Consider the following 72,089-nt stretch of genomic DNA (forward strand, 5'->3'; position numbering starts at 1 on the left):
AAGATTTTTGCTTCTCATGGCATCAAAATCAGTGTACCAACCTTTGACCTTGTACTGACAAGTTAGGTGGAACAGATCCCGAGAAAGATTGCTTCTGGAAGCTTAAAAGTTTTCGCTTCGCTTGAACCTCTTTCGCTTCGCTTGAAATCTTTTCGCTTCGCTTGCAACTTTTTCGCTTCACATTACTGTTCACAACTTTTTCGCTTCGCTTGGAATTTTTTCGCTTCGCTTTACTGTTCACTTTTTCGCTTCGCTTGCTTAACCTTTTCGCTTCGCTTGAACCATTTTTTCGCTTCGCTTGATAAAGTGTTTCACGCATAAAAGTTAACTGTTTTCAAAATTTAAACTGTTTAAGAGTTGTTAAGTGTTTGAGACTACCAAGACCATGACGAGCACTGATTCTAAGTTGCTAAAAGGGTTATCTACTGTTGGAAAACCAAGTGGGAACCCCTAAGAAGCCTCCTAAGTTTATGACCTTAGATGACAACTTTGCCGACTTCAAATGGAGGTTCATGAACTACATCTCATTGACTGAAACTGACCTAATGAGATGTTTTAAACAAGGTCCTCATATTCCTGTGATTCGCACTGATGTTAGGGAACAACTTAAGACTGTTGAAAACTATGATCAAGCAGACAGAGACTTATTAGCACAAGACAAGAAAGCCTATCTCATTTTAACCGTCTGTCTTTCTAATGGGATCACAGAGACTCTTCGTGAACACACAAGTGCCAAGGGTTTGTGGGAAGCACTTGTTGAAAAGATTGAAGGCAATGCTGAAATTAGGGAAAACAAGAAGGCCCTATTGAAGGAAGAGTTCAATATGATCAACCATCGACAAGGTGAAGCTGTGTTGGATTTGGTAAAGATATTTGAGAAGCTGATGGTTAGAGTCAGAGCTGCCAATGTCAACATAACCAACGAGGTCAATTACAAGTTGATGAATTCGTTGCCCTACAGTTGGAGTACAAACATAATCACAATCAAGAGAACTACAAATCTAAATGCCATGACAAACAGTGATTTGATTTCTACTATCAAGTCATTTGAAATGGATGAGCAGATGAGAATGAACAATCATCTAAGCTCTCTGAATCAAGCTGGAGTGAGTACTGCTTCCTCAATGCCAACTGCTTTTATTAGCAAAACTCAACCAAATGTGTATTCTGTAACCACTCCTAAGTACTCCCCAAGTGTGCCTCCACAACCAACTGCTTTCATCTCAACCAGCAATCAATCAGACTCTTCATGTACAAGTTCATTTCAAAAGGCAATCGACAGTGCGGTTGCCCAAGCATTAAAAGCTCAAGGGATTTCCTCATCATCAAAACCTTAACCAAGTACAAGTTCATTTCAAAAGGAAGTTGACAGTAGGGTTTAAGGTCCTGAGTCTTCTGCTTTGTTTTAGTTTCTTTCTTTTGTTCAAGCCTTGGACTTTCTCTGCGCGATAATATGGTATTATCCGACCTGATTGTTATGGCCTGAACTTCTGCTTTATTTTAATCTTTCTAGATCGAGTCAAGTGTGCAAAATACAAAATGTCATGTGTACAGTTTACAACAAGTCAAGTATGTTAATAAGAGTACTGTGATCAACTAAGAAAGGTTTAAGTCAAGTTGAGGTGATATGTTAACACAAAGTAAACCCGAGATATGATGGAATCAGTAACATGTCTGATTAAGTGGGGACCACATAAGCACCGTGCCTAATTGAACTTCAAATGTATCACTTTGACATCAAAACACTTGTCAAGTTAAAAAGGTGGACAATATATACAGTCAATGATGAATTTGTGTCACAATAACTTCAAAATGGAGATGCGATCTAGGGCTTGGCAAATCAATATGATTACATGTCGCGATCGTTCTTTGTAAATTAACAAAAGAAAATATCTATGTAAATTAATTCAATATTATTTTTTTAACCCCAAAAGGTTTTAAATTTTCTTTTATTTTATTTTTTTTTTGTTTTGTTTTTGTTTTCTAAAATTTTTAAGTACTTGTACATTTAAATATTTTAAGTTTTAATGTTAATTTTTTATTTTTATTTTTATTTCATTTTTATGCTTATGTTTAAGAGATCGTTAGTGCAAAGATTAACAGTAACGGACCAACAAAAGAAAAACAATAAAAATTAAACAAGTGCCTGGATTCGGTGGGTAAATGTTTTTCGGGTTTAAAAATGCGAATATTTTTAAACACCGAGGACTGAGAGTGTATTTTCGGTGAATACTCGCGATGTTTTGACCTTATCCCGAGATAGGCTAACCCTATATATATAGGAAACCTAAAATCTCTTTCACTATTCACCCACACTTTAACTTTTCACTCTCTCTCTCTTCTCCTTCATCCTTTCATCCTTCAAACCCTAAACCTTATCTTCTTCAAATCTTCAACGATCCGGACTACTTTTTATCAAATATGGCATTGAATCATGATTATCCTCCCTCGGTATAACTTCAGAAACACCTCGTTTCCTACGATTCATCCTTGTTTCTGGGCTCTCATGGATCGAGACAATGGTTATTATGAACCGTCGGCTAGATCTAAGGATAGATCTTCATAATTTGTGTTGCTATCATGCATAGATTTTAATATTAGGACTTTAGATCGAGTTTATCATCATTAAATTGTCAGTTTGAGGTTTGTTTGTTGAACAGTTTGTAGTTCTAGGCTTGTTCATATGTTCAAGAGTTCAATTGACCATCTAAATCAAAGGGGTTTTGGTTCAAACTTTCCAGAAACCCCATTCGGGTCTAGGCGACTTAGATGAAAAGTCAGAAAACCAAAAATTGGGCTAAGGAACTTTTTCGCATGAGATGGGTTTTTCGCTTTGCTTAGCCAGGCGAAGCGAGCTGGTTGATGCGAAGTGAAATGCTTCCTCGTTTCGCTTCGCCTGGTCATGCGAAACGAAATACTTTATGTTTCGCTTCGCTTGTTCATGCGAAGCGAATTGCACCCTCGTTTCGCTTCGCCTAGTCATGCGAAGCAAAACAAATCCTTGTTTCGCTTCGCCTGATCATGCGATGCGAAATATCTTTTCATTTCTCTTCGCATCCCATACGAAGCGAAATGAGCTTCATGCGAAAAACTTGACTTAGAAAATTTTTGAGAATTTGAGACTGATGACTACTGGACTGCTGGACTGTTCAGACTTTTGGACTGATTTGGACTTAATCTTTGTACATATTGGACTTAGTAATATTTACTTAAACCAAAATATAACTTATTAACTTATTAAAATTATAATGTACATAATATTTATTAACTATAATTAATTAATTAAATTATATATTATGTAATTACTTAAGGCATATGTATATAATTTATTTTGTTCTGTTATAATGATGATTCGGATGGTTTAATTTCAGGGTCATAATAACTTTTGTGCTCTTAGGTTGCCAAAGGCAAAGGACGACAAAGTTTTCACGTCTATGATTAAGGGGCTCAGGCAATCACCTCTGGCACATGCTATCACTGCCAACCCAGCTGTTTATTACAAGTGGGTTCTGGACTTCTGGGCGTTTGCAAAGGTTGCCGATGATTCTCTATCGTTTACAACAACAGTTGCGAGAAAAGAGTTGACCATCACTGAAGCAGATATTAGACGGGTGTTGAAGATTGCTGACTAGCCAGATTATACATATGAGAAGGGAGACAGGAAAAAGCTGGTTGATTTTGATACACAGATGGGATATGACACTGAGTGGAAGAGCATCGAGAAGAAACATCTTCCACCATACTGGAGGTTTTTATTCCACATAGTCACTCATTGCTTTGTTGATATTCGTGGAGGAGTTGATAGCATGAGTGCTGACTGGGTCCGCAATATGTTTGCATTGACGACTCGAGAGAAGTTCAATTACTCTCGAAGGATATTCCTACGCATGTTGGGGAATATTAAGAGTGGGGCGACATGGCTTATGTACCCAAGATTTGTACAGATGCTTCTTGATGATCAAATTCCAGATGTCCCTAGGCCAGAATCAAAGAAAGCTAAGGCCAAGAAGTCATTTCCCGAGCCCTATCATATGAATGAGATCAAGATGTCAATCTTTGGTGTGTTGTTGAGCACCAAAACCAAGGGACATCAGTATGAGGGACCACGTCCAGGTCCTAAATTGGAAGGCTACTGACAATCCTTCTGTTAGTAGTGCTTCTGGCAAGGAAAAGGTGGTTGTTGAAGAAGAGGAAGTGGAAGAGGAAGACCAGCCGCCCTTGAAGCGTCTGAGGAAACTTGGGGACTCCCAGAAGTCATCCAAGATTCTTGTCAAGATTCCCTCACAGGACAAACCATCTAACCAACCCAAAATCACCAAAGAAGCCCTAGCCCAAGCCCTCAAAGCATTAGATGTAACAAAAATCCAAATCCCTACCTACAAGAAGCCAAAGACAAGAAAGAAATCCAAATCCAAGAAAACCAAAACCTTGCTCCATGACTCACCTGAATCCTCACCTGAATCCACTCCAACAGACCAACCAATTTCTACCTTCCTACCCCAAATACCACCCTCACCACCCCAAGACCAACCTACAACTCCAATCAAACAACCAACCCAAACCGAACCCGAACCTTCTCAAATCACAACACCATCTACCCAGCCAACCACCTCAATTTTCACATCATCCATCTTCAGCTCATCGATCCAAACAACCAGCTTATGGAGACATACCGTTATAACTTCCCCAACCCAAACCATAACACCACCTATGACACAACTAACACCACCCACCACTACAACTTCACCAATCCTTACCCAACCCATCACCCTACCTTTGCAAACAACCTCACCACCCATAATGTCCACCACCCCACCATCCACCATTATCCCACCCAAACCCATTGCCCGAGGAAAGTATTCGACACCTCCAGTATACGCCGATCTCCTCGATAGGATCGTTGCACTGGAGGAATCAAACATAAAAAGGGCGGAACGTGAAATGGGGCGTCTTCGATTTATCAAGGACTTGAAAGTAAAGGAGATTGCGGATGAAAAAGAAAAGGCAGAGTTGAAATCAAGGGTACAAGTTCTAGAGGAAGTGAAAGCAGTGAATGAGGCTCAATTGGAGAATCAAAGATTATTGATTAACACGCTTCACACCAGAGTCCAGAATCAACAACTGCTACGGAACAACGAAGCATCTCAAAATGCTAATCTGAGAGCAGATCATTCCAGACTTGCTGACAGATTGGCCACACCTGAAAGGAGCCTACCATCTGCAAGCACTCTCATAAAAAGTCTTAACAAGAAGATCGAGGATGCCACTCGGAAGTGGGATGTTGAGAGTGAGGCCACAAATTCAAGAGCTACAATCTTAGAGAATTAGCTCGCTTCATCTGCTTCCCTCGATTCACTCAGAGCTGAGATGGAGGCAATTCAAGAAAAGGTGATGGAACATGATCGTCTTAATGAGCTCCAACTGAAGACAAACAAAGAGTTGGTGAGAAAATATCAAGCGGCCTCAGACCTTATGGATATTCATGAAGATGACTTTCACGGTCTGGAGGATCGACTTGATACAGTTTTCAGAAGTTGGAGAAGGTCGGGTGAGACTTTTCAGGATGGTGATTCGCAGCCTACCGCATGTCCGAGTGTGGCCTTGCGAGGAGTTAGGGTTGAGGCATCTGAAGGTGAGGCGACTGTTGGTCGTTTGGTACAACAGGGCCGCCTTTCTAGCGGTGTTGGTGGTAGTAATGATGGTGATGATGAAGATGAGAATGAGGAAGATGATGACGATGATGATGTTCATGATAGCTAGGATGAGGACGACGATGGTGATGATGGCGGAGACGGTGGAAATAGAGGAGCCGGGGCAGCAGGAGGTGGAGATGGAGATAACACTCAATCACCTCCACAAACTCAATATGAAGTTCAGGACCCTGCTGCTCACGACTCGGCTGGCAAAGTCAGGGAGCATGATACACTGTTTACTGAGATGTATAAAGATTTATTTCCTGATGACTTTGCAGGTGTTATGGATGACTTTATTGAAGTGGAAAAGAACTTGGAGCATCTTATTGAACAGAATACAGAGGAAGGGGTTGAAGATGACTACATAAACTACTCACCTAATCCAGACACTCCTCCTGCTCAAGTTCAAGCTTTAGAGACTCTTGTTGATGATCTCGTCTCCAATCAAACTGTTGACTTGACACAGGAGCCACCAAAGAAGAAGAGGAAGAATCATATTGTGTCAAGTCGTGCAAGCGCCCGCGATCTCATCTACCCTTACCATGATGATTCGCTAATTGTATATGCGAAATATAATAAGGAGAACGCGTGTTGGGCAATCAGACGATATAGTGGTGACCTTATTTATCTCAACCACCATGAGCTGAAGTCGTTACCAGAGCTTGACATAAACTATCTTCAAAAAGCTCTGGGCCATGGTGCGGTTGGAAGTACGTTGGAAAGTTGGATTCCAGATTATCTTCATCGCAGTTGAAGGTCGACTACAAAGATTTTGAGCCAAATAAGGGTCGGAAGTACAAGAACCCAAAGGAGATAGACCCAGCCACCGGAGAGCCACGAACAATGTGGAGATACAGGGCACCAAAGAATTGTCATATCATCTACCATGGTGAGCCCTTTATTCCTAACATCCTCCGAGACTTCATTGGCTGGGAATTCGACAACACGACAGGTGAGGTCGTCATTCGCTGCAAAGATCTGCCTGAGATTCGCGTATTTGACGAGCACGAGCTAATGAGGCTGCACATAGAAGACATCAAGAAGCTCTACAACTCTCCCCTGGGAACACAGACCGGATAGTTGAAGCCTTCAACAAGTTTGTTGAAAGAGTTGTTGAACTTCCACTACCCGAGGACGGCTGGTTAGATTACGACACCGACGGGTTCCAATACTAAAGAGTAGAGGGAGATTGTTAGGTCCCATTTTGTATATATTAGTCTTTTGTATTGGTTTTTATGTAATGAGCCGTTTTGGTAATTTAATATGTAATAGGCCCAAGAGAAATAATGTTGTAAAGCCCATTGGGCACTTGATGTGACTTACTTATCATGCATGTTTCCCTATAAATAGGAAGCATGCCATGAGAGGGTGGAGTGGTAAGTTGTTCATTGTAAATCAAAGAAACCTTTTGCCAAATTCTCTAAGCACACATATCTTTCTTTCTCTCTCTTTAAAACCCGAAAATAACTTCTCAAGATCAGAGACCGCTTAGGTGGCTTAGTGTGATTTTCGCTAGCACCAAGCTCCGTTGATCCAAGATTATTGTTAGATCCACCCGTGTTGGGACCTACACCTTCCATTCCACAATCCATAGTTTATAGTACCTGCAACATATTCAATATTCTATTGGCAACAACAAAGTGACATGCACTTGGTTTCTGTATGAACCGCGAAACCTAATCAATTGAGTAAGCGAGTTCAGGTCTGGTGCCAACGAGACTTATAAACATTCTTTCATCAATTTTACCATCTATATCAACTTGTAGCTTCTCTCCTGTATTCAAAGGTGTCGTAGCAGGTGTGCACTTGGCCGTTCCAAACTTTTCTAACATATCATTTGCATATTTCTTTTGAGATACAAAAACACCATCGTGTCTTTGTATTACATCTAAGCCAAGAAAATATGCAAGCTTACCAAGGTCTGACATTTCAAACTCTAGCATCATTTTATCTTTAAATTCTCGTAACAAATCCCTCGATGAGCTAGTGTAAATAATATCATCAACATATAAACATACTATGATTAAGTCATTTACACTAACCTTTTTGACATAAATGGTTGGTTCGCATCTGACTCTCTAATATGAGTGCTGCTGTACATAAGTATCTATTCGTTCATACCAAGCCCGTGGGGCTTGTTTTAAGCCGTAAGGTGCCTTGTGTAACCTGTACACCTTATGTTCTTCCCCCTACACTTCAAACCCTGGTGGCTGAATTACATAGACCTCTTTTTGAAGAGACCCATTTAAAAAGGCAGATTTGACATCAAATTGATAAAATTCCCAGCCTTGTTGAGTAGCCAAGGAGATTATAACTCTGATTGTTTCAAACCGAGCAAAAGGAGAGAATGTTTCCTCATAGTCTACACCGTATTCTTGTGCATACTGTTAGGATTAAATGCATACACGAAACCGAACACACACGCGGAAACAATTAAAGAACATGAGGATTTAAAGTGGTTCGGTCTAAACTGACCTACGTCCACGGGTGGCAACTAGGTAATCTTTATTGAGTGACAAAATATTACAAGTACATAATGTTGTTTAAATAGAGATTGAACTAGGGTTAATAAATTGTTAAGCAAGAAATCTAAACCGGGCTGGGCTTGGGCCCGGCCGCCTGCACCCGTCTTCTCTTTTGACTTCATATAATAAACCGAGCCTACAACAAAATGCCAACAAAACCTAACAATCTCTCACTCGGAGGCCTTAAGCATTCTCGTCTGCACTCCAGATCGTACTTCTGTACTCCGAACATTAAACATCTTCTAGTTACCACCGGCTTCTCATCAATGAACCTGAAGGCCCGTTGAAGCTCCCCTAGAGCTCCAACATTTCAGTCACGGCTAAAACTGCCCCTGACCCATTCTCTGTCTCTACCGCTCCCACTGTAACGAACTACCGAATCCTGAGATATCCCGAGAACAAACACTCTCCATATTCAACAAGTAATTCACTGGAGAGACTTTTACAGCTGGAATACTGGTTTTCTTAATCCACTGCCGACCTGGAACTGTAACTGAAACACGATCTGTGCTCCCACTGTCACGATGTCCCCCAACTGATTTAACCTTCCTAGCTCATTCATCCAGAATCTTCACGTTGGCTCTGGGTTTGTTACTTGCAAAATGAACCTTCTTCTACCCACGAGATTCTGTGAACCGGATTTTGTCTTTCATCGGAACTGGATCAACTCCTTCCGGTGATACGTCGACCATATATAACGATCCCCTTTTCTTGCCACGAGAAACTACGAGATTCCCTTTGACTACTTTCCACTGCCCATTCCGGAACTTAACATCATGCCCCTGGTCATCCAACTACCCAACATAAATCAAATTTTTCTTCAAAATTGGAATAACCTTCACGTCTTTCAAAGTCCAAGAAGTACCGGCTGAAGTTATCAAATCAACATCTCTCATACCCGTAACCTCTAGAATATCATCGTTCGCAAGTCGAACCTTTCCAAAATCCCCAAACTTAAGATTCTTCATCGTTTCACTACAGTGAGTGGCATGAAACAATGCACCAGAATCCATCACCCAGGCATCAACGTTACTCTTAACACTGCAAACTAAAGTCTCATCACTACTGACCCCGTCATCTGTGTCGTCTTCTGTAACGTTCACCTCTTTCTTACCATTCGGACTATAATTCCCGAAGTGTCCTTTCTCTTTACAACTTCAGCATTCAATATCTTTACGAGTCTTAGACTGACTCCTCTTCATGCTTCCACTACCTCGTTGTTTTCCCCTACCTCTACCTTCTGTGACTAACATATTGCCTGATGATTCACCTGAACTTCTGTGTCTTGAATCTTCTCCCAGGATCAGGTCCCGAATCCCATCAAAGGAAATTTTTACAGACGAACTTCAAACAGCCATCACTGTTTGTGACCAATTGTCGGGCAAAGAGGATAATAAAAAAGGCCTTGAACTTCATCATCCAACTTAATGACGACTGAGACTAAACGGGACAGGATTGAATTATGATTATTGGTATGCGTTATAAATGATCCACTCTCTTTCATTCTAGTTGTACAAGCTCTCTGATAAGATAGACCTTATTTGCTGCCGAAGGCTTCTCATACATGTTGGATAGTGCCTCCATCATACCACGCGTCGTGGTTTCCTTCATGATGTTAAACGCCACATCTTCCGACAACGACAAAGTAATACAAGCCCTAGCTTTCTTGTCTAACTTCTTCCAATCTTTATCCGACAACTTTTCTAGTTTTTCATCCTCAAGCACTACATCTAAATCTTACTGACAAAGTAGCACCTCAATCTGCATCTTCCACCAACCAAACTTTTGTCCGTTAAACGTCTGTATTGAAACATTTCCGTCTTCTGCCATGACAATGACTAAACGAAAACCTGGATCAAAAACAGAGATAGACACAGCAATAGCACGGGCCTGAACTTAACAGTTGTTCTACTGAACTTTGTTAAAAAATCAACCTATTTAAACGCAACGGAAATACGAACTGTAAATCAGAAACTGAAACTTTAAACTGAAACGATAAAACCTGACAAACGAAGTTGTCATTGGTTCTCCGTATCGTCAAACAATTTCTTCTAATTTAACGAACGTTCTTCAATAAAAATAGAATCTTGATTTAACTGTTTCTTGGCTCGTGCTTTTGCAAAATAAGACCTCCACCTTCTCAAATAAATTTTGAGTTGCTGCTATAACTTACTAACTATTCTAGTTATTGACCAAAGCAAAAAACCACTTTGACAAAACTAGGCTACTGCCTTGGTTACAACCCAAAAAACATAATTTCTTAAATATGGATTTCAGCCTAATACTTGGCCCAAAGTTTAATACCTGGTTAAAGAGGAAACACCTTTTTGTTCAAAACAAGAAACCAAACAAACTGGTTGACAACGACCTGCAACAAAAATGCTTCTCCTCTTCCTTGAATAATGCGAACTCCAAGAAAAAAGGAATTAATACAATTTCCTCTTCTCACTCTAGTAAATCGCAAACAATATCCACGCCCCAAGGCTTTAGCAATCAGTGTCAGCAACAGCAGTCGACACACACCAAAAAACCTAATCATGAATTCTTTCGAACTGCAGAACAGGTAAACTGAATTCCTCACGGCGGAACCCTAAGTAGCAGCGGCAGTACACGGTGGTGATGAAACCGGTTCTTTGTGTTCTCTCCGTGATCCCGGACCTAAGCTCTTGATACCACTTGTTAGGATTAAATACACACAAGAAACTGAACGCACACGCGAAAGCAATAAACGAACACTAGGATTTAACATGGTTCGGTCTAAACTGACCTACGTCCACGGGTGGCAACTAGGTATTCTTTATTGAGTGACAAAAGATTACAAGTACATAATGTTGTTTAAATAGAGATTGAACTAGGGTTAATAAATTATTAAGCAAGAAATTTAAACCGGGCTGGGCTTGGGCCCGGCTGCCCACACCCGTCTCCTCTTTTGACTTCATATAATAAAATGAGCCTACACCAAAAGGCCTACGAAACCCAACACATACCCCTTCACAACTAGGTGTGCCTTGTACTTTTGAACCTCTCCTTCAGTTGTAAGCTTTAATTTATAGACCCACTTCAAACCAATAACTTACTTTCCTTCAGGCAACTCAGTTAGAGTCCATGTATTATGATGCTATAAAGCTTTCAATTCAATTTCCATGGCATCAACCCATTCCTTATGCTCTACTGTTTTGGTCAAAAATTAACAAATGTGATTTCGTAACCAAGTTCGTAAATGGGACTTGGTGCTTGCTTGAAATGAATGTAAAAATTGCTAGAACACAGAGATTTGTTGTGAGAAAAAAACCCATTAACCTAAAGATAACAAGAAAAAAACCTCGGGTGGTGAAAACTATCACCACCGATTTATTAATAACAAAAAGTGGTTACAAGTGGTGGAGCTACTACTGGATCGTGATTACAGAGAGTGCGAGTACTAGTAAGTCTCGTGTGCTAAGAGTGTGTGTTATATGATCCGAGTAGTGCTCTATTTATATACAAAATAACAGCTAACTACCATGCCTATAAATTAGGAAATAATAGACTAATTCCAATTTGCCATTAATTCCTTCATTAAGCACGTTTCCTTTTTGAACACATCCTATTAACGGAAACTCCGGATCTTCAGTAAATCACCATAAATCTATTGACCTGGTAAACAAGGAAAGATAGCGAGCAATTTGTTAGTTTTATAATAGATCTAGGATACATGTTACCTTGGAGGATACCGTGTCTTGAAGTTATCCTGAACATACTGCTTGCCCAGTTTACTGAAAATCCGAGCCCTAACAATTGTCCCCAAAATTAGCGGCTGTAAAAGGTGGTTTACAGATGTTAATTTTTTGAATCTCCAATTCTGCAAATGGAGTGGATAAGCGGCACGTGTCGATCGTCCATAGAAACGTCAAAACCCCTTTGTTATCTTATGTTTATCACGGATAAATATTATAAACCTTCACCCGATCATTATCCAGGTAAATTTCTTTCTCTCTTTGCTCTTCATCTTCAATCACCATGAGTAAAAAACTCAAGCTTTCCGTCATCAAGTCCAGGCTTAGGGGGCTAAGGCTACTGGGTTGGAGACTCCCTTTTGGGAAGTGGTCGCTTGGGAGAAGATCATGGCGAAGAGAATGTGGAAGAGCTGGGCCCGAGTGAAGTAGAGAAGGAATCTGGTGAGGCTGTGGAGGTGGCGATCAAGGATGCGGCGGCTGGTGATGAGGCACAATTTTCTGTCTTTAAACAATTATGCTTAGGATAATAGGATACATGGGTAGAGGGATCTTGACTTTTCAAGACGAAGCCCATGTTATCTTTGATGGTTGGGTAAAAGTTAGTTTATTTTATATATTAATTAGTTAGTTTTAGTGAAATAATCAAATGAACTATGGTACTTCAAGCATTGTTATGTGTTTTCAAGACAGTGGAAGCTATGAAGGTTAATGAGGATATTTACGGGCTTGGAATGAAGATCTAGAAGTAAGATATTGGAAGTGCACGCATCACGGGGCAGTCAATAAAAGAAAATAATAAATTCTGAAAAATTGCATCTTCGCGATACGCGAAGATGCAGGGGGAACAACTTCGCGATACGCGAAGTTGCAATATCCAGACCCCGACTATTTTGTCCTTCGCGATACACGAAGGAGCATGCCTATAATCTTCGCAATATTCAAAGATGCTCAAAGGGGGCAAAAATTAGGGTTTGCCTTATATAAACCCCTTAACCTTCCCATTCGGATTATTACGATTTCCAGAGGCAGAAGAGGTGTTGTAGGGTGACTTTTAGCCATCCTGAAGCTTCCGGTTCCATCATTGATCATATGTTCATCAAGATAAGTGCTTTAACGATTATGTCGATGTCCGGCTAGTCGTGCGTGTTCGTTCTAGGATAAGGTTTTGTGTGAAATACTGTTATGATCAGATTCTTATGCTTAATGATTATAGCTTGATTGATTTTATATGAATTTGTCTTGCTTAATTAGTTGGTTGATTAAAGTTTGTGTTTGCGATTATTGATTTGTGTAAAGTTTGTTTGGTTGTTCATCAACATTTAGGGTTTAAGCTCTTGTGTCATTGAACTAAAATCATCAAACCTTATCATTGAGTTAGTTGTCCTAGACATGGATTTGACAATTGTGGAGTCCGGGTTCATTTGTGTCAACAATTCGGTTAGGGTATCGTTTGTAATCATAAATCAAACCATAGGACTAGCAATTATTATAACACCAAAGACGAAAGAATCTGTGATTAACGTATGGAACGCATATCCCGAACCTAGAATGAATACTTTTAATTAATATTGTTTACAAATCTTTTTAAGTAATCATTAGTTTTAATTAAATCTTTTTTCCAAAAACCGCTTGACATCGTCTGTCCGCGTAGATTAAATAATTAGTTATAAATTAAATAAACTTGCACTTTCCTTGAGTCCCTGTGGAGATGACCTTACTTACCCGTACTAGTTATAGGTATTTAAGTCTTTAATTAATTGTTTTTGAGTAGACCGCGACAGCCTACGTCAAAATGGCGCCGTTGCCGGGGAGTTCGGTTTTGACGGTTATCCACCCACCCAAGCTACAAGATCCAGGAACGCCAATTATACCCACTCAAGTGGGCGATTTTAAAATGACTAGGGCGTTGTTAGATCTTGGGGCTGGGGTGAGTACTCTCCCGGGAAGATTGTATGACCAATACGACTTTGGTCCACTTAGAAAAGCCGACACCACCGTAGTGTTGGCCGATTTGACACTCAAGCTTCCTAGGGGAATCGTGACCGATGTGATTGTGGTGATAGAAGATTTTTATAACCCGGTTGACTTCCTGGTTCTAGACTACGTGACAACTGACCCGAAACGGCAACCAAACGTGATTCTCGGTCGCCCATTTTTGGCCATCACGAATGCTTTAATTAATTGTAGAACCGGGGTAGTTGACATGGCTTTTGGTAATAAGAATATTTGGCTTAATGTGTTTCCAAACGTGTCTAACCCTCTAGTGAGTGACGAATGCTTCGCGGCTGAAGTCATTGACGGGTTGAACCCTCATGAAAGTGGGGATGATGCCACAGAGGAGTGTGCTATTTATTGTTGGAAAGCAGTTGAGCATGTCTTACAGTTACAAGAAGAAGAGAGAGAAGTGGAGTTGTATGCGGCAAGTATTGGGAAACCGCCATGGTGTCAGCAAGTAGAGCGGTTGCCTGATACGATCGATTCAAAGTTGAAACCATCATTGGAGAGTCCGCCGACTGTTGAATTGAAGGAGCTCCCGAAACACCTGAAATACGTTTTTTTGGGAGAGATAGATAGAGAGACATTACCGGCCATCATCGCCGCAAATTTGGAAGACGAGCAAGAATAGGCGTTGGTGGAAGTCTTGAGAGAGCATAAGGCGGTGATTGGTTGGATGATAGCATATTTGAGGGGGATCAACCCATCCATTGTTATGCACAAGATCCTCACCGATCCCGAGGCAAAACCCTCTCATGATGCACAAAGAAGGTTGAATCCAGACATGCAGGAAGTAGTGAAGAAGGAGGTCTTGAAGTGGTTGGATGCAGGTATCATTTTTCCGATCTCAGATAGCACGTGGGTAAGTCTGACACAAACAGTTCCAAAGAAGGCGGGTATTCAGATAACCCGTAATGAGAAAGGTGAGGAAATCGCCACCCGACCGGTAACCGGGTGGCGGATTTGTGTTGATTATAGAAAGTTGAATGCGGCAACATCTAAAGACCATTTTCCCTTGCCGTTCATTGACCAAATCATCGAGAAACTTGCAGGTCAGTAATTTTATTGTTTTTTAAATGGCTATTCGGGGTACAATCAAATTGCTATTCACCCCGATGACCAACATAAGACCACTTTCACATGTCCATACGGTACTTTTGCATTTAGGAGAATGCCTTTTGGTTTGTGTAATGCCCCGGCCACCTTTCAAAGGTGTATGATGAGTATCTTTTCAGATATGGTCGGGGATTCACTTGAAATTTTTATGGACGATTTTTCAATTTTTGGATCATCATTTGCAAAATGCTTAAATGAATTAACAAAAATTTTAAAAAGATGTGTGGAAACGAATTTGGTCTTAAGTTGGTAAAATAGCCACTTTATGGTTCAAGAAGGGACGGTTTTGGGACATATCATCTCAAGTTGGGGGATTGAGGTTGACCGAGCGAAAATCCAAGTCATATCTAATTTACCACCACCTACTAATATAAAAGGGATAAGGGCATTTTCGGGTCATGCCGGTTTTTACCGACGGTTCATCAAGAATTTTAGTATCATATCTAAACCGTTGTGTAATTTGTTATTAAAAGAGGTACCATTGGTTTTAACGAAGAGTGTCTTAATGCATTTAATGTCCTAAAAAACAAATTGGTTGAAACCCCGGTCCTGTTGTCACCTGATTGGTAATTTCCATTTGAGATTATGTGTGACGCAAGTGATTATGCTGTCGGGGCCGTGTTGGGTCAACGGGTGGATAAGAAGCTCGTTGCCATATGCTACGCAAGCAAAACCCTTTCCAATGCTTAAATTAATTATACCACTACGGAAAAGGAGTTGCTCGCGGTAGTATATGCAATTGATAAGTTTCGATTTACATTTGGGGGAGCAAAGGTTATTGTTTTTTCAAATCACAGCGCAGTCAAGTATTTGATGGAGAAGAAGGACGCGAAGCCACGCTTGAATAGGTGGATTTTACTGCTCCAAGAGTTCGATGTGGAGATCCGCGACAAGAAAGGAAGCGAAAATGTGGTAGCGGATCATTTATCGAGACTTGTGGGACAAGAAGAAGAGGAGAAAGACGAGAGGCATCAATGAGTCTTTTCCGGATGAACAATTGTTTTTTGTTTCAACTTTGCCATGGTATGCTGACATTATTAATTTTCTTGTTGCAGATACAATTCCGGAGTTTTGGCCGAAGAAGAAGAAGCAGCACTTCCTCTCACAGGTGAAGCACTACGCATGTGAAGATCTGGATTTGTTCAGAGTTGGAGCGGATCAAGTAATGAGGCAGTGCATACCAGAGGAGGAGATGCGGAGTGTTTTGTATCATGCCTACTCATCACCTTGTGTAGGCCATTTCAGGGGCCAGAAGACAGGACATCGAGTGCTTGCATGCGGGTTCTATTGGCCTACCATATTCAAGGATCCCGCAGCGTTTGTCAAGAATTGTGTTAGATGTCAACAGATGGGGGGTATTTCAAAGAGGGATGAGATGCCCATGCAACCAATCCTCGTTGTCGACATCTTTGATGTTTGGGGGATTGATTTCATGGGCCCGTTTCCTAATTCATTTGGTAATCTATATATCTTGGTGGCGGTCGATTATGTGTCTAAATGGGTAGAAGCAATCGCCACCAAGACGAATGACCATGCCGTTGTTTGTAAGTTTGTCAAGTCTAATATTTTTTCACGTTTTGGTGTCCCCCGCGTTATCATTAGCGATGGGGGTTCACATTTCAAAATTTTCAATTTTGGCAAACTACTTAAACTGTATGACGTAAACCATCATATTGCCACTCCATATCACCCTCAAATGAGTGGGCAGGTGGAGGTTTCTAATAAGCAAATCAAAGAAATTTTACAAAAAACGGTAAGACCCGATCGGAAGGATTGGTCAAATAAACTAAATGATGCTTTATGGGCTTACCGGACCGCTTATAAAACGCCTATTGGAACCACCCTTTATCGGTTGGTTTACGGAAAAGGTTGTCATTTACCTGTCGAGCTAGCCCATCGTGCGCTATGGGCGGTTAAGAATATTAATCTAGACTATGAGTGTGCAGGTAAACAAAGAAAGTTGAACACATGCGAGTTAGAAGGGTTGAGAGATGAAGCTTATGAATGTGCATCCGCATATAAAGACAAGATGAAGAGAGTTCATGATGCTAAGCTAAGAAGAAGGAAGTTCGAGGTGGGGCAACGAGTGTGGTTGTACAACTCGATATTGAAACTTTTCCCGGGTAAATTGAAGAGCAAGTGGACGGGACCTTATCAAGTCAAGAGAGTTGGAAAATTCGGTGAAGTTGAGATCGAAGATTTTGATGATCATCTAAGGCAAGTGGTGAATGGTCATCGGTTGAAGCCCTATTTGGAGGATGCGGATATGAACAAAGAGATACATGAGTCGGAGGTTTGCTTTTTGGCGAACGAACCGACTTATTCTGTTGATTGAGGAACCAAGGAATGTCGAGCTGTAGACATTCAATTCAGCGCTAACCGGGAGGCAACCCGGCCTTGTATTCAGGTACATATATTTTTTTGGTAGTAGTTGAACTTTGTGGGTGTAGTTCACTATAAAACCTCACGAGACCATACTCGTCCACCCGGGCTACTGGGGGGTTTAAAGGGCTTGCTGCATACGCTAAATGCAACCGTAATTCCAACAAAAATGAGTTAGGTCTTTTAACATTTTTATTCGTTTAACAAATTTGGTTATGAATTTATTAAGTTCGGTTGGTAATTTAAAATTAATGGTTTTGCAAACGGTTTAAAAGACCTATATTTTTAACACTTGTGAGAAGCGTGCTTCTATATGTTTGAGAGTTTGCAGATTTTATTTTGAGAGTTGAAGAGGTAAGTTCACCGAGAGATCACCGAGGGCACGAGAGTTGCACATGAGAGTTTTATTTTCTATCAGGTGATTTCATTTTCATAACCTTATTTGTTTTATTAGTTTTTGTGTTCAAAGTGTAATTGTATAAATGTATAATAAATAACCGCCATCACATTAAGCCTGGTTTTAAAATTGTCAATGTGAATTTTAAACCCCGTCCCTATTTTATGTCTTAAATTTTTAAAACATTGAGGACAATGTTTGCCTCAAGTGTGGGGATGGGGGAGAAATTGAAAATTTAAAAGTTTTAATGTTCTTTGAATTAAGATTTTTTGCATAATAAATGGAAAATGATAGAAAAATCGGGGATTATTTTTCAAAATTATTATATAATATGAGATAAATAAAACGGGAACGCACTTAATTTGGGATGTGTCGGTAGGCTCAGCCTTGAGAATGAAAGGATAATTTGGTTGTAGACTTAATTGAACCTTTTAAAATGCTTGATTTTTAGTGGAAACACCTTCAGGGTTTTGTTTGTTTTGCTAAGCCTGTGTAAGGACTGGAATGAAAGATTAGGCCATACTCAAACCTTTCTATTAGATTTGATCACCAAAAAAATATATTTTAATATGAATAGTCTATAGTACAATGGTTGGATAGGCTTAACGTTAGAGTATGCTAAATGGCTTGTGATATAAACATAAATGAAAATACTGCTAGTTAAGTGGTTAACACTTAATAGGCGTTTGGTTTTGTAGCCTTAAATCCTGTATTGATGGGATGCTCTAAGGTTCGGAGACCATGGGTCGGTATGCGGTTTATCATCTGGGTATGCGTGAATCCTAAGTGGATTTATGTATATTAAATAAGCTTAAAAAGGGCAAACCCGTAGTTTATCTGCCAATTCATAAGTCATTAAACATGATCACAAAAAGTGCTTTAAAAGTACAAATTCACTACTGACTTGATCATCCGCGCTATTAGTCATATGGGGTCCCCGTGCTCGCGACTCATTACCATTAGGAAACGGACCACACGGGACACGTCATTTGTAAGCCCTACAGATGAATTCGTGCCTACTCACGTATGGTGATGGACTTCGGGGTATTGCTTGATAACAGGGGTATGCTATGTAGTGGGGGCTATTTACTAGTTGGTTACCTAATTGCACATTAATCATATCTGATAGCCATTCTGGTAGACTTTGATGCTTAAGTTTAGGTTTGGTTCGATAAAAATATCCAAGATTGTCCTAACTATTACATATGGGCTTAAAAATTGTATGAATGTGCAAAATTTTGATCGTCTAATTTTAAGGTTTAAGTCAATTTGGGGTGGTCTGGTTCGGTAAAACTATATTGAAGCATGGTAAGACGGCTTTAGGGCTTTGAGGTGTGGGTTCCATTTTAATCATATGACTAATAAAATTGTCGCACCTTATTTTTCCCGGTAAGTATTGAGGTATGGGTTTAAGTGGAAAACAATAACGTCAATCGCGGATTTTGTGTTCTTTGTGCTTAATTAAGATAATCTATGAAGTATTTTGAGAATGATGTAAGACCCCGAATCCCAGGAATCCTACAGTGGGTAATCATATCCAAAAAGAAATATTTAAAGTAATAAATAAAAAGAAAACAGTTTGCATATTAATCTCCGACTAGTTATGCCCTCAACAGTCCGAGTAGTCTTTAGCACGTCCAAGCGGTAAGCATCCTCCTCTAAACCTGAAACTCACACTAACATACACACAAAGTCAGCTTGAGCTGAATGAGTTCAAGTTTTATAATAGACATTTAAATAAATCATTCCAAGGGTTTAAATGTAAAAACGGGATTATAAAAGTTTAAATATAAAAACGGGATTATAAAACATTCCAAGAGTTTAATTATAAAAACGGGATTATAAAACATTCTAAGAGTTTAAATATAAAAACGGGATTATAAAACATTCCAATAGTTTAAATATAAAAAACGGGATTATAAAACATTCCAATAGTTTAAATATAAAATACGGGGTACGAACAGTTAGGCCATCATCAACACTAAGTATTCGTACTTAAACATCTAAGTACATCCATATATTTATAACAAAAGTCTTAATAATCATTCCAACGGTTTTAAAACTGTAAACGGAAATACATCCAAGTTGGGTCATCACATTGAATAAATAATCATCCTTACGTATGAACATCTCTATACGTGCATTCCTATATATATATATATATATATATATATATATATATATATATATATATAACATTCAATAATAACATTCAGGGCCGAGCACTCGTACAACCCAAACACGTAACATCCGATGTTGATCATGCCACACGAGCCTCCCCCCTCACGGGCTTTTCAGGGCCCGCCATAGGATTTAAGAACCTGAGTCGTATAGTTTGGCCCGGCCAAGATCACCATTCAATAATAACATTCAGGGCCGAGAAAACGTACAACCCAAACACGTAACATCCGATGTTGATCATGCCACACGAGCCCCCCCCCCCCTCACGGGCTTTTCAGGGCCCGCCACAGGATTTAAAAACATGAGTCGTATAGTTTGGCCCGGCCAAGATCACCATTCAATAATAACATTCAGGGCCGAGCAAACGTACAACCCAAACACGTAACATTCAGCGCATGCAAACACAAAGTAGGCATACGCAACATTCAGTAGTCGAGACGACTACAACATTCGCCAAATATTGGCCATTCTATAATATATATATATATATACATACACTCATTCTTTAACATTCCAAGGCCTACCAATACTAGCAAGCCTATGTAAAATCCTTTAAAACATTTCCTCAGGAAAAATCGTTTAATACTAGGCCTAATAGCAACCTTGAGCCTAGACCACAAGTAATATGTATAACCTAAAGGAATATAAGACCATAAACGAGTCCACAATATCCTAAGGCATAAAATATAGTTCACAAATAGTTTCATAAATGCACAAATATGAATAAGGCTATGTAATACCATCCAAATAGTTGTAACGAGTAAAATCGTGTAAAATTGTATTACGGTGTGCATGCTAGCCCAAAACTTGAAAAGATAAAAAGGGCATCATGAACTCACCTGAGACGAGCCACACAAATACCAAAGGGTTTGAGAACTTCAAAGCCAATCCACAGTTTACAAGCCTGTCGGATTGCACACAAAGATTAATAACTAAGCGTACTGACTCGTTTATCCTACGAGACGTTCTAACATGATTTGATTGACCTAAAGCCTTGACATTACCAAATTCAATTACATCAGCCCCCGAGGCCATGTATTTACCAAAACCACCCTTAGTTAATCCCGGGGACAAAGGGTTCCCAATTTACCCCCGAAAGTTGTTGAATTTATCGAATACGCGCGTTAACGGGTTGTTTATGCACTTAGATACCGACTCAGCCCCGTGTGGACCAAATTTAGTAAAATCACAGCCAACAAGTCCACACGACGCTACACGAGTTGGATGGGTCGGTAATTCGCAAGCACGATGCACAAACTACCCATAAACGCGAATTTGCGTCGTACCGACCCGTTTGAGTAACTAACAACCAATTCAGCCCCAATAACATAAAAATATAGTTTTTCACAGCCAACAAATCATACCAAGGCTACAACATCCGAATTGGTTGTTAATTCCCTCAAAAAACGCGCTAGACGCAACAATTGACAAACTAAACAACCGAAACCTAGTTTTCACTTCATCAACAGTTGACCAACCTAACGAATGCCAAAACTCATGATACTAAAGTATATTACACTAGACATACCTATGAAGATGACGGAGCACTAACTTCAATTATAACAGCCCCCAAAGATGCGAGAAAGGGCAGCCACCGGTTAAGCCTAAAACGAACTTATCGATCAATAACGAATATAACATGCAGATTTTTAGCATGCGAAGACGCATTTAATTACATAGGATAACCTTTGAAATAAATTATTAAATTTTTACCAGACTTTCATAAATGTCTTAAGTTTATAAAATTATTTTTATTATATTTTTCTAGTGAACACAAAAATTATAAAAATTCCTCCAACACAGCAAGGTACGTGCAGCTATTTCAGTGCGCAACAAAATGGTTTTATTTTTATAAAATTCATTACTAAACCAAATTAACGATTCCACTTGGGTTTGGTTCCTAACTCAAAATATTAACTTCCAGAAGTGGAACCAACCAATTTAGACTTGTCGATAAAAGTTTATGATGTCGGGAAGACAGACCAGAATCTTTCATCCCGCATCAGCTTTGACACTCAATCTTATAAAATCATAAAAATATTCAAATCTCGTCCGAAAATTACATATTATACCTTTCTGGAAACTAGACTCAAAGTAGAACATCCTGGAAAGAAGAATCGATCAAAAATAATGGATTATCATCGCGTTACAGACCCTACAATAAACGTATACGAATCTGTCAGCAAACTGTTATCATCAAAACTCAATCCTAACGTGTTCAATAACGAGTTTAATGGTGAAAAAGACATGGGGAATCATAAAACAGATCTTGAATTGAAGTTATTACGGTAGAAACACGACTGCACAGTAGAAAATCGCCAGGGGGGAGGGGTCCAGGTCCGATCGGCTGCAAATGGGTTTAGGGTTAGGGTTTTCTTTTGTTTTATGATATAATAAAAATAGTTACATCCAAGTCCCTCCAAATTGAAGTATGTAGCAACTTGGGTGGAAAGTTAAGTGAGAACGTTTACGAGGTTTGCAAGGAGCTCCCGGGAGAATGCCGGGTCAAGACCGAAAGGTGTACATAACACTACAAGATTAAACCTTTTGTCGGAAATTAACGGGCGTTACAAATGATCTCTGATTCTGATTCCATTGCAAAATTTTTTTTCGGGACGCAAAAGGATAAGTGTGGGGATGTGATGGTTGGGTAAAAGTTAGTTTATTTTATATATTAATTAGTTAGTTTTAGTGAAATAATCGAACGAACTATGGTACTTCAAGCATTGTTATGTGTTTTCAGGACAGTGTAAGCTATGGAGCTTAATGAGGATATTTACGGGCTTGGAACGAAGATCTAGAAGTAAGAGATTGGAAGTGCACGCATCACGAGGCAGTCAATAAAAGAAAATAATAAATTCTGAAAAATTACATCTTCGCGATACGCGAATATGCAGGGGGGAACAACTTCGCGATACGCGAAGTTGCAAGATCCAGACCCTAACTATTTTGTCCTTCGCGATACGCGAAGGAGCATGCCTATCATCTTCGCGATACGCGAAGATGCCCAAAGTCGGAAAAAATTAGGGTTTGCCTTATATAAACCCCTTAACCTCCCCATTCAGATTATTACGACTTCCAGAGGCAGAAGAGGTGTTGTAGGGCGACTTTTAGCCATCCCGAAGCTTCCGGTTCCATCATTAATCATATGTTCATCAAGATAAGTGCTTTAACGATTATGTCGATGTCCGGCTAGTCATGTGTGTTCGTTCTAGGCTAAGGTTTTGTTTGAAATACTGTTATGATCAGATTCTTATGCTTAAAGATTATAGCTTGATTGATTTTATATGAATTTGTCTTGCTTAATTAGTTATTTGGTTGATTAAAGTTTGTGTTTGCGATTATTGATTTGTGTAACGTTTGTTTGGTTGTTCATCAACATTTAAGGTTTAAGCTCTTGTGTCATTAAACTAAAATCATCAAACCTTATCATTGACTTAGTTGTCCTAGACATAGATTTGACAATTGTGGAGTCTGGGTTCATTTGTGTTAATAATTCGGTTAGGGTATCATTTGTCATCATAAATCAAACCATAGGACTAACAATTATTATAACACCAAAGATGAGAGAATCTGTGATTAACGTATGGAACACATAACCCAAACCTAGAATGAATACATATAATTAATATTGTTTACAAATCTTTTTAAGTAATCATTAGTTTTAATTAAATCTTTTTTCTAAAAACCGTTTGACATCGTCTGTCTGCTTAGATTAAATAATTAGTTATAAATTAAATAAACTTGCCCTTTCCTTGAGTCCCTGTGAAGACGACCTTACTTACCCGTACTAGTTATAGCTATTTAAGTCTTTAATTTATTGTTTTGAGTAAACCGCGACAGCCTACGTCAATCTTGAGTTTTGAACATCTAGCAATGCTTGGGTGGAGGGATCTTCCACTTGTTGAAGACGAAGCCCTTGCATTGTCTTTTTATCTATCTACACTTAATGTTAGTAATGATATGATCTTGTGGCTTTAGCATTGTGTTTTGTATGTCATTTTAGATAATTTATCTGAATATGTTTTAATTAGAACATGTCTTGTGAAATATTTTTAAGTTTTTGAAATAGACTATCTTGAGGATAATATATCCTAAACTCATTTCTTGAACTCTTTGTACATTAGAGTAAAATATTCTAAGGATTATATCTAAAAAATATGTTTTTAAGTTCAATCATGTATTGAGATAAAATATTTTAAGGACAATATATCATTGAATCTAAAGTGTTGACAAATATTTCTAAGAAAAATCAATTTGATATGTTTTTAACATAACATATCCAAAATGGTTTTAAACTTCCTAAAGTAAGATATGTTAAGTACAATATATCTATGAAATAAATTCCCAAAACTTATCTTATCAAAAAATACAATATCTGAGGTTGGTGTATTGTAGAGAACATATCCTTAAGACATTTAGAAAAATGCTTTAAGGATAACACATCCAGAAAATATATGTTTAAAACCTCCATAATTGAGATTTGACACAATTGAGCCGAAAGATCATATGTCAAATAAAATGCAAAGGAACAATCAGGTATAAAAGTGTACCTCCGCAGATGATAATAAATTGACAGACTTACACACGATGTCCCCAATTGCTGGTCTTTTTATTCACCATGCTTTTGAGATTTGCTAAGTTAAAAAACAACTTGGTAATATCTCTATACTTAGCGACCGGCCGTTTTCTGATATGTTAAAACAAAGTTAGGTAATTCTGGTGATAAAGCTCATTTACTGGCGATAGAGCCTGCTTACTGGCGATAAAGCCTATTTTCTGGCGACAAGGCCATTACTTGAGAGACATGAAAATGTCTAAACCTTGGATAAAACTGGGGAAAGTCCCAAACGTGTGGACATAAAAATGCCAAAACTTTATATAACATGAAAATGTTATAAACCATATGTGTGACTCGTCTGCCACTTATCTTAAGGATTCGGTATATAGCCAACAACAAACGGATTATCAGCTGGTCTGATCCGCCTGCCTCGAACTATATTCGAATCATCGTGCGCTCCAGGTGGCGTTAGAAAGGTGAAGACCTTTAAACCTTAGAGGATATCAGTGATATCATATTCGTGCGCTCCAGGCGTTCGTTAGAAAGGTGAAGACCTTTAAACCTTAGTAGATATCAGGGATATCATATTCGTGTTGGAGGTAATCAGCCTCTAACTGTTGTCAAGATAACGTATCCTTAGGATAACTGCAAAACACTAAACTCTTGATGAGGGGTGGGTGTTAGCCTGGCTAACATCCCTCCGATGCTTAAGTCAGTAAACTTGATAAAGGGATAATAAAATTTTTAAATATGAAACAATGTAAAAGTAGATCAGGGAACATATCTTCATCCTAAGATGCCGAGGATTCAAACATACCAGTTAAGGATATTAGCAAAAATATGCTTTAAGATGGATAGCATTCCAAGCCCTTGGTATAGGAACACCCTCCACAGTGATCAATCTGTAGGCTCCTTTGCCTGCTTCTGAATCGATCAAGTAGGGACCTTCCCACTTTGGAGCTAGCTTTCCATCTGTTGGGTTAGTGGTATTTTGGAACACCTTTCTTAACACCATGTCTCCTACTTGGAATCTTCGAATTCGAATGTTTTTGTTGTAGGACTTGGCTATTCTTTGCTGATATGCCGCCATTCTAATCTTAGCTAGATCTCTGAGCTTGTCAATAGTGTCTAGGTCTTCAATAAGGCTTTGGTTGTTGGACTCAGTATCTTGGATGCTAGTTCTTGCTGCGGGATCACCATCTCTGTAGGGATAACAGCTTTGGCACCAAACACCAAAGAGAAGGGTATGTTTTTTATCACATCTATTCAAACACAATTCAAATTATGTCTATGTGTAATGATTACATGATCTATGACTATGCTATATGTGCTTAAATGTGTATTTTATGTTTGGTGGTTTGTTATCTTAAACTCAGCTAGTATGATCATACATTTACCCAAGTTCATTGATTTTGTATCAATGGGAACGGGCTCACATCTATTTAATTGTTTACATTTTCATAAGAATTGTAATACTCATCATTGACATATGAATTGTGATTTTTATCTATATATATCTCAACTAAACTTGTGTATTCTCACCAACATTCGTGTTGTAAAACCATATTTTTATACATGTTGCATGTACAAGTAGTTGATATTGTTCAAGATCGAAGACATTAGTTTTACCTTAGGATATTTACTTTAAAATACAAAATTATGATATATTTGTTCTAATTATTGAATTTGTGTACTTGTTTAATGCTAATGAAATTAAATAATTATTATCGCTTTAATTAGTGTCTTTTGAGCTACTGTCCAATCAATACGTTACGTCCGGGCATGTTCCGCCGACTTTGGTCGGGGTCTGACAAAATAAATGGAAGCCAAAATTCACAAATAAAAACCACGAGTATAAGAATACTAAAATGAGGGACTCACCTCGTTGATCACCCCAAGAATCCCTGATAACCCCGTTTAGTTACAACAAAAGTCCACCAGTCGCTATTAGCCGAATTTAGTGAAAACAGAAGCGACACTTTTTAAACAAACAAAAGGAAGCCCAAACAAACAAATGGAAACCACAATGAGCAGAAGAAGACTAGAATGAAGGACTCCCCCTTATCATAACACGACTCCCTGATATTCCCGTTCAGTGAAAACAAAAGTCCACCTGTCTTTTCTAACCTCGTCCGGTGAAAAAAGAAGCTACACATTTGAAACGAACAAATAGTAACCACGACAAGTAAAAGAAGACTAGAATACAGGATTCGTGTATTTAATCATTTCATGAGTCCCTAATAGCCTCGTTCAGTGAAAACAAAATTCCACTAAATGCTACTTGCCCAATTCAGTGAAAATAAAAGCGTCACTATTCAAATAAACGAATGGAAGCCTAAATCAAGAATGAAAGCCCAAACGAACAAATGGAAACCACAACATGTAAAACAAGACTAGAATGAGGGACTCCCCTCCTTAATCATCCCACGACTCCCTAATATCCACATTCAGTGAAAACGAAAGCCTACCAGTCGCAGCTAGCCTAGTTCAGTGTGAACATAAGCGACACTTTTTAAACGACGAAATGATAGCCCAAACGAACAAATGATAGCTCAAACGAACAAATGAAAATCACAGCGAGAAAATAATATTTGAATGAGGGACTCAACTCCTTGATATGACCGTTATATCTTTTTATGTAAAAAAGATGTATTTTAAATGTTTAAATCCAATTAGTCAACTCATTTTTTTTTAAAAAAAAATGCAATATCCAAATCATATCCGAGTAAGCTCATTTAAAAATTTTTTTGTTTAAATCAAACAAAAAAACTATTTACTTAAGGCCCGAAAATTTCTAACTTCGACTCAAAAAGTTTTAACGATTCTTAGCATGGTTGCAAAAGTCGCTAGGCAGACCTTAGGCGGCCGACTGGGAAGTTGGGTGTACTCGGAGTACTCGGGGAGTACTCAGAGAGTACTCGAACATGGTAAATATAATGAAAATTAATTTTTTAATATTATATTCATGTCAAATATCATTAGTTTACTAATATTTATAACAAAATATGTGAATATTAATATAATTAAGAGAATAAATAATAAATTATTATAAAAATTGCTGATCATTAATTAAAATATACATATTTGTTCTTTAATATTATATAAATACGAATTATGTTTTATATTTTAAGTCAAATTCGGCACAAGTTCATTGACTATATGTGATTCTGACTGAGGTTGACCACCTTTTATCGATTCTTAGTAACTAGGCGGAGTGATAGAAACTCCCCTCAGTGACATACCTTATAGCGAGTACTCAGAGATTACTCAACCTAGTAAACCTACTTTTACAACATTGATTCTTAGAGACGTCCCTGCTGATTGTGGCAGTCTGGCATTTCACATATCTAAATTAGTTTATTAGTGAGTGTGTAGTGGGGCGGCAATGTAGGACAACAAGTGGCGATGGGGCGGTCAACGCCGCCCCGGGTAATAAGAGGGGCGATAGGGGGTGGCAAATATTTGTCGGCTGGTAATGAACGGAAATAATAAAAAAAAATAATGTGACCATCAGTAGCCCTCCACGTGTGAAAATCGCCCCTACAACATCATTACACCCCTAAAACAAAAATTACCCCTTTGCTAACTAGGCGCCACATGTTAGTTATCCCCCCCCCCCCCCCCTTTCTCCCAATTTGTAGCCCCCCACTACACATAGTCTTCGACCATGCGTAGTCAAAACTATGCACACCCAGGCATTTTGCGTCATGTGGCGCTTAGTCAACTTTTGGGCATTTTTGTAAAAACTGAGTGTAGTGGGAAATTGCCCCCAAAATCTCTCCCCCCCCCCCCCTCTTTCTCTCTACCTCAAAACTTGTGCCAGGCCAACATTATGTACAAAAGTCGGTACCAAAAAATCACCCCAAAACGTCATCATAACTCTGCGACTACGTACAGTCTTATCAAGCTTGCACTTAGATCTATAGAAAAACGGACCTACATAAATAAAGTAATACAACTACTCCAATTTGATGATCGAGACCATTAAAGTACGCAATTCATTCATAAAAAGAATATAATTAGAAATCACACCTATCAAGAAAATTTGGCCAATATATGTTTAACAAATTTATGTGACAATTAAGAACATTGATGATGAGAACATGAAACGGCCCGAACACGGGTAGTTTCATCGTTGGATTAGTTTAGAAGATAGGTTTAAAAATCATAGTAAATTTAATTTAACTTATGTCTTATGTCTTAGCTCCGAAACCTAACTCTATGAGTTTTCTCATAGTGATAAGTCTTCTTCTTTATGGTGTTCCTGAGGGAGTTAGATTGGAGCGTCAAAATTATTCCTTTAAGATCCTCATACTTTAGTGATATATGGATATTTTCAGGACAAAATCAATAAGATGATTGTGGAGTTTTGGCAAAGTTTTGGGCTTACAAATCTAGAACTGAGATGGAGACTAGTCTTTTTTATTATTGTTTTTCTTTTATGTTTTTTATGTATTGTTTCAGTCAATGCGTCCGATTTTCTACCATTCTGACTACAGAGAGTATTGGAATATAGCATTTAGAGTTTTGATATCGAGCCTACGGACTTGCTTTATCTCTATATATTGTAATGTTTATTGAAATTGAATAATCAATTAGTTTTACCATCTTACATATTATCAGGATATTCATATTTTAAAGTAACGACTTTAATCCTTAGTAAGCTTATAACAAAGAAGTTCAAGTAGTGTCTAAAGATCGATGATACAATGAGGATAAACAGATGGTAATGTATGTGCGTGTCGTGTTGATAATTGCCACATGTAATCACTTTGGTATCGCGGTATTAAGTTACCAAGTCATACTTGTCGTCATTTTCGACTTGTGTTGTTTTTATTTAGTGGTCAAAGTATAAAATGCTAAAAAGAAAAGATGAACACATTCACGAGACAAATGCTAGAGTTCAACTTATAGATAGTTAAGCTTAAAGGCCCTAGCTTCTAGTCGTACATCGCATCTTAGTTATGGACATAAAACCGCACTACGTACTTGACAGTGCCTGATTATAAGCACATATCTTCAGTTATCTCACGACACTCGTTACTAAAAATTTACATATATAATAAAGATGATACTCATGTTTTTTGAATATTAGCTAGTTGGAAGAATGCGCCTTCCTTGTTCTTGAGTTGGTTATAAGTCCCTTGCTCGACAACCTTTCCTTCCGAAACAAATGCAATCGAATCAAGGTTTCGGATTGTGTTTAGCCTATGTGCCACCACGACCGTTGTCCTTCCGACCATAATCTTGTCCAATGCCTCTTGAACAACATGCTCTGATTGGACATCTAGCGCACTTGTAGCCTCATCCAATAGTAATATTGTTGGGTCTCGGATTATTGCTCTGGCTATCGATATCCTTTGTTTTTGCCCTCCTGATAGTTGGACACCTCTTTCACCGCATTCGGTGTCGTATCCATCTTTAAGAGATCTACAAAAGACATAAAATAACGACCGTTATTCATAACACTGCTAAATGGGTTGTTCGAGGAATGTCGGGTTGGATTCGACACAAACCCAGGAATTTTACACCAATCGGAGAATCAAGTCATGTCACGCACAAGAAACCAAACATGAGATTCATTCCTCATGTTGACATGAACACGCCCCTTTTAACCCGAAGACATTATTTAAGTTTGTTTTTAAAATCTCAATGCTTTAAATTCTGAATTTACTTATTATTTAGATTTCTTTAAACCATTTATTTATGGGTGTAAAAAGCGTAGCCAAAGCTTGACTAGGCTCTAGCTTGACTCATACGTTTTACTTACAAAGAGCTCGATCTCGACCAGTTTCGTTAAAGCTCGAGCCTGCTCGTGAATAGTTTTGCACACTTGAGCTCAACTCAGGCTGGGCTCGTTTATTATATATTATTTATTAATTTATTTAAATTTATAATTATTTTTATACTCATTTTTCAATTATAACATATATAAAATAATATGTATTATTTAGTTTTTTTATTTTTATCATAATATCATATAAAGATTTAACCTCACGAAGCTCGAGCTCCAACTCATATACAAAACAAGTTTATTTTTACGTTTGAGTTATTTACAAGCTGATCTCAAGCAGCTCACAAACAACGGTATACTTACGAAATGAAAGCATGAGCATTTGCAGCTTTCGCAGCCTCAACCAACTCGTGTTCCGAAGCATCCATCTTTCCAAACATAATATTATCCCGAATGGTACCCGAGTACAACACGGGCTCTTGGCTAACTAGTGCCATATGCTTTCGGTACCATTCTATGTTCAGCATTCGAATGTCCACTCGATCAACCTTCACGGTGCCTCTATCCGCATCGTAGAATCGTTGGATCAATGCGATTACGGTCGACTTACCGCAACCGCTTTTACCAACTAGGCCAATGCTGGTTCCGGGCTTTACTTCTAGACAAAATTCGCGTAGGATTGAGGTTTCGGGTCGGCCTGGGTAGGAGAAATCGACTTTCTTGATTTCGATACCGCCAGTTAGTTTTTGGAGCTTTGATCCGGTGGAGTTGTTTTCATCCTGTGAATGATGCAAGCAATGTGTTCGATGAAATGTTTGTTGGTTTAATTAAATTAAATGAACGAAGATAAACACATGTTTCGTTTGTGCATTTATATTCGTGATCGTTTCTTTAATAAACAAACGATCATGAACAAGATTTTTTGTTCGTTTAATTACTAGAATGATCATAAACACATGCTTCGTTCTTTCATTTCTGTTTGTTAATTAATAAAAGAACAAACGTGAACACATTTTATTTGCTCGTTTAAAACGGTTTGCACACAAGTAGGGGTGTTAAATGGGTCGTGTTTGCAAGTTGCATGTTCAACTTGGCACGAAACCGAACACGACCCGAATCTGAAAGTCGTGAATGACACGTGAACCCGAGCATGACACGCATATTCATGTGTTGACTCGAACATTGCCCTGTTGTCTCAAAAGATTTTTTTTTATTGAATTCACATATTAATACTTAAAATTTACATTTTACAACAAAAAATACATGTTTATATATAACACTTACATTTTTATAATAAGAAATAAATATGTTAAACGGGTCAACCAAGAAACCCATCAAGTTGACCCAAACCTGGCCCGTTTAGTTAAATGGGTTTGATTCGAAACTGACCCACGAAAAATTTCGTGTTGGGTTATCGATTCAAAACTGACCCATGAAAAATTTAGTGATTTACTGGTTACTTACATGAACATTGCTCGAGATGAGCGACTGACGATCGAAAATGGAGAAAACCGACGCAACAGCCGTAGACCCTTTTGCAATATCCGAAGTCATACTTCCAGCATCAGCTATAACTTTACCAGTACTTATTAATATAAAGAAAGTCTTGAACACATCCCCTGCAGATATCTCACCGGCATCAACCAACTTCCCACCATACCAAAAATCCAAAGCCCAACAAATAAAAGTTAGCCCTTGCGCCAACCCGATCCCTATACCCGCTAACCACGCCTTCTTTCTCGCCTCTCGTCTCGGCCCATCTTGCGCCTTATCAAATATTTGAAGCACAATGCCTAAACTCCCAAACGACGTCACGATTCTATGGTTATAAACCGCCTCGACTGCAATCTGAGTACTTTGGTTTTGGTACTTGATAAAGTTAGCCGACATTGTCGACAACAACACTTTTCTTGCGTAGAAACATAGAATCGTGAGCGGTTGGACCGCGATCATAACTAGTGCTAGCTTCCAAGCTACCACTAGTCCCATAACCATAGCTATTAACACACCCGACCCCGTTTGGATTAGTAACGACATCCGGTCCGCCACAAGTGACTTGACCATCGAAGCCTCGTTACTTAGCCTTGAACACAACGCACCACTTGCATTATGCTCGTCGTCGAACCAAGCCGGTTCAAAAGTTAAGATTTTTTCAAGCATTTTTAGTCTTATCCTTTTTGTTAATTGTTCACCCATGTAAGCAAAGTTATAATGTTGTATAAGATTAACCAAAATCGATATGACCGCAAGCGAACAAAATATTATCGAATAATTTCTGATTCGCACGTTCATCTCTTCATGATTCGATACAAAGAAAGCCGAAATCATCCCACCGATCGTCAATGCGTATACTGGCTGCACCACCCCAAACGTGGCTGCAGCCAGGCTACCGACCACCCCTTGCCGCCATTCTGGCAAGTTTAGCAAAACGAGCCGAGAAAACGATGGTGGGGGGTGGTTCGAAGATGATAACGAGGGCGACTCGTTACCTATCATTGGTGAGTCAAACAAAGCCGGGCTCGACTTAGAAGTGCTTAATCTTGAAGCACTACTCCTTACCGCCAACGGTGTATTATTTTCGGGCTCCTTAAACGAGCTAAACTGCCTTTGAAGTTTAACTAACCGCGCATAATGACCCGTGTTGCTATTAATCAAGTCGTTATGCGAGCCTTGTTCGATTACACTACCTTCATTCATAACTGCAATGACATCTGCATTTCGTACTGTGGCGAGCTTATGCGCAACAACCATTGTTGTTCTTCCCATTGATGCTTGATCAAGTGCGGTTTGAACAAGCTTTTCTGATTCTGAGTCGAGTGCACTTGTAGCTTCGTCTAGTAGAAGGATCACGGGGTTCTTAATGATCGCACGAGCGATAGCTATCCGTTGTTTTTGTCCACCTGATAAAAGCGCTCCTCGTTCGCCAACCTTCAAAATAAAAAAAAAAAACTCATTAATAGTGCGGCAAGACGGGTTATGGTATCGGATCAATATGAGTAGTTTTTCAAGTTCAAGCTCTGCTCGTTTATTATTTATTAAATAATTTATGTATGTTTATATTTGTAATGCTTATATATAACCTAATATATAAAATTTAGTTATTCTTAATATATTTTATATATAATAATAGTTATTTAATATGGGTTTGGATCAAATAAAAATGACTTTTATCGTGAGAAGCGTACAAATAACTAAAGTAATTATTATTACACTATTGTTTTTTTTTATAACATAATTACTCTAGTTCAAAACTGTAATTACTCTAGTTATTTGTATGTTTAGTACGTTTTTTTTTTTTTTTTTTTTTTAGTACGTTAATTTTATTTTTCCCGGATCCCAACACATTTAAATAACAAATAAACCTTTTGCAAATTGCAAAACACTAATAATCGTGACAAGTAAAAATTACTTAAGACTTAAAACACTAACATTGAACACTAAAAGTTGATAATTAAGACTTAAAACACTGATATCGGGAATATCGGTGATATATAAGTCGAATATCGGTGATATATCAGTCCAATATCGGTCAAATATCGGTCAATATCACTGATATTATCGATACCGATATTCTGACCGATATTTTGACTGATATTTCGCCAAGGAACCGATAACCGATATATCACTGATATATCGGCGATATCGACTGCATAGCATTTAATATATATTTATATTAAATAATAGAGTCATTTAGACTCGCAAGCCAACTCGAGCTCAATAAGTGAATCTTCAGCTCATGCTCGTTTACTAAATATGCTTGTTTTTAGGCTAGAACTCGGGCATTCAAGCTTTTAGTGAGCTGATCTCGAACACTTCACTAGTGGACTTATTGTTAGCTTCATGAAAAAGTGCAGTTCAAACAAGTGTACCTTTGTTTCGTATCCCTCCGGAAGCTGGCGGATGAAGTTATGAGCATTAGCAGCCGTTGCAGCCGCGATTACTTCCTCCATCGTTGCATCAATCTTTCCAAACATAATATTCTCCTTTATCGACGTCCCAAACAACGCGTGTTCTTGGCTAACCAATCCCATTTGTGTTCTCAACCACTTCAACTGCAGTTTCTTAATATCCAACCCGTCAACCCTAATAACACCGCGGTCTGCATCATAAAACCTTTGAACTAAAGCAATGGCAGTTGACTTACCGCTCCCACTCGCACCCACAAGTGCAACGGTGTTTCCCGCCTCTATTTTCAAGTTAAAGTCTTTCAGAATAATGCAGTTTGGCCTTGATGGATATGTGAACTCAATGTTTTCGAATTCTATCTGACCGTTGATCGTTTCTGGTATAAGCCCGTTGCTGTCATGACCGTCGATTTCTGGGACTCGGTCGATCCTGTGGAATATTCTTGATGCTGCTACTGATGCATCTGTGAAGTGGTTCAGTTCTGGTAGTGCCATACCAAGAGATCTGTAGATAAATGTTTCAAAATGCGCAGTCAGTTGGATTATACGGGTCGGGTTGTGTTGACTAAAATATAAGGGTGAGCAGAAAATCGAATAATCAAAATATAATTGAAAAAACCTTTAAGAAACCGATTCAGTTTTATCGTTCGGTTACGGTTATATGTATATAAATAACCGAATTAACCTAAATTCGACATTAAAACCAATCATTATTTTTTTTTTAATAATATTATCTGTCAGAAGATTTATTATATATATTCTTTTAAGTATGATATATTAGTTTTATTTTTTTATTATTTATAAAAACATATTAGCTTTTTATACTCTAAAAGTTAAAAGAATTCTTAATATTTTAAATCAAATATAATTTGATTTATTAATTAAAATTAACTTGAATTCGCAGTTCCGCACTTATTCAAAGCGAGTTAACCCGAATGAACCACATAGGTTATAAAAATCTTAAAGCTGCAGTATTGGTTATATGTTCAATATTAGCCCACAAACGTACCGAACCGGCCCGTATAGTGAAATGTTTAGTAAGAAAGATTTTTAGTGAAGGTGCTTACAATCCACCCAAAATGAAAGAAAGCCCGGCTGAGTAAATGCGCCCTCCGCTTTCGCCTTTATACATAACAAGCCGGCTCCCATACCAAGCGATCAAAGCCCATATCGCAAAAGAAAGCCCGTTACTCCCAACTGCAAGGCCTTTAGCAATGCCTTGCTTCAAGCCCATTTCGGTTGTGCGGTCCAATATCGTTGAGTACTTGTTGACAATTGTCTTCTCAGCCGTGAATGAATAGACGGTTTTTATAGAAGCAAGAGCTTGTTCCACGATACTGTTCGCCTTGCTGTATTCTTGGAACGACTTTTTCGATAAATACAAGAGGTATTTTCCATAAACTAGCCCCGGGATTATCAAAAAGATTAGCGTCGGGAATGCTACGAGCGACATTCTACATGAGAAGTATGTGCAAAATGCTAGTCCTGATAAGAACACAGATGTGTGCATCAAGAATTTTGGCACCTATACATGGTGAAACAAAACATTAGCATGATGTTTATTTAATGGGCAGGGCCGGGCCGGGCCGGGCCGGGTTGACATGAAAACACTTACTTTTATTAAAATTTAATAAATAACTAATTTGAGTCTTTAACTATAACGAATTAAAACAAATGCGTTAAAAATAGACTTTGGATGGCTTTAACATGTTTGACCTTTCGGCTCATTTGACGCTTCGAGATGACTAGAGCAGTCTTAGGTAAAATTTTTATTTGACCCTTTTGAGATAAATACAACAGAAGTAACATGTTTATAAGAAATCGAGTGTTTTTACTTTTTACCTTTTCACTAAAAACTTCTTGTAGGAGGGAGGTGTCTTTGGAGATGCTATTGATGATTTCCGAAGTTGTTGCTTCTTGTGAATCAAAGAAACCGACTTCTTGTCTCAAAATAGCCTCCAAATACTTGTATCGGATCTTCAAAACTTGTCGTTCGCTTATTTTACTCCAGCAATACCCCTCTGTAAACGATAATTCCATAAGAACGAAAACCAAATCTCACTATTGGTTTTGTGTGTTTATATAACAAAATAAAACATAAAGAAAAGAGAGAAGTTTACCCATAAAAGCCATCACCATAACTCCTAATCCAATGTACACAAAAGCTAAGCTACACTGTACAAACACAAAAGAAAAACAAATGAAATGGATTAAACAAGTCAGCTCTACACAACCCGTTTAATTAATCAGGTTAAACTGGTCAACTGGAACATGACCTTAGCACAATCATATTAAACATGCTAGATATTACAGCCAGGACCCGATTATTTTCAAGTACAGTTTTAGGCCTTGTCAGGAATTACCACCCCAACAAAAAAAATCATTTGCGACGGAATATGCCATCACCATATATATACACACACACTAAGAATACTAAATTATAATAAAGAATTGTAAAATGAGAAATTATAATCAGTTTGTAGATTAATTCGCCACCATTGTACACATTTTAGAAGACAAATAAATGAATAATATGTTGTTGAATAAAATGCATGCTAACCTTTGAGATTTCATCCATGAAGTTGTCTTGATTCTTTTGAACACTTCTGCCATAACCCAAATGGTTAAAAAGTCTACTAACAAAAAGTAGTAAAACATTTGTAGACAATCCATCTCCAATGGCTCCAAGTGTGCCCAACAATATGAGCAACTTGTCGAACCAATCCGCATACCGGAATATTATCGTTATCGACTTCTTCACCGGCGACTTAGTCGGAGAACTCATCTTTTAGTTGAAGCTTCCTAAAACAAGTAGCAGAAGCTGTATCAGAAACCACCCTTTGCCTTGTTTGGATGTAAGTGCATGTATATATATGCATATGCATTTAGACTTATTGGGTTGGTATATATTTTATATGTGTGAAAAGATGTGTAGAGAATTGAATATGAATAATTAGTACATAAGTGGAATATTAAGCATGGAAAAGATGTTGATTTTGGCAATGATCCTTTACTATTATTTTATGCTTATACTGTTTATTGCTTTTCATGGTTTCTTACTTTTTGTTTTCTACTAATTTCATATTTTATTTCATAAATCTTGCTTTTGTTTGTAAAATCATGCTAGTGATTACTTTTCCCTAGTAAATACTCTATGACTATAAACTAAATATTGTTGTCACACCTTTATATCAATAAACCCATTGCATTGATTTAAATAGATGAACACAACTAAAACCCCAAATCTTTCTATTGCTGTGTTACCTAAAACCCTAACAATATCTTTCTATTTATAATAGTCTAATCCTATATTAGACTAATTACAAATAAGCCCCTAAAGATAGCAAACACTATACATTCACCAATCCTCTATGAATTTCTTTTGGCAATTTGAACTTTATGCGAGAATACTTTAAGTTCATTTATTTGTGAAACTATTTCATAATCAAACAATAATTTTTACGGGTAATGGGTCTCACCAAACCCGGATAGCACTTAAACAAGTTATAAAATCTTATTTATTTGTGAAATGGCCCATTAATCATCAAACAATAATTTTCGCATGTCATGGGTCTCACCAAACCCAGATAACCCTTAAGTAGGTAATGACATCTCATTATTTGTAAAACACTATCAACATCAAACCCTAATTTAATTTCTCTCTTTAATTTGCATATTCTCCGTCGACTGTCTATCCTCTACATCATCGGTTAACTTTCGATTATCATCCACCATATTCAAACTCCCCGCTCATGCATCAACCACCATCCACCTACATCAACTGCCCCTTTCATCGTCACCTACATCAACCGTCCCTTTTTCATAAGACAAATATATGTGTTCATATTTGTTCATTTAAAAAAATCAACATGTTCGTGTTCGTTTATGTTCGTTCTTTAAAAATATAGAAAACTTGCACATCTCAACTGAAAGAGGCCAAATGTTAAACATATAATGAACGTAACAAACTAATATATATACGTATTAAATCAAAACAAAACTACGTTAAAAGATAAAACAAATTATTACAAAATATAAAACACCAAAACGATTAAAAACAAAAAACTAAACAAACCCCGTAACACATGGTGGACTCAAATTAGTTGATTATAATTATGTTGCAAACAATAAATTGCAAGGTTAAATAAAAAAAGATGAGGATAATGTGGGGTTGGTAGTATATGCTAAGTTATGGTATAGTGATTGTTGCTTTTGATTCCCACCAAACCATTGTTGGGTTCTTTTTGTGTTTCTCTATCACCATATTGATTTCCAAAATTAACCTAATTATGTCACGTTCATATTTCATTTTACAAGTAATAGAAAAAGAAGTTATCGCATCATCTTCCAGTAATAAAAATACCACCAATCCGATCGAGTGAGTTTGAGTAAATCGTTCGATATTTAAGAAGCTCGCTTGTCCGTTCCATCCATAACCCTTTTTTCTATGTTAGCATTACATCAATTTTTTCTGTCACTTCTCTCTTGAAGTGGATTAGGAATCTAAAAGATCATTGGCTTAAACAAGCACACCCCTAAACCCGTGGAACATTGTTTTTTTTTTTTATTCCTAACAATTTTCAACTTATTAAGTAAAACAAATAGACTAATATTAGTTAATGAGTTTAATAACAATAATGCATGTAGCAATTTGAATTAATGCACTAATAAAATTGTAGGTTAATGAAATTTAAAATGAATATAAAATTATAAAAATTAATTTAATATATACATATAAGTTTAAAAAAAAAACTAATTTTAAAAGCTTTAAAAATTTCTAATTAAAAAAGATATACAAAATACAAATATTATAAATTGAAACTCAATTGGGTACAGCTTCATAAACAAAAAAATTGTACAACTTTAGATGCATAGTGTACAATCATTTAAAACATGCTTGATAATAAAATAATTTAAAGTGACAATATCTGGTAGTGGCCTGGAAGATCAAAGTTGATCATTCTAGGGTTGGTAGCCTAGCAGCGGATAAAATCTTTAAAACACCGAAATGTTAATCTTCGGTTTAAGCCCTGGAAATTAAAAAGAAATAAAAGTTGATCCTACTTAAATTCGAGTGGTACCGACCACCCGACCTCTTTTCCTACACCAACTTCTTGTACTCTTAATTTGTTGTGCACAAGAAAACCAGTTAACCAATACAAATTGACAACTTAACTCTGAATTGAATCGGTTCCAACCTGAAGTGGTTTATGGTTACAAACCGCTTTGTGCAATCCCACTTGTAACGTGTTTACATAAAAATGAATAGAACTAAATAAATAGAAGAAAATCATCCATATCTTGGTATTGAACTTCCACTTGTAAAAAAAATTACGAGACAAAATAAAATGGTTGTTAAAACTTAAAAGCTGAAATCCCAAAATATGTGTTCAATTATTGAAATCAATTATTTTGATTTGCTTTTCTCTATCCCTTTTTCGTCTAAATAAATAAATATATTGCCCATAATGGCTTTCAACACCCACAATCCGACGAAATAACTATACTTTTTTTATTTTAAAATTTATTTAATTACTCATACACTTAACAAATCATTTTTGTCGTTTCATTTTTGGGCGATTTTTTTTTATATATTTTCTTCATTTGATCAAATAGAATAGAATCATCCATGATCAAGGTCAAAATGATTATTTATTTATATAAACAGTTTGTTGTTATTTAAAGGACAATTGGAATTTATTAATCTCAAATTTTTTAGGTTTTGGAATTTATTAATCTCAAATTTTTTAGGTTGGCTGATAGAATCTCATCTATGAAAAATATAGTACTGGTTTCACTTTTCACACTATCTGTTTTTAATGGACTTCCATTAAAATAAACGTAACCCCGCTAAGTTTTTTCCGGATTTCAAAATGATGTTTTAGGGCTTTTGATCAAAAGGCTGATACGAATCAATTGATGTAAAACTTTTCTCGAAATGGTTCTCTAAACGACGATATTGTGCTTTAGTTTGGGTGTTTAAACTTCCAATAAACAAAAATCATGCCATTTGGAGCATCATTTCGAGATAGGTTTTACATAAATCGACTTGTATTCTCCTTCCAATCAAAAGCTCTAAAACATCAGTTTAAAGTTAGAAAAAAACTTAACAGAGTTAAGTTTTTTTTAACAGTGGTCCAAAAAAAACAAATAGTATGACCTGTAAGACAAATATCAACAATTTTCTAAGATGAGATTATTATCGGTATTTCTCAAAAGACATGATTAATAAAATTCATTTTTCCTTATATAAAAAACAAAGCTCATAGTTGTTAGAATCTAGAATTGATGCATGTTGCTATCATTAAAAAAGAAAAATAGAAAAGGAAACTAATACGTGAATGTTTAAGGAAATGATAAGAACCACGTGATAAAATCAAATGAAATAATAATGGGAGAATATGTTCTTTCTGGCTCGTTATTTAGCAAAGGAAAATAACTCATCTTGAAATACAAACCGGATTAGAATGTAATTTTGAAATTGACATATTCATGTGTTTTGAAGTGAACATATTCTCTTTGGCACTATCCACAAAATCATCAGTAGTTAGTGGATTTGTTTACGTAGCCGTTCTTAAAAGATTCAGACAAAAGGCTGAAATTCTACACGTTTTATCAAATAATGTACGGTATGGTGCCTTGAGTATGCGTAGTTGATCATCCGCCTGATGAACAAGTAGGAATATTCTGAGTGAAATATCTTAGCACATGATATTATGTTCAATGCCCATTTATAAGTCAAAATACAAAGAGTGGTGGTTTGATAACTCATTGATCGACCATGTGTGAATCAACTTGTAACAACCCGAATTCTCAAAGAAATAATAATATTATGTATTCCAAAGTTTATGGGACATACATGTAATTTGCCAAAAAGTTGAAGGGGTATTGTGTCATTAGGGCAAATGTAAACATGACAAACCCTAAAAAGGATAGATAGAATATTTATTTTACATAATAAAATATTAAAATTTTTGAAATACTTATTTTTATGCAGTATATGAATTAAGGGATTGTACCGTACATTATTACCTTTTACCTAAGCTAAAAAGATTAAGATACTCTTTCAAGTTAAGAAAAAAAATAACAGAAAAAAATGTAAATCAAAGAGTGTTAGAAACACAATTTAAACTTCAGAATTAAGAATTAAAGTGGAAATTTATCGATCAAACTAATATGACTGAAAATGAACTTAGATATGCATGCTTTCGATGTAGTCTTCCGTTCAACGAAATCAAGATCGAGATATGATCCTTCTGACCATCAACAGACTACCACTCATTCTTCTTCTTCTTTTAACAAACTATGCAACACACAAAAAAACATGAAGTGATTTAGGACCAGTAGTACACTACTTTGATTATTTACCATAGACAATGGTTATGTGAAAACGTAAAAGTTATTTCAAGAAACCCGTATTAAACGCAAAGTCTCTATCAATATAACATAAACTAATGTATATGAGCTTGTATAAATATTATAATAGGGCATAAGCTACTGTATGTATGCAATAGAACATTTATAAGGACCAGCTAAGGATAAAAACATTTGCTATTTTTTCACATTAGTAAAAATATTTATTAGTTGATATACTTGATGATTAAAAATATTATATAGCAAACAAAGACTACTGTTTTTGTAATACATTTATTTAAACATTATAATTAACATTTTTACACTAATGCTCTCTAGTTTAAGAGGTTGAGGTAAGACATTCAGAGACTTTAATTTAAAAGGGGTTTTCTCAGAGGTTGTATAATGGGGGTTTCTCATCTATGGTAGATGTTCTCTTGATGATGGGATGGAGATGATCACGTGATTAGTAAATCGTCAATGATATAAATAACTGTTTAAAAAACTAAGAAACACTTAATTAGCATTTTTATAGCGAATCACAACACGTACTTGAGATAATCATGATTACTAAATAATAAATACCTTTTTTTTCCTAAAGCATATTCCTCCTGTCTTCTGATATTAAAAACCTAGAAGATTAATAGTTATTATGAAATATATTTAAATCTAATTCATGGAAAAAACAAATATTTGTGAGGTGGGGGTCTGCTTAACCGCTTTCTGCGGTAGGTAGTTCATCTCCGTCTCTATGATTACATTAAAAAATTACTATATTTTTTTCTTTTCAATTAAATAATGTGTTTTTATATCTTTATCATTATATTTACTCCCTACTCCACTCACAACCACTTTCAACAAATATTAAAAAATAATAGAGTATAAACAATGTTTCTCTCAATTTACAACCACACTCTAAAAAATAGGGTACACACTCACAAAATTTGAAGAATCTTTTATGAATACTAATATTTGTTATGAAGATTATAATGGACAGACGTAATGTGTCATCATTCTCCTACTTATGATTCAATGTCCGTTACAACTGGTACACTATTATATATATATATATATATATATGTGTGTGTGTGTGTGTGTGTGTTGTATTGTATTGTTGAAGATATATCAATGAATATGAGTTTCTCCGTAGTTTGTTTCTTGTCTTTCTTTTGTTTATAACACTTTATAAGCACTTTGCTCTACAAATTGATTCCTTGCTTCGTGTGTCTGTTGAAAGTGACTTCGATAACTTTGCACACCTTCAATCATATATGTTTCATAACCAAAGTACATATTGCTAACCATCACTTATGAATATATTTGTGAATCCTTTATGATTATGTGAAATAGCCGCTATATATAGATTTAACTTAATGTTAGTACATACATCCATTGTACAAATGAATTGTGGTTTTCTTTTATTAGCCAAAAGATAAATTCATAAATTAGTCCATAAAAAAATAATAAAAATAGTTAAAGAAGCATAATATAAAACCTCTTTGGTTTTACCATATATATAAACACTAAACACAATCTGAAATCAGTTATTTAAAATGTAAGAATATAATAATTATTAAAGTATATATGTGTGTCGATTTAAAATGCAAACGGTTGTTTTTCATGGTTCATGGTTTCAATTTTGATTAGATAATGGATGAACATGTTGTAAAAACACGTGATTATATTTTTCTTTAGCGACACTGTAGGTAAATTTTACTATGTTAGGAATTGCATGTATCTACTTATACTATTAAAACAATAATTATTTCAAAAAATAACACACATTTTCATAATTTCTTGTTAATAAAATAATTCAAAATTAAATTAAATTACATTCGACTTAATTACATTCAAATATTCTAATCTACTATAATATTATTACAGGTGTTCCTTAATGAGTTTAGGTTTTTCTTTTTAAAGCTTCATTGTAGTTATTTTTTATTTAGGTTTCATTTCGGTTTTTTGTTTTTGTTCGGTTTTAGTTTTTATAAAATTGTTTCATTTCGATGTTTTTTTTTATTTTAGTTTTGTTTTAGATGGGTTTAACTTTATTCAGTTTTCCGTTTTGATTTTTACAGTTTTTGTTTTTTGTTCGTTTTCAGATTTATCGGTTTTAGTTTTTCAGTTTCATTTTGGTTTTTGTTTTAATTTTATTGGTATTTGGTTTTATTTAGGTTTTCAGTTTTCTTTTAGTTTTTTTATTTATTTTTGTTTTAATTTGTATTTAGTTTGTTTGGTATTTGGTTTTAGTGTCTATTGAAAAATGAAAGACTATGAAGGGTTCATAAATTAAGTGAAAGATTAAATATTAAATATTTTTCACATAAGTGAGTTGAAGTCATTAAATATTAAAAAAAAATTTTATCTTCATAACCAGTAATAATTAATTTGCATTTGGTAGAAAAGATTTCAAAAGCTAAGAATATTGTATGTGTTACCTTTCATTTTTCTTCTTAATCTTCAAGTGTGTTATTTTAATTTTTATTTATGAAAATGGGTCATTTTAGAAATATTTCAATTTGATTTGGCTCGGGTCAAAATGGGTCATTTTAAAAGGGTATCAATTTAGCTCTGGAAACGAGTCACTATAAAAAGGTATCAATTTTGTTCGGGTTTCAATGGGTATATCGATTTGGTTAGGGTCATATCGAGTCAATTTTAGAAGATATCGATTTAGTTCGGTTAAAATAGTTCATTCTCAAAACGTATCGATTTGATTATGGTAAGAAAATGCCATTTTAAAAAGGTCTCAATTTGGTTATGGTTCTTAAATGCGCTTTGAACGTGCTTTAGTTTATTAGGGTGCAAGACTTTTCACATGAAATGTAAAAAAAAGTTTTCATAGTCAGTCAGCCACTATGTCTTGTTAGATTGATGTATGAATGCTTATGCCATCAACTATGCTCCCGATTAGGAAGAAAAGAAGCCCGAATCATTCTTGGATGTTTATCGGGAATCTTTCTTGAATGCTTATTTTCTGATTTGCTTGTTTTCCAGACTAATGTTAGTGAAGCTGTTTGTTTTCTATTAATATTATTTTTTAAATTTTATGTTTTAAAGTTTTTAAATTTTCTTTATAAACATTTTATTATGTAAAGTCATTTTTTGAAATTTGTGTATTTTAGTACTTTGTTTGTGTATGAATATAAATTGCAATTAAAAATCATATTGCTGTCTTAAAAAATATATTAAAAAATAACTTGTCGTTTAAAATTATATATGTGTTTACTTGACGATTTTTATATTTTCGCCCGTGTCATGCACGGGTCAATATCCTAGTCATACGTTATATTATAAATTCATGATCATATTTATCAATAATAATTAATAAATGATAACTAAAGAAAAATGAAACATTCATATTTATTAGTTATTCATATTAACTTCTATATAATGTCTTTCATAATTTATATTCATAATAATTTAATACTACATAATGCTTGATAGTTTCAATAATAACTATTAATGTATTATTTAAACTGACATGTTGATAGAAACATCATCAAAGAAAAACAAGAGCCATGTATAATAGAGCTTCTATATGTGCAATCAAAAGACCAACTAACAGACATCCTAACAAAAGCCGTTAGCGGATGAATATTCAGCGAATGTCTAGTCAAGTTGAGTATTAGAGATCCCACCACTTAACTTGAGGGAGAGTGTTAGAAAGGAAAATCAAAGACAATGGAGCCATGGGATCCGTTTCATCATCATATCCCAACTCATATTTACCATAATTGCAGCACGATTACAGCCTGTAGTTTAGTTATTTTCTTTCTTTGTAATTGTAAAAACACCAATAAATAATGGTGTCTTTTTCTTTTATAAACACAACATAATAAAAACCATTTTTTTCATCTTAAACTCTGATTATCATACACAATGTAACGAACATAAGCTATACAAAAATCAATTGAGTTAAAATTAAATAGGTTAAAAACGTATAATATATGAATTATACCTTTGGTAAAAATTAAATAGGTTAAATAAAATCAAAACTTATAAGTAAAGAACACAAAAACTAGGAATACAAGGACCATAGAATAGTAGCCACGTGAACCAATACATGAAGTTCGTTATTTACCCAAATCTTATTTGTACGCCCTATATACGTATAGGTCTATAACGAAGTGCATCATATATGTATATTAGCTTTTATACCTCGTATTACGGGGTTGTTCTATATTATTTGTTTCTAATATTTATATATATTTTTTTGAATTTTAATTTTTATTTATTGTAAGGAAATTAATGATATACTCAGAGTTTGACAATGAAATAATTTCACAAATAAATGAGATGTTATAACTCGGTTTAAAAGCTATCTGGTTTTGGTGAGACCCATGACCGGTTTATTTTTTTTACTATAAAATTGTTTCTTAATTATAAATAAGATTTTTTTTAAAAATCGGATATTAATATTTAGTATATCCCTATTTAATAGGATTTTCATAGTGAGATTAATTTTTAGATATTATAACCCGTTTAAGGGCTACCTGGGTTTGGTGAGACCCATGCCCGTGAATTTGGGTCAAATATATGAAAAACTTCCATTTACAAATAAAACAATCTGGTAGCTTGAGAGAATGTAGGGAGTAATCAGAGAGCTTTTAAAGGTTTCATTTATATATATTTAAGATAAGATATAATGTACAAAAGTAATATAAAATAAAATTTATTTTCATACAACTTATGTTTTATTTAATCTATCAAGTGTTCTTAGGAATAATTTATCATATGATAACTTTATTAAGAGCGTGCGTCGTGTGTAAACAAATAAATAAAGTAGGAAGCTTTGCTTTTTAGGTCTATGTTTTGCACAAACTCAACACCTATTAAAATTAATAAAATTAATGGTTTTAAGTATTTTAATATTAAATTACATATGTTTTTTTGATCGATTTTTTATTTGAGTATTTACTTATGTTAGGTTCATATTGGGTGCTGAGAAGTTTCTAGGAAATATATGAAGTTAATTATGATGTGTATGGTAGGACTAAAACTAGCGATTGTGGTGCGTGCTTTTCGTAGTAGTCTTGAATCAGTTGTCAAAGTCGATTTAGATGCAGTTACGTGATGCATGCTTTTCTTTGGCGATATTATAATAGGCATAGAGAGTAAATTTAGTGGACACTGAACTAGAGAAGTAGCGAGTAGCTTTAGGGAGCAATGGTTTAAGGATTAGTCTGAGTACCTTTACTATGACTTAAGTTGTGCAAACACCAATGAGGGCGCCCAGATCACCGGTGAAGACAAAGTGGTCCCGTTGTCAATTAGATTTAAGTATTTAGGATGGTATTTCATAGCAATAAGGACATCGATATTTATGTGGCCCAACACGTCATGGTAGGATGGTGTGGGTGGAGAGCAGGTACAAAGTATTGCACAACAAGAGGTTCCCAACAATATTGAAAGAGAAAATTTAAAGTAGTTGTATATCAACCGACTATGCTGTACTTAACATATTGTTGGGCAATCAGGTTGGCACATGCGCGTAAGTTGGAGTTAATATTGTTGAGTGAAGATTGGTTGTGAGTACGAGTATTTCCATGTATGAGTGGGCAATTTAAACGAGTACAGGTCCCATAATGAAACAAAACCAACTAAACAACATCAGTACAAGTGATGGTAATAGTATTTATTTTTGACTTTTCTTTTTCAATATGAATCAATATCAGTATTTTTTCACTAAAGGTATGAATTGGTTTCGTACCACAACTGGTTTCATACCACCATAATCGGTTTGTGTTTTACTCAGTTTCGGTTTCAGTATTTTCGATAAAGTTATGGTAACAATCCCATCCATATTTCCATTATTGATATTCTAATAACGTAGCATTTTGTGAACTTATCTTTTTCTGTTTTTTGGTTTGCATGTTAGTATTTAAGGCACTTCTGTATAGTGATAATATACAGGTTAACTACGTATTACACGAGAAACCTTCTTGTAACCTATAAATTTATGGAATAATGATGTGTGAAAATGTATATAAAACAATTAAACAAAATTCACAAATTGTCTTTCAAATGGGATTTACCAAATAAAAGCTCCGCGATACTGGCGTCAAAAATTTGATGTGTGAAAAATATATGTATTTAAATAAGTTAATTTAAATTCATAAACTCATTTTAAAAGGGAATGCCAAAACCAAACTTCACACAACGGCAAGTGTACCAGTCGTATAACTATGCACACTCTAGTAACGTCAAGTATCGACTTAATGGACCTCAAGACAAACAAGTAATTAATACTAAACCTTTATAAAAAAACTAACCTAATTTTTAAAGATGATTTTATCATAAACTAAAACAAGTTACTAAACAGGATAGAACTAAAAAACCTAAGACGGAAACGAACTAACTAAAGAAGATAATAGAGATGGAGATATGGCGATCTAACCTAGGAATCCTTATTGGCAACTCAACTACTTCCGATATTTAACTAATCCTATGACATCGAGATCTATAGATAGGCTAACTCAGGAACACTCAGAAGAACTAGATTTCATTTCATTCTCACTAGCTAACCTGAATGAACATAAAAGGGGAATAAAATCACTGGGATAATAATTATTGAGGTAACCTAATGACGTCTCACCTTCTAGTCTCTGACACGGAAGAATGGTACTCTAGGGATAAAAGGGAAACTCTATCTAAACTGCCCTAAGAATCAAAATTACAAGAAATCAGCTCGAAGAAGTAAAACATATTTTCTCACAACTCTAACCTTAATTACCCAATAATGAAACAAGACAACCTGATTCCCTGTAACCTTTCAGTCTCAAGGGAAGTGACACTAAGGTGCTGCTTGTTTTTCTAGAAAATCTTTTGCTTACGTCTCGAAACCACAGGCAGACATTTCCATCTACAAATTGTTTGTTTTTTCGAAGACGTTTCATTAAAAAAAAAAAATATATGCGCAAACTCTTCTTGGTGCAGACTTGACCTATCCACTTCTAAGGTCTGCAGAGGATCATTAAATGACGCTATCAAGGCTGGTACAAGACCGGTAATGCTTGTGGTAGTGGTCCACAATGGGAGAATCTGACGCAAGGGAACAAATCATCATTCTATGATGGCTGACCTCGCAACGGACCTCTAAGGGTCTGGATAGCGATTCGCCATGGATCTCCAAAACAGAAAACTCGATATCTCTTCAATTTTCCAACCATTTCTCATTTTGGGTCCACTCTATTCTTTAAAACTTAACATGTCTCCCTCATTACCTACGAATTCACAACTTTAACAATTAAGCATCAAAATCAAACGAATTCGTGCCAAGACACAAACAAATAAGTGGATAATTTAATATATAATATATATATGTGTGTGTTACGTGTGTAATTAGACACATTCAAATAATTTTAATGAAAAGTAACGTGAAATGTTAAAATATTGTGAGAGGGTATGAAAACGTTTATGTGACCAATTACGAATATTATATTTTCAGTTGAATGAAAAGCTTAATATAATTAATTGTCGTGCTAATTAAAGGTCTTATAATTGCTTTGGCAAAGGCGAATGCTGCCTTGGCATTTGCATTTTGAATACTATTACTACATTGTATTATTAATAGGATATAACACATGCAATACATGGTGAATTAAAACATATAATAAAAAAATTAAATTTAATAGTATATGTAATACAACATTTAAAGTTGCATTTGTAACTAGGGATGAGTTCGGTACCGTACCGGTACCAAAAATCCCGATCCCGAAAATCACAAATTTTTGGTACAGGTACGGTACCAGTATTTAAGGTGAAATTCAGGAAATACCGGTACCGTACTATACCGGTCCCGAAAACTCAAAACCTTGGTACTGATTCGGTACCGACGGTACCAAATCGGTACCGATTTCGAGTTCGGTTCCGGTAGCAATCGGTACCATACCGATTTTTGTTCATCGCTATTGTAACTTTGTAATGCACCTTATGGATTCATAAGATATAAAAAAATGATAAATAAAATTTTATAATTTATAAATATTTGAAAACCTCATTTAATACAACATTTAAAGTTGCATTTGTAACTTTGTTAGTCACTTTATAAATGGTAATATTATTAGTAGACATCCTAGTTGGCATGCGGAAAAATTGTTTTGCTTAGTATAATAATCTGTGAACAAATATAATAAAATAGTTCTGAAAACTTTAGAAAAGTTTGTAATTCATTATTTTTCAAAGTGTTGTAAAGAAATTTCAAAAATATAACATTATATATATAAATCTATAATATATATAAACGAAACCCCTAAAATCCTACGTGTTGCGATGTGGTCGTTCCCCCATTTTATGGAAGCCACCAGATTGTTTAATTTTTAAATGGAGACCTTTTATTGATTTAACCCAAATTCATGGGTATGGGTCTTACCAAAACCAGATAGCTCTTAAACGGGTTATAACATCTCATTAAATTAAAAATTAATATTACCAATTATTTGATATGAAAATCCTATAATAGGGATATACTAAAATTTAATATCCAATTTAAAAAAAAAGATATTATTTATAATTAATAAACAATTTTATAGTAAAAAATATAAGCAGGTCATGGGTCACGAAATCCAGATAGCTTTTAAACGGGTTATAACATATAATTTATTTATGAAACATTTTCATCATCAAACCCTAAGTATATTATTAACTTTCTTACAATAAAGAAAATTAAAATCCAAAAAATAAATATTAAAAAACAAAAAATATAAAAAAACCATTATCTCAAGCCATCAGATTGCTTTATTTGTAAATAAAGACTTCTCACGCATTTAACCCGAATTCACGGGTAAATGTCTCACCAAACCCAGATAGCTCTTAACGGGTTATAACATCTCATTATTTTAAAAATTAATCTAATCAAATATTTGATATGAAAATCCTATAAAATAGGATATGCTAAAAATTAATATCCTATTTTATTTAAAAATATATATATTATTTATAATTAAGAAACAATTTTATAATAAAGAAAATAAACGGGTAATGGGTATCAACAAACCCATATAACTTTTAAACCGGATTATAACATATCATTTATTTGTGAAACAATTTCATCATCAAACCTCAAGTATATTAATTATTAAATTTCTTACAATAAATAAAATTAAAATCCAAATATGCATATATAAATATTAAAAAAGAATAATGTAAAACAACCCCCGTAATACGAGTGAAAAATCTAGTATATAGTATATATATAACTACCCTTCACCGTAATAACCAAAAGATCATGCAAAGAGATTGACAGAATGATAATCACCATCAAATATACATAGCATTTATCAAAAGCGCAAGGCACACTCAAAGCGCAAAGGTTGAGCCTTGGACCTTATCGTAAGGCGCTTAAAAGCGACGGCCTGAGATAAGCAAGATACATAACCTAAATATACATTTCTTGGGGGCTTTTACACATGATTAGGCTTGTTTAGGCTAGTTTCAGAGTCACCTCTAGGACAAGCGAAATGAAGCTAGGGCTTTAAGCTCCCACTTCCTAAGGCTGTAATCTCCAAAACAAAATTAATAATTATACATTTTTAATTTGGGATTTGGATTAATAAGTGTGACTTGAGCGGCGTTTAAACTGAATTAGGTATAGAAAGCTGTGAGAAACTATATTACTTTTGTATTTGCAAAAAATAATGACAACATCATGCCTTTTTTGGCGTGAACGCGAGACAACTTTTTACAACAATGCCTCATTGTTAGACATCGTTTTAGGCACCCAAAAAGAGTCCCTAGCTAGTTCCATGCTATTTTCGTATGTTTTAGAGCAGTTTGCCTTGAATTTGCAAACTTTTGCCGGAAATTTATAGAATTTGACACCATAATCTCGCCTGAAGGTCTGCGGAGGGACTGAATGGTAGCAAGGAGCTTTTGCATAGCCAAATATAGTTGATCTAATCAACTTTTATATGATGGTAGATTGGTAGACATGAAATCGGAAAGTTGCTTACATAAGCCTGATAGCTTGAAACAAAAATATACCAAATTAGACTATATTATGTGTACCCAATTTTGTTACGAAACGAAATTATTGATTTCATTAATGATAATATAGTAGTGGTATTTTTTTAAATACTTAAGTAAAAACTACAAATATAAAAACAAGGTGCTAAAAAAGTTTAAAGCAGTTGAGTAAGGCCCCATCTTTGATTTATTTGACTTGATATTAATTCAATGGACTTTGAAATCTAATTTGTATATTTCTATAATTTACCTTTTATGGGAAGGGGTGATTAGAAGGGGAAGAATTAGAAGAAAAGGAAGAATAGAAGGGTGAAACATACAAGATAACTTTAATATGAAAATCTCAAATATTAAAAGATTAAAATAAATAAAGAATGAGAGAAAATATTATTTGTTTTCTAGTCCTCTACAAATTAGTATGTGCTTAATGGCTTTTAGTCTTTTACTAAACATTATTGTTAAACCGTCATATTACTATCAAGTAGATAACGATCCTTTAACTAAACCATCATGTTTATAAGGGTGTAATGGTTTTAACTAAAAAGCAAATAAAAAATACACATAAAATGTTTGATCAGTTGGTTTTAAGCTTGGCCCACACCCGTAAAATCTTCATTCGCTTAAAATTTGTCTATTCTATTGCCACATACCATTATACCAAAAAGACTCTAGCTTTCTCTCACCAGACATGTGATCACATTAACCTATAACCTCATTATAGCAAGCCTACATATATAACTCATTCATGAAATAAACTACTTTTATTAATTTAAACATTTTATTATACCCAAAATGGATTTGACATGTGAGTAAAGATATATGCTATAAATCCCTTTGTATTTGCTGTTAAAATAATAATAATCCTTTAGCTAGTATTTAACAAGAATTAGAATCTTTAGCTTTTGATTTTTTAGAATAAAATGATTGAACAAGTGCCATGTTTGTATAAGATTGTCGTTTTGATATTATTCGTACTAATTTAATCCACTTTTTATCATCGTATAACGCCATTAGTCTTTAATTTAAAAGGATAAATCTAATACAAAATACAAATTAAGTAAACTATGTCTTGTGGGAAGTCGAAATGATAGATTTTTTTTATAGAACGGCAATTTAGATAACTAAAAGACCACTAGCCAGCTGACCATCTTAGCCATTGAATCATAAAATTTGGGTATGAATTATAATCCGATTTTGCTTGGTTTAAATTATAATAAATAAAACATAAAAGATCTAGAATTGTAATTTTTATTTAATTATTAGATTTCAAGAGTAATTTTTATTTAATTATTAGATTTCAAGAATTTAACAACTAAAATATTAACTCATAATACCTAATTTTGTAATTGATATCACTATAAGTCATATTACAATATTCATTCATGTTTAAACTTCGAATATTTGATGAACATATAATTCAGTTTATCTTATTTTATATTATGAAATGTACCGCATATAGAACAAAATATCTGTAACACTTGAATAGCTTCATTCGTTACTAGTTTCATTCTTTTTTATTTTGGTTTTACAAAGACAATGGTTGAGATCATTCTCATTGTGTCATGCGTGGAATATATCAATGGAATGGAGGGACGAGATGTTCCTTCCATTCCCACCGTTCTCACTAATCACATGCCACAAAGGATTATTCTCTCCTACCCTGGAGTATACCGCATAGCCTGACACTTGAACAAAGATGCATGAAGTAGAGAAGACTGGAAATAAGCATGGGCTCGACTTGGAACAGTCACTAGGAGCGCGACCAAGATATATAGCTTGGTCGTCACAGAAACTTTGTTTAACGTTTGAGCACGATTATTTGAAAAAATAAATATATAATTATGAATCCTTTTGGATAAAAACTATAAAGAGAAGTTGGTAAGAAAATAAAAAATAGGATTAGGATAATCATGTATATAATTAAAGAAAAGTGTAAGTATACAGTGGAAAGGAATCAAAATGCATGCCATTTTTAACATGTGGAGGAACCTATAATAGTGATAGTCATGGTATCATCTAAATGATTCTTGGTTAGTAGCCATTGCTTTTTTAAGAATTTAGCAAATGTCACTAGTAATTCACTAGGAATTTGAGTTGAAAAGTGGCCAACAAATGGAACATGGCCCTTTATGATTCAATGCTTTGACCATTTTACTTCAATCAAAATCAGAAAATGCTCTTTGTTTTTTTTGTAGTCGCAACAAAAATAATTTGATTATTCTAGAGTACGTGTAGAAAAGCCATCCATATATAGCATGTCAAAGCATAAAGTTCAAATTGATGCTTTGATCATGTGTTTATTTGTTTCATGTTTTAAATAACCACATTACGTTTAAGCATGCAAAAGGTAAACGATTGAGTAAGTTTAGCAATACCCGGTAGGCTCTTGAAGTTAAATAAGTCAACTTAGTTTGGCTCATTTATTTTTGAAGAGTGAAAATTTGAGTTTGAGTTCGGATCATAAAAATGTCTAAACTAAATTAGTATTTATTTTAATATTTTAAGTAAAAATTAAAATTCAAATAAGATTTAAGGTTTTTCTCTATGGAAATCAAGAACTATGCATACTATGTGGACTTGTTAAAAAATGTAGCTTGTGACAAATGTGGAGGCTTGCGGTCGTTGCAGTCACCAAAACTTGCTCTCGATGAACCTATTATGTGCCTTTGGTACTGATTTTGTGCTACTGTTAGTACTGCTATATTCGGCCAAAACAATTGGTTTAGGTTCTCAGGTCAACAACAATCGGTTAACCACAGCAGGTCGCTGCTGGTTTTGTTTTCTTTGTTTTGTGTCAACCGTAATATCCTAACAAGTGGTATCACATTTAAGACTCATTAATTTTGTTGTTGTTGTTATAATTATTATTATTATTATTATTATTATTATTATTATTATGGCAAAAGGGGGGATACTGACCTGAAGACTTTCCTGGGGAACCATTTGGAAATGAAAAAAATGTTAGGGGTGTTTATTTTTTCTAGAAAAGGTCTTCTTGACTTTTTTTTTGTCTGCGTCGCGCAGATGTTTACGTTTGTAGTGTGTTTATTTTTCGAAAGACCTTTCATTAAAAAAGGTATGTGCGTCCTCTTTCAAATACAAATTTGTATCATAAGCTTCGAAGAACTTCTAACCTCTTCCCATCTCATATTATACCATTTTCATCAAACCTTAGCAACCTCTCCACCCCTCTTGTCTCTCCGTTGTCACACCTCCAATGCCCCTCCACCTACCTCCGCCAACTGCCCTACGCTAACGCCGGCCACCCCACGCCACCGATACCCTCCCTGCCGGCTGATGCACCTCCGCCCCCTCCCCCTGCTTCTGCCGGTCTATGCTAACAACGGCCACCCCACTCCATCGCCACCCTCCATGCCGCACCTCCGTTGCCCTCCCTGCCTCACGTCCAACGCCTCTGCCGCTTTTAGAAATTGATTTGTTGAATTATTATTAGTTTTTTTTAGAAATTGATTTGTTGAATTATTATTAGTTTTAGAAATTGATTTGTTTAATTCTTATTAGTTTTTTTTGTAGAATTTAATTAGCGGACATTAAAAAACAAACACTCTTCTTCTTGCAGACTTCAGAGGTTTGGTCCACCTATTCTGTTACAGATCTTTGTAGATGTGGTTCGCAGACTGCATACATTTTTTCTTTGAACAAATAAAAAGCACATTAGTGTCATTCCAAGTCTAAAAAGTATGCTAATTCTAGTTGGACAGTGATGACCAAGGATACGATGTAACATTTGGTATTGGATAATGGAAGCTAGTCATAGGAAATCCGTTCATCGTTCGTTTTAAGAAAAGAGGCACATTGTACATGGCTGAGGTACTTGAAACTGGGCTAATTTGGAAAAGGGTTTGAGATGTGTGTATTTTGGTAAGCAGGAGAGTTCATTAAAGACTGGGAGGAGGCCAAGTCGCGAAGCTAGAACTAGTCTATACCGATGTTTATGGACCAAACACTAATCTCATCGCTTGGGGGATCAAATTACTACCTCACGTTTATTGATGATTCGAAACGTAAGGTATGTGTTCACTTTTTAAAAATATCTCATGTTTTTATTGCCTTTAAGAATAGAAAACTATTGTTTGAATTGAAACTAACTTGAAGGTCAAATGCCAAAAGTTTGACAACTGAGGCAGGTACACCAACTCCGAATTCCAAGGCTATTATGAAAAGCATTGAATCGAGATGATAAATATTGTTCCGGAAACTCCTAAACAAAATTGAGTGCCTAGGCTCCCAAAGACTTTTATCTCATATGCAGTTAACACTACATCTTATCTGATAAATCGAGGACCTTCGACTCCATTAGGTTTCAAAATACCAGAAGAAGAATGGCTAGGTGAGAGGTAAGTCTCAAACATTTGAAAATATTTTGTTGTAATACTTATGCTCGGTTAAGGATGTTGACGATGATAAGTAAGATCAAAAATCAAAGAAGTGCACATTTATTAGCTATGGGCCAGAGAGCTTGGGTTACATGCTTTAGGATTTTCTGAGAAAAAAAGTAATTGTTGGAAAAACAATGGTTTAAACTTTAACCAACCTTAATGTTTTTATATTTAATTAATTAAAACAATGTGACATAAAATAGTTCTAGTTCTATGTCACACACATGTCCCTTAACACTTGATTAATCATCATTATTAGTCGCAATTAAGCAATATTATTACTTAATCAAGACTACACACATCCATGATCAAAATTATCAAGTTTATGTCTACCAAAAGGTTAAATTAAGATTTATACATCAACATGAATATGAAGAAATTACAAGATTAATTCATTGAAGACAAGCTAACAACTTTGTTAAGATCGGCTGTTATTTTTTTATAAACTTAGGATACTTTTATACGAAATATATATTTAAAAATATTTGTTTAAATATCATATATTTGAAAGACTTATTATACTCTAGGTAAGTCTTTCTTAATCCTTCATGCATTGAGCAACCATATCTACCAAATGGGCAGGTTAATCTCAAATGGGTTGAAGCTTTGGTTGAAGCTTATAAAGGTTATAAAGTTTATAAAGCATGTTTAACCAAATGAGTGAAATACTTGGGTTGTATTGTATGAACATCTGAGAAGTGATTGGGACATGTTCTCACATGTGTTGGCCATCATTAGAAGACAAAATATCAAAACAATAACCACACATAACGTTCATATTGGTAAAATCAATATGAAGTGGACTGGGTATCCACAGTCGCTTCAGGCGACCGTGGAAGCGGGCACCAAGCCACCAGTTTCTTAGCCTTGTCTCTCACATACTTGGATATAAATAGAAGACTTATTCAAACTAAGTCTTCACTCTTTTTCTCTACAACAATTATGCACGCACTTCAAGATTAATCTCTTCCATATTTCAAGTTTAATCAAGCTTCAATTATATAGAGAGGAGATTAAAAATATAGAGCAAAAAGAAGAGCTTTTCTAACTTCTCATCCAACCAACTTACTTGATATTATTCTAATGTTTTAACAAGTGAGGAATCATTATTAGTTGGTGATTTGTAAGTGCAACACACTATCTTGATATAGTTTTGTATTGGGTTGAGAACTCTATATTGATATAAAGTTAATTAATTATTAGGTGAAGGCTCAATATCTTGATATAGTGAGATTAGAAGGAATTGCAAAGCTAAGTACTTGGTTTGCTTGGTGAAGAACGTGATCACTTTCTTTTAAGAGTGAGACGTTTGTATTGGTGATCCTTGCCATTTTAGGGAGACAACTAGTGAAGAAAACTCTCGATCAAGGAACGGGTAGATGATGTAAAGTGAATTAGTTAGCATTCACTTGAACCTCTATAAATCCGGTTGTGTCATCTCTAACCCTTAACTCTTTACTTAATTATTTGTGTTCATTATTAGAAGTTGTGAAAAGAGTTTAACAAAGTCATTAGCTTGTTAAATGTAAGGCCCCGAGCCCGAGTACCCTACTTTAGCGTTGGATTTACTCATAAACGTAGTTCGTTACAGCAGAAGTCTATACACATCGCAGCGGAAATTTAAAACTTTTTATATAACAACTTTCTTCTCTTTCTATTCTTCAATATGGATAGCCTCGTATGCGTCTCGAGCTTGCCACGTCATCATAATACCTGCATACATACTAAAAATCAGCTACACGCTGAGTGAGTTCTAACGCTTCTTTACTTTTCATGACATACGATTTGTAAATACATCACATCTTTCATACATTTTTACATAGCATAACGTTTATAATCTTTATTTACTTCCTCAATGCCTGTCTATCAATCAATTCATAACTATATTTATATGCGCTTGCTCATAACTGAGCCTCCTATTCGTGCTCATGACTGAGCCTCCTATCCTTGCTCATAACCGAGCTGTCTATTCTTGCTCCTAACCGAGCCATCTTTCCTTGCTCATAACTGAGCCATATAAAGTTAGGGATTTGCCATCCTAACTTATTGTGTATGCATGAGGCCCGAAGGTTCTACGCATGAACGTATACACATTCTTTTATACATAGCATTCATACTCATTTATATTCATATATCCTTCTACGCAAGCATTAGTAGGGTTTGTTCCCTAACTCTCTCTGTTCTATTAACTAACATTCAAACATTCAAATATATATTGATAAATTAATATATAAACACGTTCCTACAAGATATATATATCATTAAGTAAAATTGCATATGTCTGTTCTTTTACATACGAGTATGCATACAGCCCCAAAACGTTTAAAGGAAAAAGGGGGCTAGAACTCACCTGTAGTCGGTTCCGCTCGGAACTAGTAGTAATACCCTTATTCAATTGAGCACGGCTAACTATTTAATAATTACACGTATTAATTCTTCATTCTAAATATCTCATATTATTCTTTAGTTGACGATCCAAACTTATAACTTTAACGAAGCCGAACTTTATCGGCTATCGTACCGAACGCATAAGTTAAGGAACCGATCTTTTATAGGTTAACGGTATCTTAAAGAGGCGGGTTACTTAACGAACAGGGGAGTGGCTTGAAAACTCCCAACTCAAACCATTAGAGTTGAATCTCCCATTCGACTCGTTTGGTTCCGGCTTGGCTCGATTTGGGTCCTACTTTGCCACTTCTTGCATCATGTTATGCCCGGTTTATCGTTAGGACAAGTTTCGGGCTATAACAACTCCATTTCCTTGCTCGATATGACCCGAACAACACTTGTTTAAACCGACTAAACCCAAGTAACTTTCCTACTTTAAAGTTCACACTTTTCTTGTTTAGCAAGACCCGATTAATCTAAATCTTTGAATCTTAACAAACTAACACAAAAACCTAACTTTTAATCTACAACATAAATTAAAAGATTTGGCTTGGTTTTGGATCTTGAACTACTTGTGAATCTAGACGGGATTTCTTGTTGCTTGAATAAGGATCAACTTGCTAAACCTTAGATCTTGGATGAAATATGGAAAAAAAAGGAGGGTGTGTTTGTTTGTACAGAGAGTGTATGTATGTCTGGATGATGAAAATGGATGAATGACGATGTTTGGAGTTTTTAGGGAGGGTAGAGCTTAAATACTCCCAAGCTCATGAACCTTAGGCCCGTAACCATTCTTAAGTCCATATAACGAATCTAAACTTAACACTCCGTCCCATGATTATTTATCCGAATAAATCACGACACACAATAAATAAATAAATAAATAAGAACTTCTCTTATTATAATATTCTTAAAAACACAGATGTTATTTTTAAACTGAACTAAAAGTTGGGAAAAACTAGTCCCCCCCCCCCCCACCCTCTAGGTTTTTCGAGTAATCAAGAGCGGAGATATCATTTTTAGTGTGCCCAAACTATATAAAGACAAAGTCACAGCCAAATAAGAAGTCAGGAAGAACAAAGTGTGCTTGTATATCAAACCAAAAATATGAGAACAGAAGAAAATAGAATCTTAAGAATTGGAAATAATGCAACAGAATACACATTAAGGGGACCCCATCAGTAGTATTCAGAATCTGAAGATGAACTATCCCCAACAGTCCAGTCCCACCTTCGCAGCGGGTTAAGAGATCCATTAGAGTCGCAAGACCACCACCAAGATTTTATCCATGTGTCAATAATCAAATTTAGATAGAAAGTGGCGAACCATAGTGCTATTTAAAACAATCATTATAAGGGTGTAACACCTCAACGTGGAAAAGGTTGATGTCTCACTAATAAAATACATCGGAGATCAAACATATTCCATTAATTGTAAAACTTCTTATAATTTCAGTTTAAATCAAATGTTGTACAAAACGTCATTAAATTTTATGAAATTCCATGTGCTTCTTTGATCCCTCGAGTAATTAGTCCAAATCTTCTCGATTATCCTAGCATCCAAATTTACATAAAAATGGAAAACGTATGCTTGAGTAAACTGTAACTTATCCAGTGAGACAACACTTAAGACATAACCAATGCATGTGTATGTGTGTGTATTAACTAGTAGGTCATAAAAACAAAATCACTTTCGATATAACAATTTTCATATTCATGAGTTTAGTAGCATCATGTGGTGCAGTTGTTCAGCATCACCTTTTGATACAATAGTTGTAGTGGATGTTAATCAGTTCTTCATGTAAGCAATAAAAAACATGATAAATATTAAACATATGAATCTGTTATAACATGGAGAGTAGTAACCACAGCAGATAGACATGGTTGTCAGCTTGGTCGAGTTCCCCTTTAGGATGTATAGTTAAAGACAGAGATTAGGGTTCTTGAAAGGAACCCGGTTTTAGGAGAGAGGAGGCATAAAAAATTGTTATGTGTGTGTGACTAGGTTATGATGTTAATCTTTATATACACCCAAGGAAAATGTAACATCTCAGATTTTTCGTATTTGTTTAAACCGATTCGAGAATGTAATTCGGATCTTTCGAACTATTAAAAACTTGTATTTATTGGTTTTTAACTTGGCTTAACTTATTTTATAATTTCATAACTTTCAATTGTACCAAATAGCCCTTAGAAACCTTTAAAATTGCTTAAAACGACTAAAAATCGCATTTTCGGGAACTACAGGGACTAGTTTTGCCAATTCTTTTCTATTTTCGATTAAATTAATGAAACTTAACCTCCAAGATATGTCAACTAATTTTATAAAACATTCCAATTTCATTTTATTGCTGTAAAAACCGAAATCTTTAAGTTATTATACCCGATTTTGTCATTAATTGATTATTCGGTTTCCTAAAATAGTTATTTCCTAATAAGCAAGTCTTAACCCTTAATATTTAAACAAGGCATATCATAAAAACCTAAATTATTACCTCAATATCAGCCACCATCCCTATATCCCACGAAATTCCTTTCCCCATTGTCGGTTTCTTCAAGAATTTATCAAGTTCGTATTGCTTCGTTGACTTTCAAGCTTCAAGACCCTTTGACCTTGATTATCTCTTATTCTATTCATCATTCGGGTAAGTTGTTTTCTTCAATATTATAGATTTTTATCTGTAGAACAAAATCCCTCAATCAATTTTGCTGATTGAGAGAGTCTCGGTGGTCAATTGGACTCAAACCCTTTTAAGGGCATAATAGTCAACAAGTTTGACTTAACGTTTTCTCATACTTCTGGTCGGATTCAATGTTCGGTCCAGAAGACTTTTATTCTTGTAATGACATTTTAAGACTACTAACCAAAACCCGACTTCCGAATCGCTGTTTGGATTCTGTTTAGTACCAGCTCGCTTAAACGTTTAATTTAACATAACCGGAGTTCTAAACGTCCGTTTGGATTGATTCCAGCGGACATGAGTTCTTTTTTACTTATATTATCATATCTAAAAGTTTCAGGTTCTGATCATTAATCTCGTTTGACGCGTAGTGGACGACTCGCTTAATCTTTAGTTCGTTTATCTTAATTATTAATCACTTGCCTTTAATCTAAGGTGAGTTTGATCATTCCCCTTTTTATACAATGTTTTCAAATGTTTTGGGGACATATGCGTACCTACTCATATTTTCTATCCTATATATATATATACAAACTCGCAAACATAATCATTGTGTGAATATCAGTTGAATGTTATTTGCTAATTGCTACATGTTTATTTGTTTACTTGACAACATTCGGAGAGGTCTAACATATCCCCTTTGTATAGGGTTCTCATTAGTATGATCATACAACCGTCTTAGTAACCGGAGCCCGATTCGCTTGGCGAAGGTAAAACGACAATTTTAGTCATTGTAATCAATGCCCGATTCGCTTAGCAACGATTCATTGGCACACTAGCACGATGTGGTTATATACATGGTTTGTTAAGGTTTGATTGATTATTACCACATAGGTTGGTTTGCGCTTTTAACACTTATTATTATTTATTATTATTTATTATATAACTATTTGTTGTGTCAAAATTGGTGATCATCTCACTCAACATGTGTTGTTGACAAACTCTATTCCATTTTCTACGCATATGTAGGTTGCTTTGTATTGAAGATTGAAGTTGGACACTTAGACAAGACCTTAGGATATAAACAAGATAATCATTAGTTGAGCTTACATTCATGTATTTAAATTGTTTGTTATATTTGAATATTGTGTGCATTCTTTCAATAAAATAATTAAATAGATATTGTCACATTTATATTATGATAGTATCTTCGAGCTGTGAGTAATCGGATCACGCCCCGACATTTCCGCCTTAGGTTGGGGTGTGACAGAAAAACCCTTTATTAGTTAATTAAATGTAATATGACCCATCAACAATTACCTAGCTAATATATAATAAGGTATAATTAATATTTTGATCTAATACTATATAAATGATAATGTTAAATAAATATATAAATACTATATTATTCTTACATTCTCCCACTTGGCCGAGTAGTCATTTATTATGAGTATTGGATAAGTCTGATCAGAAGTTAATACTCTGATCGATGTCAAAAGGTCAATCAAAAACATTTATAAATTACCTTTACTAGCTAGGGCAAGTAAGGTGTCGAATCCATAGGGAGTCAGTGGAAAGTGCTAATCAAGTTCAATTTGTAATAACTAATTGTACTAGGTGGACAAACGATGTCAAGCGGCTTCAAAGATTTGTTAAACGAAAACACTAATGAATTGATTTGTAAATGATTATAAAAAGGTAACCAATCTCCAGGTTTCAGGATTTGAAGTAAGTTGGATAGATAATCAAACCTATTGGATTATAATCTTTGTTTGAATCATTTAAACCAAAAAACTAAATGTTTGACTATGTTGATCGTCAGAATTTAATCCGAATGATTGAGACGGCTAAACAATAATCTAATTGATTGTCAATTTCACGTGTTGATGAACCAACTTAGTATTTTGGTTAAAGATAACTAAGCCAATGACACTAAGAACTTAATCCTAATTGTTGATGACCACAAATCATTAACTAATAAACTGAAAATCAATTGATTACAAAAAACACTTTCAAGGACACAAACAAACTCCGAGAGTTAAGGTTTAGAGTACCAATAATCCAACAAACAACTTAACCCTACACCCGGAGACGGTCACTAGCGGATTAGCCTTGCATATGCATCTTCAATAGCCCTCTTGATTCTTGAATGGATGATGGAATGGATGATTATAATGATTGGGATGTGTTAGAATGGTGGAGAATGGCCCCAAAATCGTCCAAGGGGGCTAGGGTATGAAGCATAGGTGTCCTAGGGTTGAACCGGGCATAAATATGGAAGATAAAACCTTAAAATCGTTGCCTATGGTCACCCACCGTAAGCTACGGTGGGACCGTAGCCTACGGTCATCACCCACTGCCTTACCGTGACTGCCTCGCTGCACTGTTTTGCCTATAACTTCTTCGTTATAGCTCCATTTTACGCACCATTTTTTGCCACGTCTTCATCTTCAAATTCTCTATCATTCCATGTAATAAAATCTTCATTTCCATTCCATCTCATATGTTCCAATTTAGCTCCTTTAAGCTCTGCTAACCTGTGAACATAAAACCACTCAAAGTAACCGTGTCCAAGACATATAAATGCACAAAACACACAAAACACACAATATAACTCACTTAACACACGTTATTTCACCCACACATCACATTCCCACACTTATCCTTTTTCGTCCCGAAAAAGATGTACAATGAAATCAGAACCAGAAACTGTTTTTACTAAATAATCAATTTATTATAAGTATCAACAAATAACACAAAAACCGCAATTGCCAATATTGCTATCCACTTAAACCCATGCCCTAATACTTACCGGGACAAATAAGGCATGACAATTTCATTATTGGGACTTTCGTTTATCATCAATTATTTGGTTTGTGTTCATCAACATTTAGGATTAAGTTCTTATCGTCATTGAACCGTTTACCATTAATCATTGATAGATGCTAAGTTTTATATTAATGAACTGGTAATTAGATAGACCGTGTTCAGTTGTGTCAATTCTTCGGATTAAGTTTTGTGAATCATCATAACCAAACTATTGTGTCTTGTAATCATTTATCTATTCTAATAAACGAATCATGTCTATGTGTTTCCTAATTGTTATAAATTATCGTCATTCAGTTCATTGCATTACATGAACCTGAAGTGTAGTCACTGTTTTCTTAAATTGTTTTACAACCAAATTACTTTTCAAACAGCTTGACATCGTTTATCCACCCTAGTATAATTAATTTAAAAGCATTAAACTTGATTAGCACTTTCCACTGATTCCCTGTGGATTCGACACCTTACTTGCCCTAGCTAGTAAAGGTACTTTATAAATGTTTTTGATTGACCTTCCGACATCGATCAAAATGGCACCGTTTCCGGGGAATCAACGCGCAAAGTGCTAGTTTAGTTAGTTAATCTAGTTAAGATTTTTTTAATTTCAGTTTTTTTGTTTCTTTTTCTTTGTTGATTTTACGCGGGGTTGTGTGTTTTCGTGTGCACGGTAATCTTTCAGGTTGATGTGTACACGGTATTCTCGAGAGCAAGAGCCGCTACAGTTTGATCCAGAAATAAAGAAAACAACAAAAAGAAACCGAGCAACTAAAAAACGGGGTGAAACTTCAAAACCTAAAGAAGAAGATATGAACCATCAGGGGGATTACCCAATCCCACCCGAGTTACAACCCGAAAACCAAGACCCACCTCCTAATCATGAAGCACAACACATTCCACAAAATCCCCCACTCAATGACTTACCACCACTAAACCAGCACCTCAACCGAAACCGTAGAGCTCAAAGACAGTATCACATGAGGGATGATCGGTCAATCAGGTCTGAACCACCATATTTTCAGGGTGCGGTTGATTTTGAGAGAAAGAACAATCGAAGAAGGGGATTTGAAGATTTTGAGGAATTTGAGGATGAGTAGGAATGGGAAGATACACCTAGGGGTCGGTATTATCAGATAGAATAACCACAAAAACCACCACGTAACCAAACACCTGAACCAAGACGACAACCAAGAAACCGGAGGCCACGAAGAAGACCAATTGTGCAAGAACAACAGGTTCCTGAGTATGAGTTTGATGATGGGGTTCCGAGAGCATTTGCTCCACCACCAGTTCGGGGGGTTCAAAGCCATTTTATTCCACAGGTGGCTACAAATCCCTTGCCAATCATTCTTCCGGTGAGAAATGGAAGAACTTTTTCAGTCAGACAAGTAGCTTAACCGGATTACCCACGTTTCATGGAAAAGCCATAGAGGAGCCGTATCTACATTTGAGTGATTTTAACTCGATCTGTGAGACAATCTCCAGTCAAGGGTTTACTGCAGATGAGATGAAGATGGTAGTCTTCCAATTCAGTTTGAAAGATGCAGCAAAGCAATGGTTCCTCTCATTGCCGTCATCCAGTATTTATACGTGGCAAGATTTGGCACAACAGTTCTTAGATGAGTATTATACGCCACAGTGAACCTCAGAAGCTAGAACATCTATCAGAAATTATCACCAGCGTACATGAGAGACTTTTTATGAAGCTTTTCAGTGGTTCAAGTTGTTGTTGAGGACTTGTCCTCACCATGGTATAGCTTTATGGGAATTGATAAAGGCATTCCACGATGGTTTATTGACTGACGATTTGCGAGACCACCAATCTATCAATAATGGATCTTTTCTGACTAATGATGAACATGTGGATTTGGGGCATTTGGAGAGACATGCTTTGAATTCTAAGAGACAGGCCCAGTCGAACAGAATGATAAAGAGGGCGGTGGTGAAAGCAATAGACAGTGGAAGTTCAGATGATCGGATGGCACGGTCAGAAAAAAAGCTGGATCAATTAATGGTTGCTGGTACGAGAGAAAAAGGGAAATCGGGAAAAGCATATCCAGTATGTGAACAATGCGGTGAGTTGTGGCATGATGTGGCGAGTTGTGGAATTGTGGAAGAATTAGAAGACGAAGAGGAAGAAGAGGTGAATTTTGTACAAAGAGAGAAAAGGTACAATAATAGTGGTAATATGAACTCGAACACTTACCACCCGGGCCTCAGAAACCATCCCAACTTCAGCTATGGAAACCCAAAGACTCAGCAGAACCCAAATTTTCAAGGCAATACCCAGAGAACCGGTTACCAATCAAATCAAAGAAAATATGGGAACGGATCGAGTAATGCATAGAGTGGGTACGATCAGAGAGAGTTTGGGGGATACAACAAGGGATATCAAAAGGGTGATCAACAAGGGCAAGGGAGTTCCTCGGGTAATAAAGAGGAGTCGTTTAAGGACGTGATGGATTTTTTGAAGCAGATGAAGACGGATCAAGAAGCTCAAAATAAGGCTATAAATCAAAGGTTAGAGCTTCAAGAAACGTCTAATGCGGCCCAAGATGAACTGATGAGTCAACTATTAGAAGAGGTGGCCCAAATTAAACAAGAACGAGAGAAGTTGGCTAGTCGTGTTGTGGTGGATGATGAAGTGATAAATGAGGTTCATGGACTTTTAAAGCACGAAATAGAGGAAGAGGTTGTGGATATTAATACCACACCAACTCCGTTAATTATCGATGAGCCAATGAATGTTGCAGTTGTGGTTGAAGAAGATGACATTGAGGGACACAGTTCAAATCTTTTAGGGCATGAAGTTGAGAGTTTATACCATGTTGAAGACATAGAAACCTTTGAAGAACCGATAAAGGAAGTAACCCAGGTTTTGTTTGATGATGATGTAGTAGTAGGAGAGGATCCAGAGCTGTTGTAGCATAGAAACCGAAGAGATAGTTTCATATTATGCTGATCATCCTCCATTACCCATTATTCATATTGATAAAGTCAGGGATGATGATTTGAATTCGAATATAAAGAAGGTGAAGATGAAGAATATTTGTGCTCACATGGGTTCTAAAGACATGTCAACCATGAGGAAGAAAGTTTGGACATGGCAAGTCAAATACCGAGCATACACCGGGAACTCGATGGGAAAATGCTCGGGTCGGTCCCGATCAACATTTGACATTTCGAAGATAAGAAAGAGTGTGTGGGATCGACATGTTAACCATCGGGCATATGTTAGAAACTCTGAAGGAAAATTTGCATTCACACCAGCCTGTATTGGTTCATTGGACATGCTGAACATGGCAGAGGAAGCAAAGCCGGTGCATGCTGATTATCGAGCTTACTTAGGAAATTCGGTAGGTAAATGTTCCATCAGACCACCGTAAAAGCCAAATGAGGTAACGGTCTGGCTGAAGACCTTAACAAAAACTTAGCGCTGACCGGGAGGCAACCCGACCTTTTGTTTTTTTTCTTTATTTTTCTTTATTTTTTTTCTTTTTATGTGTTACTTTTTGTTTGTGTTTTGTAGTAATAGTAAGCCCTAAGTGTGGGGAAGTTCACGGTGATCTAGTCAATATTTTTTGGAACATATATTATCACATCAAAGTTCAAGGAGTGTGGGTCAAAGTTGCAACAGTACTTATCAGCAGGACCCGTTTGACATTCGAGATTCGAATCAGATACATGTGCTTCTTTCCTTTACTTTGATTGTTAAAAATTTTAAGTTCTCGTGTATTACACTCAATTTTTAATAGTAAATTACATTGGGGACAATGTAATGTTTAAGTGTGGGGATGCGGGTTTGGTTTGAAAGTGAAAAATGCTAAGAATGTCCCGAGTTTAAAATTTTTGTACACAATGAAAAATGATAGAAAAACTGAAACTGTTAAAATAATAATAATAATAAGAATAAATGAAAAAATTAATAAATGAAAAAATAAAAAAAAATAATATAATAATAATAAAATTATAAATAAATAAATATTAAATCATATTAATAATAATAATAAAAGCAAGTAAATAATAATAGTAATTATTATAAATATCAATAACACACTTAATTTGGGATGTGTCGGTAGGCTCAACCTTTAAGAATAAAAGGACAGTTTGGTTGTGACATAATTGAACTTTTAATTGCTTGATGTTAGTGGGAAACGCCTTCGGGTTTTGCTTGTTTAGCTAAGCCTGTATAAGGACTGGGATGAAAGGTCGGGCCATACTCAAGCCTTTTTTTTAGATTTGATCACCAAAAGAAAATTTTAAAATATGAATAGACTATTGAACGATGCTTGGATAGGCTTAACGTTAGAGTATGCTAGGTGGCTTGTGATATAAACATAAAGAAAATGCTTCTAGTTTAAGTGGCTTAACGCTTTATAGGTGTATGGTTTCATAACCTTAAATCCTGTATTGATGGGATGCTCTAGGGTTCGGAGACGATGGGTCTTTATGCGGTATATCATCTGGGTATTCATATCTCCTAAGTGGATTTATAAATATTAAAAGAGCTCAAAGAACAAACCCGCAGTTTATTTGCCAAATGTAAGTCGTTAAACATGATCATTACGTGCTTTTAAAGTACAATTACACTACTGACTTGATCATCCACGCTGTTAGTCATATGGGGTCCCCGTGATCGCGTCTCATTACCATTAAGAAACGGACCACACGGGACACATCATATGTAAGCCCTACAGATGAATTCGTGCATACTCACCTATGGAGATGGACTTTGGAGGTGCTGCTTGATAACGGGGGTATGCCATGTAGTGGGGACTAATTGCTAGATAGATACCTAATTTTACCTTAATTGTATCTAATGGACATTCTGGTAAACTTTGATGCTTAAGTTTAGGTTGGAAAAGAATATCCTTGATTGTTTTAGCTATTATATATGGCTCAAAATTGTACACATGGTTATGCATAGTTTTGATCATCTAACACTAAGGTTTAAGTCAAGTTGGGGTGGTCTGGCTCGGTAAAATCATAATGAAGCATGATAAGGCGGCTTCAGGGCTTTGATGTGTGGGTTCCACTTAATCATATAAACTAATGAATTTTTCACACCTTATTTGTCCCGGTAAGTATTAGGGCATGGGTTTAAGTCGATAGCAAAGTCGACAATTGTGGTTTTTGTGTTATCTGTTAGTAATAAAAAATAAATTGAGTATTTAGTAAAAACAGTTTCCAGTTATGATTTCATTGTACATCTTTTTCGGGATGAAAAAGGACAAGTTTGGGAATGTGATGTGTGGGTGAAATAATGTGTGTTAAGTAAGTTATATCGTCTATTTTTTGTGTTTATACGTCTTGGACACAATTACTTTGAGTGGTTTTACGTTTACAGGTGAGTCGAGCTTACAGGGGCTTAAAGGAGCTAAATTGGAACATATGAGATTGAATGGAAATGAAGATTTTATTGCATGGGATGATAGAGAATTTGAAGACGAAGACGTGGCCAAAAACGATGCGTAAATCGGAGCTATAACGAAGAAGTTATGGGCAAAACAGTGCGAGGGGGCAGTCACTGTAAGGCAGTGATCTTGGACCGTAGACTACGGTCACCTGGGCGGAAAGACACGATTTTTGGTATTTTCTTCCATATTTAAGCCCAGTTCAACCCTAGGATGGCTATGCTTCATACCCTAACATATTTGGGCGATTTTGGAGCCATTCTCCACCATTCTAACACCTCTCAATCACCATAATCATCCATGGTTTAATCCTTCCAATCCATAATCAAGCTAATTATGATGAAGAGGCAAGGCTAAACCACTCGTGACCACTTCAGGTGTAGGGTTTGCATATGAAATGATTATTTTTATGAACATTACATGTATTGGGATTTAGTTTTGATTAATCTTTTGGTTTATTGAATCTACATGTTTATTGGAACTGATTAAACAGTTGTGTTTTTGGGACATTTGTTTATCATCAATTATTTGGTTTGTGTTCATCAACATTTAGGATTAAGTTCTTATCGTCATTGAACCGTTTACCATTAATCATTGATAGATGCTAAGTTTTATATTAATGAACTGGTAATTAGATAGACCGTGTTTAGTTGTGTCAATTCTTCGGATTAAGTTCTCATTTTGATCAATGTCGAAAGGTCAATCAAAAATATTTATAAAATACCTTTATTAGCAAGGGCAAGAAAGGTGTCGAATCCACAGGAAATCAGTGGAAAGTGCTAATCAAGTTCAATTTGTAATAACTAGTTATACTAGGCGGACAAACGATGTCAAGTTCAATTTGTAATAACTAGTCTGGGCACGACAAGTCAACTAGTTATTACAAGTTGAACTTGATTAGCACTTTCCACTGATTTCCTGTGGATTCGACACCGATTTCCTGTGGGCACGACAAGTCAAATCGTTTTGCTTAAAACAAATCTTTAAAACCACTTGACATCGTTTGTCCGCCTAGTATAACGAGTTATTACAAATTGAACTTGATTAGCACTTTCCACTGATTTCCTGTGGATTCGACACCTTACTTGCCCTTGCTAGTAAAGGTATTTTATAAATATTTTTTATTGACCTTTCGACATTGATCAAAATGAGAACTTAATCCGAAGAATTGACACAACTGAACACGGTCTATCTAATTACCAGTTCATTAATATAAAACTTAGCATCTATCAATGATTAATGTTAAACGGTTCAATGACGATAAGAACTTAATCCTAAATGTTGATGAACACAAACCAAATAATTGATGATAAATGAAAGTCCCAAAAACACAACTGTTTAATCAGTTCCAATAAACATGTAGATTCAATAAACCAAAAGATTAATCAAAACTAAATCCCAATACATGTAATGTTCATAAAAATAATCATTTCATATGCAAACCCTACACCTGAAGTGGTCACGAGTGGTTTAGCCTTGTCTCTTCATCATAATTAGCTCGATTATGGATTGGAAGGATGAAACCATGGATGATTATGGTGATTGAGAGGTGTTAGAATGGTGGATAATGGCTCCAAAATCGCCCAAATATGTTAGGGTATGAAGCATAGCCGTCCTAGGGTTGAACCGGGCTTAAATATGGAAGAAAATACCAAAAATCGTGTTTTTCCGCCCAGGCGACCGTAGCCTACGGTCCAAGCTCACTGCCTTACCGTGACTGCCCCCTCGCACTGTTTTGCCCATAACTTCTTCGTTATAGCTCCAATTTACGCATCGTTTTCGGCCACGTCTTCGTCTTCAAATTCTCTATCATTCCATGCAATAAAATCTTCATTTCCATTCCATCTCATATGTTCCAATTTAGCTCCTTTAAGCACCTGTAAGCTCGACTCACCTGTAAACGTAAAACCACTCAAAGTAATTGTGTCCAAAACATATAAACACACAAAATACACGATATAACTTACTTAACACATATTATTTCACCCACACATCATACTCATTTTAGCTTTAAACTCAAACTGGAGCAGAGTGATGCAGTCATTGAATTGAACATCAACTCAAGACCCCCATTAATCATACTGCAATCCTTTTTTAAAACATATATAGTTATGATCAAAATTTTCAAGTAAGCCCTTCAAACGTTTCATTTGTATTATAATTTGTCTATATGCCATTATGCATGCAGAACATATTAAGAGACATGCAAAATCAAAATTGATGAGGAAAATTAATAGTTAATCATTCGTAGTATGATATGCAGTTGCGCATAGTCATCAATAAACCCGTCAATATTATTAGCGCTTTCATAATATTTATGGATGATAGACTTTTAGTTATAGGATCTTTAAGCATATCAATCATTCGATATGAAAATTTATCTTCCTTAATTCGTTCATAAACAAATAATTAATTTCATATCAAAATTTAATGCATCACCTTTGGAACTGTAACTATTGAGAAAACATGATAGCTGACTTTATCATAATAAGTCTTCAATATATAATTTATATAGAGTTAATAAAATTATGAGTCAACTAATAAATTATCAAAAATATTTATTGAAAATTGCATTGTGATCAATCAGCATATTATGTCATTATAACTTAGGTTGTTGTTTTAAGTTCATTATGACTCCTCCATGAGATAGATTTATCTATTGACATAAGAATGCATACGGAAAATTACATTATGTTATCTTTGAATATAACAAAGTTTAGAGTAATCAACCGGTTTGAGTTCTTACGTCCTCCTTTATATTATAATTACGCGTTTCCTTTAAAGATATTTTAATACTCTGTTAGATGATTCACGTTAATCTAGACATATTTAGTGTGTTGCAATTTGAGTAATATCTGAACAATTATAGACTTGAACCCACATAAGACTTATATAAATGAAGCACACAGAAATAGTCTCA

General features: G+C 35.5%; 1 protein-coding gene across 1 annotated transcript; it reads right to left on the reverse strand.

Moving 5' to 3' along the window:
* Positions 1–29,423: 29,423 nt before the first annotated feature.
* Positions 29,424–37,017, reverse strand: LOC143589911 (putative ABC transporter B family member 8). The gene is made up of 8 exons (XM_077070537.1): positions 36,766–37,017; positions 36,326–36,380; positions 36,048–36,226; positions 35,273–35,730; positions 34,170–34,710; positions 31,765–33,228; positions 30,664–31,079; positions 29,424–29,996 (listed from the first exon to the last, which is right to left on the reverse strand). Exons 1-8 carry the CDS (start codon positions 36,988–36,990, stop codon positions 29,642–29,644), a joined length of 3,693 nt encoding a protein of 1,230 aa, XP_076926652.1. The 5' UTR covers positions 36,991–37,017; the 3' UTR covers positions 29,424–29,641.
* Positions 37,018–72,089: the final 35,072 nt, after the last annotated feature.

This window comes from Bidens hawaiensis, unplaced genomic scaffold (genome assembly GCF_021521415.1).
Source record: "Bidens hawaiensis isolate Kalapana, Puna unplaced genomic scaffold, B.hawaiensis_p1.1 tig00038028_1, whole genome shotgun sequence".
Classification (NCBI taxonomy): domain Eukaryota; kingdom Viridiplantae; phylum Streptophyta; class Magnoliopsida; order Asterales; family Asteraceae; genus Bidens; species Bidens hawaiensis.

Coding starts and splice junctions, on each gene's coding strand:
- LOC143589911 (XM_077070537.1), bottom strand. CDS start 36,990: ATGAGTTCTCCGACTAAGTCGCCGGTGAAGAAGTCGATAACGATAATA. Junction 36,227..36,325: donor TATGGTGATGGCTTTTATGG/GTAAACTTCTCT, acceptor TATCGTTTACAG/AGGGGTATTGCTGGAGTAAA. Junction 31,080..31,764: donor TCATCTCGAGCAATGTTCAT/GTAAGTAACCAG, acceptor CATCATTCACAG/GATGAAAACAACTCCACCGG.